We start from the raw sequence: 69,731 nt of genomic DNA on the forward strand, positions 1-69,731 counted from the left end.
CACCCTTCAAACGGAGATGTGGTTTCCTTACTTGAAGTGACTTGAATGTTTGATACGTTTGAAGGAATTCAGCCATAGTTATGAAATATCTGTGATGGAAGTCCATTTGATCCGTTATTTTTGACCGGCAGTGTAACAGACTAGTATACATTTAACAGAATTCAGAGATCAGTCCCTATTTGATGAAAAGGATTTTACTTACAGATGTATAAGAAATACTGAAAACATGTACAGCAGTACTGCATGACATGTAAGCTGGAAATCTCCTAAAACAATGGAATGCATTCTGTACATTTCAGGAGTACGGCAGGAAATACTGCATTCAACCCATGACCAACATGATTTCCAGTGTAAACATCCAAAACGTGCATTTCAACTGTAACCACACTGATCTCTGTCACAAGCAGCACTTATGAATAGTAGCCTTATAATTGAATGGTTTCAATACTTATGACAGAATATTGTCTGCCACAATTGATTGGTTGTTTGAGGAATGAAAACTACCATCTGCATTTTACTGAAGGGCTTATCTAAAAGGCACATACAGAGAGAGAGAGAGAGAGAGAGAGAGAGAGAGAGAGAGAGAGAGAGAGAGAGAGAGAGAGAGAGAGAGAGAGAGAGAGAGAGAGAGAGAGAGAGAGAGAGAGAGAGAGAGAGAGAGAGAGAGAGAGAGATATTCCAAATTGACCTTATTTAAATTCTCATGGGAATGTCTTTGGGGCAAAAAATTCTCAGACGGGGCAAAATGTTTTTGCTTTGCCATCCATTTCCAATGACGGCTCTCATGCTCTCTGTCTCCCTTTGAGACTAAGGGGAGAATAGGCATGAAGTAAAGAGATAAAGAGAGGACAGAGAGAGAGAGAACAGAGAGAGAACAGAGAGAGAGCATACAAAGACAAGAGATAAAGTGAAAGAGAGGACCAAGAAAGAAAGTAATGGAAGGAAAGTGTAAGACATTGCACACACAAGAGAGTAGTGGGACAGTGCATGAGAGAAAAGAGAGGGGGGACAGAGAGAGAGATAGAAGTGGAGGAAGAGAGTGTGTGAGAGTGTGTGTGTGTGAGAGAGAGAGAGAGAGAGAGAGGCAGAGGGAGTGAGACAGAGACAGAGAGCATTGACTAACACTGAGGCACAAAAGAGACAGTCAGTCCCGTCTCCAAGGCACGAGCACCAGCCAACTGAGGAGTCTCTTTGGAACAAAGATGGCCTGCAAACATTTGTTCGCCACCAATCAAAAATAAATAGCATGTTTGACTTGCAATGAAGGCAGTCCATTTTCAAATGTAGTCCAACGAGACACCCATCCCCAGGCTGTTTGGGATCCACAATCTGAACTTTTTTTAACGTTGCATCTTGTGAAAAGAAAGCACCGGTTCAGGCAAGACAGCCTGTTTGTGCATCTATTTTTATTCCCTGTCACACCCTTGCTCTCGACGAACACATACCAGGGCTCCTTTCTTTTTGGCATGTAAATTGATTGTTTCACCGATGGCTGACTTGCTTACTCTTTAAGAGGCAGTGTGATGGGGGTTGGGGAGGGCAGTTTGGACTTGGCTACTAACTAATAAAGGCCAGCTCACTAGACATGTCCTCGAGACCTGCTCCAGAGATGTCCCAGCCTACTGTTGGCAAGTAGGGCAAAAGCACAATCTTCTTTTATCTTCTTACTGCAAACAACCACAGCTTGCTGGTTTGCTGGTGGAGGTAAGGTGGCCTTAAAAATGTGAACCTGAAAAAATGTATCGACAGGACTGGAGATGTCTGTCATGGTCTCTTACAGTGCACTTTGGCAGAAATGAGAGGACCAGGAATTAACGGGGAGGAGGGTGGGCTAATTAGCGTGTTAGCGAGTTCATTAGCCGCTAGCCAAAAAGGGGCCCATGTCTTACTTAGCAGGGCTGTGGTGAATGTAGCAGCTGTATGACAGCTTCGGAGCCTTTATTTACCAAAGAGTCCCTGACACTAATGAGTCAAGCACTACCGTGCAAGGGGGAAGGGAGCTCAGCTCACCAGAGATTCCTCAAGATCTCAAGGCTCTGGAGAGAAGACACGGGAGAGGATAGCGCAGGTGCCGAATCAGGCCCTGGGCCTTCCCAGTCAGCTAGCATGTTTTTGCAGTATTATTCATATATTCAGCCCAATAATTGTGTGTGACACAATGAAATGATTCATTCAGAGCTAAAGATTAGCAACATACAATGTGAAGCAATGTTACAGCTTTACTTAGATGTCCGCCCAGAGAATGATGACGTTTTTGCAGTATTACTGTTTTTCGCCGTACATGTGTTCCATTGCCACCCAAATATTGGCAAGAAGAGCGTGTTTACGCGAGGCATTACCAATCAATGCCGAGAAGAGCAGATGTGGTACCTCACATCTCAAGTGTAAAATCAGACATTTTGTTATGAACAAAATGCCACGAGAGCAGCTTAAAATCACATGTAGGCCTATCTTGAAATTACATTGAGAGTTGGAGTTGGTCAGAGTCATCATAAAACATTATCATAAAAACATTGTAGCACAACTTGGTAGTTTTACCGTTTGGATCAACACTCAGGTCATATAGAGAATTTCTCTAGTCTGATGACCGATTCAACTTCCCTGGGATTTCCCACAGACTGAAATCTCACATTCCACTGCCACATATTTTCAGGACAAGCAGTTAGCTAAATCCATATCCAATTTTTGGCTAAACATTTTTTTGGAAGAAAACTAGTCAAGCATTTCAGGTGGTATATCAAGGCCTACTGAAGTTTAGCAGCCTCTGAAAACAGACCAAAGATCTTTATGTCTGGCTACTACACAAGTCAGATAAGTGATCAATAGCATCCTCATGTCCAGGACCATTACCTTCTGACCCTTAAGTTAGCATCTCTGTGGTCCATATTAGTTACAGTGGCATGTGACTTAAGGCCACCACTTATTTAGCAGTCTCAGGCATATGAAGGAGATCTGATTAGCAAAGGATGCCATATCTCTAGGATTGCTTCTGGGCCTCGCAGGTCGTCAATCCGGCCGGTTTACAGCACGCTCAGGCAAACAAGCATAGAAAAATAAAAAAAGAGAATGAAAAAAAAAAATGCAAAAACAGAAAGGGAAAAAAATGGCCATGACTGTGACAAACTGCAGAGGTATTTATGAGCCATGCCCGGGGGCCAAATAAATACTGTCACTGCCATGGAAACCCCATCATCACAAATATGATATAATTTTGCCCACCCACCACCAACACCAACTTTCCCGTATTTTCGCTCTACCACTCCCCTCCAGCCAAACTCTCTCTCCGCCTCTCTCTCTCTGTCTCTCTATCTCTCAACACTGGCCTGTGCCCTGGTCATGTGAAAGGCAGCAGACCCTGAGCAGTGATGGGCCCATTATGTAAGTGGGGGCCACTGCTCCCGCTGCCTGGTAGAAACAGTGCTGGAAGCGGAGCAGGAGCCTGGGGGGGTGGGGTAGGGGGAATGACCTGCCTGGCCTGACAGGGGGCATGATCTCTGGCCTGGGCACTGGGGTCAGGAGAGACAGGAGGCCTGGGCTGGGTTTAGCCAGGCCCTTTTGACTCGGGGATTAGCTATGCCTGTCTGGCGCAGCATGTGATGCCTGATGCATGGGACAGACGAGCCCTTCATGTTGGTCAGGGGTGGAGGTGATCGACCGTGGAGTGTGGCGACGTGCTATACCTCACATCAGCTGCTACTGCACCAGAGGTGAGAATATGATTACCTGAATGATAGGAATGAAGAGGGACAGCGTAAGCTACGTTAAGGAAATTACCAGTGTCTGTGGTGCTATCCCAAGACAGAGCAAGATGAACTAAAGGTTTCCTACGAGGTCTGATTTAACAAATTAACAAGAACTAAAACACTCTATCCTCTAGCGTCCAAATAGACGACATCATACATTCTAACTGACCACTTTGAGAGCTGTTGCTCAGTATTTCCACGGGACCTTGGACCTTGCCTTGGAAACACTGCCAAGCCTGCACCTTTTTCCCACCCTGCTCCTTTGAACAACTTTCAGCTCTTACAACTGAGCAGCCCAGCCCAGATGGGCAGCCGTGGCCCACTGGTAAGCACTCTCGACCAGTGGGCCGCGGCTGAAGGGCCCTTGAGCAAGGCACCTAACCCCTCACTGCTCCCCGAGCGCCGCCGTTGAAGCAGGCAGCTCACTGCGCCGGGATTAGTGTGTGCTTCACCTCACAGTTTGTGTTTCACTAATTCACCGATTGGGTTAAATGCAGAGACCAGTATAAAGTATATATACTTATACTTATATACTTATAGATTTTGAGCAAGAGGATTAGGCTACAGCTCCTGCCTCCTCTTCTAAACATTCCTGAAACAAAGTTCAATCAAACACTTCCGGTTTAGAGGCCCTGGGTCTGAAAGGTCCCCCGGACGTTCACCTGCAGCAGCGAGTGGTGCAGTGTGATCTCCAGCTCGGCCAGCCGGGTCGCCGGGTCTTCGCACTCCTCCTGGATCTCCAGGTCCTGCCGGGGCACCGTCTCCCAGCGGCCGCAGTGCGCCGCCAGCTGGTGCACCAGCTCGTACTGGCCGGGCAGTGCCAGGCTGAGGCGCGTCTGGCGCCCATGCGTGAAGCACAGCTTCCGCCGCTTACAGGTGAGGCCCTGCGCCCCACAGGGGGACCCCGCGTCGGACCCCAGGGGCAGCAGGCGCTCCCCCAGCAGGCAGTTGAGCAGCTGGTAGCGGGCCGGGCAGTCCTGGCCCAGCAGGAGGATGTAGGGTGTGCTGGACACCACGCCGTGCAGGTACTCCTCTTCGTGCCGTGGGAAGGAGATGCAGTTGAGCTGCAGGCCTGTGAAGGAAGAGGACGAAGAGGAAGAAGTGAGTCACAGACATGGAGCAGAAACATGACAGAAGAGTCACTAGCCTAGCTGTGTGTTGAGAAACAAGAACATTCAGGCTGTCAGTGAACGGCAGATGAAAATGCAGTTATGTTTGACAAATTTGAAAACAATATTAAAACTGCATGTGCTATACAAAGGAACAGGCCTCCAGGAAACAGGACAGGATATGGATGGAATCCATTGTATCCCTCCAGACAATTTCCAACATTCATTTCACAGATATGAACGTTTGAAGCAAACGTGTATTGCTAGATGTGAACTTTAAAGTTCAGTTCAGTTCAGTGACTACAGATCGTTGCTGTAAACATTTGATTTTGCAGAAGGCTGCAAAACAAAAAAATTATAAATTATCATCAACATGGAACTGGAAGTTGTCCATTGAATTATCAGCCTGCATGAAAACCGACAACACACACAGGAAAACAGTAATTAAGTACTCTGAGCCTAATTCTATGCAGACAGTTCCAGATGATGATGCTAATGTGTGAAAATCACGTGAACATGGACAAAACAAAACTGAAGCCTGAATTATTGTCCAGGCTTTTAATACGTCCAATAAACAGTGCCCAGATGGTGCAACTGGAGGAGGACAGGAAGAAGCCAATTTAAAACTGAGACCGAGAGGATAATATCAAACATTGCAATAATATCAAACATTGCAATTTCATATCTTAATGTGCAGTACTGCACAAAAGAATGTTACCTCTTCCACCACTAAAGGCGATGTGTAATGTGTACTAGAGGACATACAAGATAAAATCAATGCTTGTTCCTTATTTAGAGGAGTAGTCATTCATGCGATTACATCAGCTACCGTTATATACTGTATAGTCTAACAGCAGGGTATACTGTTTATGTACCGTAGGCACGCAACACTGAAAATAAACAAGTGGAACATATTCTCATTCCATCCTCTGATCCTGACTGTAGAGATGTGCTTTATCCATTCGTCTCCTGCAGCTTAGTGCAGTCAGGCTGTGAGAGAGTGTGTGAGTGAGGCAGAGAGGGGCTATGTTTGTTGAGTAGCTTTGTTAGTGGTGGTGTGTGTGTGTGTGGCGAGGGTTCACTCTGTCCTGGGGTGCTCCGTCTCATGACCCATCCCAGGGCCGCTCCCCATTAAAACAGCAACAGCCCTTCAGCTGTGCTCATGCGCAAGGCCTGGTACTAATCCACCGGGCTGCTGCTGAGTCATAGTCCTCCAGCGGGGCAGCTGGTGGGTGTGAGTGTGCTTGAAGGGGTGGTGGGGGTATACAACAAAGAACAGAGGGCAAAAAATGATCTGCTACACTTCTCACACAGCCTGCCACACACACACACACACACACACACACACACACACACACACACACACACACACACACACACACACACACACACACACACACACACACACACACACACACACACACACACACACACACACACACACACACACACACACACACACACACACACACACACACACACACACACACAGTCCCCTGCGTTAATCTGTGACTGGCCTGCTTGTTGTTTTGCTTCCTCACTGTAGGGTTTTTTATTTTTTTATTTAAAGCACTGCGGATCTTACTAATCCATCTGCACTACAGTATTGGAAAGTGAATTATGCTGTGCTCACTTCTCACTGTGCAGCGACAAAGCTCTTACAGATGATGGAGAGACACGTCAGAAAAACCACACATACAAATACACACACCCACACCCGGAGAAAGTAACTAACCTCATCCTCTCTGTAGGTATACGTACGTACCACAATAAACTTTTTAGTAAGGTTATCATGACCACAATATCATCTTCACTGGCTCACAGCTCACTGGGACACACCAGTATTCTTTATGCATTTTGCGAGCAGTTTCAAAAAAGAAGAAAGACCTGAACCCTACCCTTAACCAGAAATTGCCATTAACAGGGTGTCAACAGAGTGTTTCTAATCTGAACATCTATATTCCAGAGGAGATCATCCAAGAAAAGAGTGACCTTTCCTGCACTCTCAGTATATTTTTTTGGGCTTTTGTCTTTATTAAGATAGGACAGTGTAGAGTGATGGGAAGCCAGTGGTAGAGAGAGATCAGATGGGATTATGAAATGGCCGTGGGTCGGATTCAAACCCTCCTAGTCCATAATAGCAGCTGACCCTGAACATGGTACAAACGTGCAGCCACTTGCACCACAGCTCTGCCTCTACCCATGACTTGTTTTTACCTGCAGACGTGAATGAGTCCAAATCTGCAGGGTGCAGAAACGGGAGGGGGGAAATGGGGAGGGAGGCTGTCTCTGGGCTGCCGAAAAATAACACCCATATAAAGGCTGGTGCTTTTGGGAGACTCTGCACTAAAAGGCCTGCAGACCAAACAAAAAGCCCAACAGTGCATCTTCCTTCTTTTGGACTCCATATTGCCCCCTCAGCTTCCTAACCTCTAGTTGCATGATGAAATCGGTACAGTCAGAACCTCATCATAATATGATGACAGAGAAGGCAGAACACTTTAAGATGCACCACAATGCACAGCCTCTAATATCGAGCATGTTACACCATAAAAAGAGATTGGCTTGTGCTCTTTATCGCAATCAGGCTTCAGTTGGTCAAAGTTAGACAAGATTGCTAGCTTTACCATCCAAGTTGACAACAAAGCCAAAGGAGTCCAGTGCAGGGTTCAACGCAATGGCCCACTGGCACAGGGCAAGTAAAAGAGCATGTCAGGCAAGTTGAAATGAAATTAATTAACAGTTTTGTGTAAAAGTGACTTTTCTGGGCCAGTAAATATATAAGAGGAGCTCAAATCTCATACTGGCCTAAGGGGCCAGTGTGTGTGTGTGTGTGTGTAATATTTTCCACATCACAGAAAATATAGAGTGTTTTACCTGTGCTATATAGAGTTGGAGTTTGTAGAGGCCTAATTCTATGTCTTCATTTTCATCTAGGGTAGCCCATGGCATAATTTTAACATGTTCTCTAGACCAAACATTTCCTAAAGGCCTGAACTTATCAGGCCCTCCCAACATACAGGACCGCACTGTTGAAAGGCATACAAATGAAGAGTGGCAGTCTTGAGCAAGAGAGATAATCAATCCTACTCAAACGCCTACATGTCTAGGCTACATGCATTTTCACACACTGTGGCTCGAACAGACCACAGTGAAAGAGCAATAACAACACAGCACTACCAGCACTGATTATCCAAGGCCATGGGTTCTTCTAACCCCATGCTATAATTCTCCATCCTTAGACATCCCACAGATGTCAACCTAATATGGGTTACATCGGGAGATTTAGGGAACCTCAAAACAACTTTGACTGTGTGGGAATTTTGTGGCCTGCAATTTGAGGGTAGCTAGGGTAAGCTCTGTGGCATAAATCAGTGTCTGCTTGCCTATCTAGGGTTGTCAGAAAAGCTTGCTGACATGTATACTAAACACTACCCTAAAAAAGAGAGTATAGTTTCTCTGCTTCATGTTAAAATGCCCAGTTAAATGTTCATTCTTAAGAGAAGTTCTGCTTACAGAGAACTAAACTGAGACATACTTAGGGATTTTAGAAGTCTCAACTGAAAACATGCCTTTTACTGCTCCTAATCTGCTCCCCCCCCCCCCCCCCTTATAGGCTAAATCCTATTCAGTACTTCTCTGCAGTTAACATTCTCAGAGGAAAATCTTTCCTGTTTCACTGTGTGGAGAAAGAACTGGCAGCTTTCTGTGCCCATCACAGCTGTTTCTCCTGGTGACTTAAAGCAACACCAAAGATTTTTTTATACCTTAAAATAATGTTTCCAAAATCGTTTCAGTGGTTCATCAACTCGTAACAGGGTGAACGGCAATTCTGCATTCGCTTCGCGGCCCTCTATCGGCTATAACCGCACTATGTAAGTTTGCCAGATCGGGTAGCGGATCTGTAGTTCGATGGAATGAGACATAAGAAACTACAAATTTGACTTGCATCTGATGTCGCAATACATCGTACTTTTATAAGTCATGCAAAATATTCTACCTTGTCTGTGGACATCGTTATTTGCAAAGCCGGTGCTGGATAAACAAATAGCGTGCGTGCGACAGAGGGAAAGTTCTTTGGTGTTGCTTTAAGACCCCCTTGAAAACATGACTTCCTATGACACTTTTGTAAGATTTTTCTTTATGAAAGGGGGTTACTTGATTTAGCTAAAACCCAGTCTAACTCCACATGTGTGGCTGGTCTTGACTCGGAGGGCCACAGTCCCCCGCTAAGCTTTAACACGTGGGATTACATTTTAAAGAAGGGGGCAGGGACAACTGGACCACCACGCCTTAACATGTAAACAGAAATTTGGCAGTTCTCATGAATGTTTCGTCTTTACATTGGCCGCATTATTATAATCAGTAAAATAAAACCTGTTCCTACTACAAGAGCAGGTGCATATGCTGAATAACGACCACAAATGGTCAACTGCATAGAAAGTGCTGCACAGGTGTTTCGGTCATCTTACCTGCTTCCAGCGCTGCAGTCCCTGTGTTTGTGGCTGACGCACATGCATTGCTGTAGTTCTGTCTGATCTCCCGAAAGAATATGTTTGTCTCTTTCAAGTTCTTTCTGAGCAGTCCTGCATGTTTGTTGTAACTACTGAATATCTTTGACAGTTCTCGAGCCAAAGGAGTAACTTTCTGTAGGTGTCCGGTGCCGCCGCTGCCCTCCATGACTGGGATGCTGGCAAGCTCACTCCGAGGTCACAGAGTAATGTTTGATTGCCCCAGGTACAGCAAGCTAGATCACCTTCAAAAGGAAAGGCTTGCAAAACTGCACCGTATTCACCTTCGAAACGCCATGGAAAAATCTTGAGCCAGGGTGAGAGTGGGTGCGTCAGTTCTTTTATACTCAAAGTCAGGGAGTATTATTAGTTGGCGACTTTAAAACAGTTAGCGTAAACCTACATTAAGTTTAGGCGCTATTTAGCTATGTAATGTTAAACCTATAGCTATTGAGTGGATTAAAATATGAGTAAGCATTAACTTGAGCTATGTTAACGTTCTCATGTTAACGCTACTTCCACGGCAATTTTTGACAGCACCAGAAGTCATTTTTCCAGCTACATTTTAACAATGCTTTAGCCGTAGTTTAAAAGAACGGAACAGTAGCTCTGAAATATCCCAAATAACACACAGTAGTCTCTTAGCTAGCTAGAATAGCAAACGTTATCCAGTTTAACGGGAAATGAACTGTCAATCCGAGCAAATCAAACCAAACCAAACCAAATCGAACGCACCTGGCTAGCTACCAACGTATCTCATGTAAATATGATCCAAGCTACTAAAAAGACAAACGATGACTTTATTTCGCCCCAAAAGCGTGAAATAAGTCGCCGCTTCTCACCGTATCAATTCCGGGATAAACAAAATTCCAGCGAATACTTTTACTTTGCAAGCTGGAGCCAGCCATACAACGTTAGCTTTGAGGCTAGTAAACAAGCTTTCAGGCGGTTGGAACCTAACGTCGCTAGCCGCTTGCAAAACTAGCTGGCTGTCCCTCTAGCGGAAAAAAGTTACATATACGTCAATTTACTATCTTGGCAACTTGTATCCCAATATAGGATTCCCCTAGTTAGCAAATATGCTAAGCAAATGTTAATCGGTCTATGTGGTGTGGTGACAATGACAAACACACTTAATTATAATTGCTACCAAGACCGAATAGTTGCGTAGTGGCTAGCTAGCTAGCTATCGTTAATCCAAAAGTCCCAGGGGATGAAAACTTTGGATTTCAGCGCGAATGCTATCTGGCTAACACCCATCAATTAACCAGCTAAATGTCTAGCAAGGAGCTTTAACATATTGACATCTAACTCGCCAAGTCCCTGCAGCTTGAAGATGTTACCAGCCTTTAAACAAAGGCATCCGGTCGAGTCAAATGCGCTTCAGTACATAGAGATCCGTGTTGATGGATGTGGAAGACATGCTCTCCTACTGTTGTGAGAGCTAGCACTAACGCGCCCTCCAGGAAAAAGAGGTGGGACCGTGCGTTTGTCTGCAGATGCAGTATGGACCGTGTAGTTTAGAACAGAGCCATAGTGTTTTCTCCATCACTCTGGTTTAGAATAACACAGTAGGCCAAAATGTTCATTCAAGGCTGCCTAATACCCCATAAGAAGAAGAAGGTTCATTCATTTTCATCTGGATATTTTTTTGCCAGTTTGATACACTGTCTTGTATGACCCTTTTGTGTGCATTCTCAAGCTTCTAGTGCACATTTTGCTATTCATACAATTTGTTTCAAACCGGTAACATAGCAAACTACCCAAATAATATCCGTAACCAATGTCTAGAGCGACTAATTTAACAGGTCGGTCTCTTTTTAAACTGGACTGCATTTTCCTTTGTGTGCTTTAAATGTATGCCCATTGATAGGCTGCATGACTGGCAACATGGGGGACAAACAGAATAATATCCTGTAGGTGTCCCGATATACAGAATTAATTAATTTGGCGGGAAAAACTTTAACCGACAAAAGGTTTACCAAGATTCTGGCCCTTGGCTCCCGGACTATGATAAGCATAGGTTATTGTAATGGTTATAGCCGGTAGGCTATATATAACTGAGTGAGGAAATTTGGGCTTTTTGGAGAAAAAATGACAGAGTATTGAAATAGCCTACTCTAAATACAATCCCTCAAAGTATTTTACAAACTAGGCCTACATTAGATTTGTTCCAATGCTGAAAAATACAAATGACAAAATACACTAAAGTAATTAAATGCATAGGGCCTATTTAAAATACATATAATTAAAATACTGCCCATGTCAAGTCTTGGACCTACCATTTAGACCAAAACAACTGAAAACATATTGATGCAGTTATTTATTCTTCAGCGCCAACCCAGGGAATTTGCTGTCAAGATCGCCATCTTGCGGTCATCCATAGAAATTGAATGTGAATAATTACTCAGATTGTGGTGTATCAGAAGAAAACACGCGTGGTGGTACATGTCAGTGTTATAGCCTAATAATGCAACTGTTAGGCTATGCTAGTTGGAAAAATGAGGTAACACATTTAATAGGCTATTATATTATATTTCTATTAGAAGGCTGGGCCAAAATATTTTCAGAACAATTCAGCTCAACTCACCTCCCATCAGAATTGCCACAAGTTTGGCACAGGGTGCCCTTTGTATTAGGCTACATGCTCAGATATGTAAAAGATCTCCCCCTATTACCGTCGGTCCCGTATATCCGCCGTCTTGCGTGTATGTGTCACTATATCCATTTCTATACAAACCAAGACGCCGGACTCAAAGAAACGCAACCACCCACACCATAGGTGTATCTAAATTAGCTATGTACCAAAAATGACATTTTACCGTGACTCGAAGAGCTGTAATCAGTGTTGTAAGGCTGCGTGTACACAACCGCTTGGAGCTCCAGTGGAATTTTAATTTCATGACGAGAATTCTCGGTCTAACCGTTCACGTGCCGTTGAAACGGCGTAAATAGGCGACCCATCAGGCCAGCACTATAACTCCGAGGTAAACAAAATCGGATATTTCAGGCAGTAAATGTTCCCGTTAAGAACCAAACCAGATTTTGTTCAAATCTACACACCTACGGCTACTGAAAAATGTAAGGTTCATTTAGCAAATGTGAAGTGTTAAAAAAACATCGTTGTTTTAGAATTTCTGGTGATAATTAGGGGTGTTACGATAATGTCTTTCAAATGAACTTCTTTTGTTCATCAGAATATAACATTTGCCATTTTAAAAGCAGTCTTTCTTGCCTGACAGCAATGCCTTAATTTCATCAGTGACTTATGCATTCAAGTGATTATTTTGATCAAAAATAGGTAAAAACAAAACAAGGCATGGGCCTACATAAATATCCCCAGCTCTTGAGCTGCTACCTCATAAAAGTCTGGTGCATTGCACTGTTCCCATGATTTGGTCCTTCACTTGCAGATGCTTTGTAGAGCATTCAAACTTTTCAAAAATTCAAAATATTCAAACAAACTAGTTTTGAACCCAAAAAAGTGAAAAACTAAATATTCAAACATTTCATTCAAATGATTGTGAATTGATATTGTAGCCTACATGGAGAGTAAAACTGTAAAAGTAGCTAAAGCAAATTCAATTTACTATGAAAATAATAATTTGATTATTCTCTGTATCATCCAGACAGACCATCCACTGCTAAAAAAAAACAGATAGAAACCAGCTTATGCTAGCTGGTTTTAGCTGGTCTTTGCTGGTTTTCTTCCAGCTCTTGCTGGTCTTTGCTGGTGTAACTGCCATGGACATGTGGACATGCTGGCGTAACCATCTGAGGAAGTGGGTCATAGATATTAGCGTTGTCTTCTGAACATGAAAATAAATTTCCAGCATATCAGATGCTCATTCTTTAAAATATTTGCCACTGAAAAATTAAGCCACTTTGGGATACCTGAAAAAGTATTACAGACAAGGAAACATGACACAAGGACACAATACAATCCTGCCACTTTGACTTTACGTTTTTCCCTCATAAAGTTGAACTCTAAAAAATAAAACTGACTCAAACATATCATGAAATTATGAGGGAAAATCTACACTTCCAACGTGAAAATACCTCAGCCTCTCTGACCTCTTTGAACTCTGGTCATCACAGTGACCCAGACATCTCCAGGATCCTTGTGCAACTCTTTAGCTGTAAGTTATTTGCAGACAGTGTATAATGAGAAAATATGTAAAACATTTTTCCCCAATCTCACTGGGGCCCTCTGGGGTCCAGTTATTCGATTCCGACTCCAAACATAGGCTACCTCAAAACATTTTTTTTAGCAATATGTAAACTTGTTTAGACAGCTTAATCCCTCAACTTCTTGTGAAATTGGAAGGCTAAATGCTACCGTTTTTTATTGGAGGCCGTAGCTTTATCTGAGTTTTATTTTTTATTTATTATTTTTTTTAATTGTAGGCCTAGTAGTAGGGGGGCCTATGTGTCTAATTTGGGGGCTTGTGGGATTCACATGTTAATTTTTGGAGAGTATTATATATTTGTTCTAGGGGTTCTTAAGAGTAGAAAAAAACATGTCTCCATTTTTTTTAAGGTTTTGAAGGACCCAAATCAAAGGTCAAATTCAGAAAAGGTCAAATTTGGTGTTTTGTCCATAAACCTCACATTGCTGGTATTATAGCATAGGGTTTGGTGCCAAAAAGCAAAGATATTCTACAAGGTAGTGTGCAAAAGTGGACCACATAAACAATACAACATTATAAAACATTTGTAGGCTGATAATTGATCTCTTTAACAAGAAATTCTCAAAATTGTCCGCTTAAAAAAAATTATACTTCAATATCAATTCATGCCTATAAGTGTGCTTGAGTGTAGGCTTAGCCTGCTCTGCCAGTTCTTATCTACACCCATTCAGAGCTAACCTGACTCTCGCCAGATGAATTTCATTCCACCTAGCTCCACTCATCCATCTGGGATCAATCCATTAAAGTGTTGCTTCAGAAGGCTGGGCCTAATCAAAAAATGCTTGCATATGATTGGATAAGCCACTCACATCGAAGCCAACCCGTGATGCTGATAACAGTCTCACAGTCGCTTCTACGCTATGTCACATCTATGAAACTCCCGCCCTGCGTCCTGATTGGCTCTACCATAAAATCTGGTGCAGAAATCACTCTCAACGGAAGAGGTCCCAAATGGATGTGAGTGAAGCTAGGCGGAGCTAAGCGGAACGAAATTCATCTGGCAAGAGTCAGGTTAATTCAGAGCACAAAGTGCAGAGATCTCTGTTAAATCAAGTTTAATAGACTTTTACATAGCTAGTATCAGCTGAAGTCTGTAAGGCCTTCAGAAGCCTATGTAAGTGTGAAGAAAAGAAAGGGTAAAAGGATCAGATAGACAAACAGACAGGTGTGTGTGTTTGTAAGAGAGAGAAAGAGAGACACTAGCAGTGACAGTTGGCTGTTTAGCTGGCAGTTATAGAATTTAGAATATCAAATAACCTGAAGCACATAGTGCTCTGTTCTTCATGGTTGGTGATATTAGTGACCTTCTAGCCTTCTACATTTGAGCAAGCACATTTTCATAGTTCATGGTGGCACAGTCTAGTTAGATTATATTCTGAGGTGTGTCTTTCTGTTAGTCAGGTGATGGCACACATATTCTAAAAGAAACAGATTTTGGGCTATGTATCCAGTGGCAGATATGTGTGGACTGGTGAATGACCCATCACTAGAGACATATGCCAAATTTCTTGTTTTTGTCCATGAGAGAGTATGGAGATTGGTGATCACAGATCAGCCAACGATTATAATGTTACAGTGCAGTTATTTTACAACAGGTTAATTCTTCAGGTTTTATGGAGAGGTATAGTTGTGTATCATCTGCTAAACACAGGGGCCCCAGAGCTGAGCCATGAGGCACTCCATATTTTACCATAATCTGGGTAGATGGTTTATTATGGACCTGTACAAATTGTTGACAGTTAGGAAAGTATGATCTAAAACAAGCGAGTGCTGAGTCTGATGCCTATCAAATTTTCAAGCCTAAGTAGTATGTCATGGTCTATGGTGTCAAAGGCAGCGCTGAGGTCCAGAAGGACCAGTATTGATACAAGGCTAGGTTTTTTGAGGGAGGGCTTAATAACAGATGTCTTAAACGACTGCGGTACATGCCCTGATAGCATTGAATTATTTATAATCAAGAGCAAAACATTATCCAGGAAGGGGAGAGCAGTCTTAAGAAGGTAGACTAGTTGTAGATTTTGATGAGGAAATTGTGGAGGTGAGATCTAATATGTTGTGTATATGTAAATGAATTAAATGTTGTTTGAGGTCTCATCTGTGATTCTGTTATGTTTTTGCTATCTTTCAGCAATGGAATGTGTATTTGGTGAATTTTGATTATGATTTTGACATACAATCATAATACTGACATACAATTATACTGTTGAAAATAACTGTTTTGTGAACTTTATTCAACATAGCCAGTGATTTAGGCGAAATTTATGGTGTTAATTACAGTGAAATATACAATTAAAAAAAAATAGGGTTGAAACAGGTAAAAAAAAAATGGAGACATAATTTTTCTCCATGTTCAATGACCTCTAAAGACAGTCCAACCACTCTCCAAAAATTAACATTTCAAACCCACAGAAACCATGTAGGCCCCCTGACTATAGGGCCTACATTCCAAGTAAGCCTAGGCTGAAATTCCCTACGGTCTCAGTCTCAGCCCTGGCAAACCGCCCCCCTGTTAGACCCCGCCCACAGCGGACCAACAGCATTCAGTATTCAAATAGAAAGCCTGCGCGCCGCGTTGTTGTCTTCCAGTGCGTTGGAGATCCACCTGTGGAATAGTCTAAGCTACAAAACCAGGAAATGTTTGAAGCCGTAGAGTTTTTGGTATAAACGATAGCTGTTTCGTTTCAAATAAGTGACATCTAAAATATGGATTCAAGTAAGATACATCATGGAGGACGTCTACCTACTTTAAATGATTACTTGGCAGGCTTACCTGTTGAAAACGCGATCTCAGGTGGAAACTCGGTTTGTCAAGCTCCAGTGAAACGACAGGCGGTAAAGAGGCACCACCACAAACACAACCTAAAACACAGATACGAATTCTTGGAGACTCTCGGAAAAGGGACATATGGGAAAGTCAAGAAGGCAATCGAACGATCAGGAAGACTGGTGAGTAGATTAATTCAACTTTCAAACATCTTGGTACCTATCATTCTACACTGTAAAAACAGTTGTGCCTTGGCTCATGTATAGCCTACGGTAGGCCCAGTGTTCGTTCGGATAGCTTAGGCCTACATTTGGCACTGAGGCTGGGCTACTATGTGCAACCTGTCCTTCCCCCCAATGAAACACAATGCTATCAAACATGATGGTAGTTTGTGGAAAAAGAGAAGCAAGATATAGTCTGATGCAGCTGAACTTATTGTTGTATAAGTGGCCTTTACCAATGGATTTACTTAAAAGTATCCTACGCCTGTCTGCAAAATGACATGACTCACTGAAACCTGGGAAACATGGCTTCTGACTGACAAACCGGTTAGAGTGGTATTATGAACTATTTGTCCTTTGTCAACAACCAAAATAATCAAAGCATCCTGGTTGCACTGCTATGCCACCCATTAACCCTGAACAGACCAGTTTTAAGAGGTCATTTCCAGCTGTTACAGATAGATAATACTTTGTTATTATTAAAAACAACATAATATTTTTTCTTAAGTATTGTTTTTACATATATTACATAAAATTGGAGCAGAGATTCAGTGGTTGTGTTTTTGTTCATTTCACTAGGCCTATCACTTGTGAAATGACTGGTTAAAGGATAAAGGCTCCTGATGGTAGTCGCCTACAGTTAATTCTTGTCAAATGGGATCAGCCATAAAGGTGTGTAACGTTCAGGCTCCCTAGTGGAGATCAGTGGAGATATTTTGAAGAGGTATTTCGCCCAGATACATATAATATTTTTCAGAATTATTATTATTAGAATATTCCCCGGAATGTTTGGTAGATTGACAGGTTGTTTTGTGGGGAGCTTTTTCAGTGGTCACTGTTCTAAGTAACACAGCATAGCACACATTTGAAGTTGACCTACCAACCATACCATAGTCCAGAGCTATGATATGGTTTTGCAAAAAATAAATTATTTGTTGAATTATCTTTTGCTGAAATAGTTGAAGTGAGAGTAAATGCTCATATGACATGTATTCCTTAAATACAACTTAATGTCTGAGAAATAGGCTACTCTCTTCCAAAATGGGAATGCTTCATGTAATTTGTGCATATGCCCTCTTTTGGGATTTTTTAAAATTTGATATGACAACACAAACTGTTTTGTTGGATGTTTTTTGTTTATTCTTCTCACTACAATGCATTGGGCTTTCTGCATATTGCAAAACCTGTTGGATTCATTAAATTAAGCCACAATTGGCAGCCATTGCAGAGCTTACACACTCTAAATTGTCTGATGTCTTCACTTTATACAGTACAAGTCTCCTGGAAAAATGCCCAAAGATTATTCACATTGGTGGGACACTGTTCTGTACATTATGGTCCAGTTCCCATTCCACGACAGGCAGCGCTCTTGTGAAACTGTCTGTTTCTTCATCAGAGATTATTTTACAGGGGCTGCAGCGTCTGCAGTGTCTGATACCACATTTGGGTCCAGGTGCCTATGGGTTCAAATCGGACTTACAATTTCCCAATTCCACCCCATCTCTCCCTCCCACTCAGTTTTACTCACTCTTCACTCTTATGTGATTAAAGGCACAAAAGCTCAACAATATACTTAAAAAAAGATTTTCACAGCTCCAAGGTAGCCTAGGTTTTGGGTCATTGTACTGGAAAGACTGTTGCCTGAGCTGACAGCAAAGGTTAGGTGTCTTGTGTGACGGTTAGGCGCTCCTCTTGAGAAGCAGCGCGTCTTGCTTTGCCACTCCTTTTTCTTTTTGTTAGGTACAGCCTGTCCCTTATGTTCCAGGTGACAGTGCAACGTGCACTGCACACCTTTGAGGGATTTGTCTTGTTTTACTTGTTCTCACATCACCAAAATTCAATGTCAATTTCCCCCTGGAACACATAAAATCTAAATGAAAGTGTCAAACAAGTCTGACAAGAGTTATTACATTAGTTTTTTTTGCCCTCATCGCAGTAATCCCATGCATGCAGATATGTGCATGGTGGCATTCAGTGGCATCTTCATGACCGGGAGAATGATGTCAGCAGGTGACATCGAAACCAAATGGGACTTTTGTTTTGACTGTGGTAAGATTAACAAATTGCAGACAAATTTGCAGACAGACAGATCGCAAAGGCCTGTCATCTCACATAAGGGCCCTCACCATTTGCATAAGGTCAACACAAAGATTGAGGCAGATGAACTGCAATATGTTTCTGCCAGAGAGAGAACAACCACTCCCTTGTGCCTCGGCACAGAAAGACTGGGGACCAAGGGCAAACCACAGATGATATTCCCCAATCTCTCAACATGTTCATGAAGATTTGTCTGTGTGTAATCAAAACCTGAATGGCATCCAATGTTCAGATGTAACACTACAATCAAGGGCACTAGGCCCTGGAAATGACTCCATTAGGAGGCTGTAGGATTATAAAAGGCTCTAGGAGGCTGTAAAATTTAGTTTTATTATTTTTAAGCTAGGTAAGAGAGATAGAAAGAAGCATTCCCACATGTATGAAGCTGCTTTCCAGTCCCTCCTATGCCTACAAGAAGAGGTATTTGTGTAATAACCAGCAATCCAGTGTCTGTCAAAATATGAATTCCAAAGCCTGAAAGGCGGGAAATCTGTTCAGCATTACCCTCCTTGGGCTTCTGCAAAAACACCACCAGATCAAAGTCCCCCTACAGGAATTTACCTATGCTTCCAAAGTCCAAAACATCCCAGAATAATGTGACTCAACAAAAATTTCGCTCACGGGCATCAAAAGTTCCTTGACTGGCAAACAACGCCAAGCCTGAACCACTTGTCAGTATCCCTTCATAACCTTGGATGTAGACCGTTTGACACAGACCTATAGGGGTCATATTCCTTCTATGTCTTTTCCTGGGAACCAGTCATTTTGTCTTGTAGATAGATAGCATCTGTGCTGTGATGGCATGCCAACTATCATGTGTTTGAAACAATTAATTATATTGTGTGCAGGAGCTGGTCCAAAATGGATTCACTTCAAAGTGTAACCATGACTGTCAAATCAGTCAAAGAGGTGTGGATGTATTTTGAAAACAATGCTTTGAAAAGTGTTTGTGTGGAGCTGTGACCTTTCGCTGGCAAATGCAGTCCTTCACCTCTTTCACTGTAAACGGGTATTGCTCAAGGAAAGAGAAACTGCTAAACTAAACAATGACCAACTCAAAGCACACATGACCCCAGGGCTCTCCCACCACTAGTCACCCAGTTTCCTTGATTTTTCTTTCTGAAGAATAGGATTTAATTAGCTCGGTGACGTTTTTAGTAAATTTGTCAGGTGTCAGGTGACATAGAAAGTTAAGCAGGAGAGTTGGGCAAGCCGTCCTGTTAAAATAAACACAGAAAGCCCTTATGCTTAGCGCACGTGCCAGTGTTTCTAAATTTATCAGAGTGTTTGTTCACATGCATGCCAGAGTGTGTTGAGGAAAGTTTTGGGTAAACACCCATAGCCGTGTGTTTTGTTTCTGGTGGACATGTTTGAAATTGAAATTGGGAATTCCCCTTCCAGAAGCTTCCGTACAGGTGGAAGATAAGGGAACGTTGATGGGTTTTGGCCTGCATATATGCAGGTGAAAGCACTATGAATAGCTGCTGACATCATGCTAGGCATAATGGCCCAAGTGAGGGATGGCAAAGTAATTTTAGATCAACGCCCATTTTTGTCTTGCGTAGGTCACAGTGATGTATGGCATTTCTATTGTACTGACAGTGTTCTTCCATTATGAGGAAACCCTATCCATTATGAGGAAACCCTATAACTTTCCCTGCGTAATGGTGAGGGTGTCATGTGTGTTCTTACAGGAAGCACATCTTCCAGCGTGTTCCGTCTTCCTACTCCACAATAGCTGTTAACAGGGAATCAAATTCTTGAACACCCCCCAGGTGCAGGTCCTTTATCTCTGCATCTACCCTAGTGCAACTTCCCAGACAGTTGACGTGACGCACACACCATTCTGTCAGACAGACGTAAGTCAAAGAAAGGAGAGGGCTACCACCGCGTGTGTCTGTATAGAATGCGTCATGGCCTGTTATTTCGGGGCCAGAGGTCTTCAGTGGTCCCAGTTTGTACTGTGTGTGTGTGTGAGCCATTTGTTAATCCTGCGAAATGCCAGACTGCACTCTCATCCCATGGGTGTCCTGTGTCCACACACACACACACAAACACACTCACTCACAGAGCTGTGAGGAATGTCAGACATGTGTGTGTCATTTGCTGCACAAACACTCTTGGCCACACACACACACACACACAGGCACACACAACACAAAGGCTGACAGAGATTCAAATCCATGCCTGAGCACCTACACATGCAGAGGTGATGTACAGAAAAACAAGTGATTACAGACAAGTAAGTACAGTACATCTACACAACGTGTCATCCTTTCACTCGCACAGAACCTGCCAGACACGTGGACTTGCACACCTTCACACTGTCGAGTGGCCTCCATACATCTGTGCGGTAACAAGCATCCTGTCACACTCCAGTTCATGTTCATCCACACAAACAGACCCCCCTCCCTCCTCCTCACACCCAAACAAATAGCCATGCATTCAAATTCAAATTTTAATTAAATTAATTATATGGGCCTCTTCTGACGTAACGGTCAACAATGCAGCATTGACCATGGAATGTGCCTGTGTCCTGACATGTCCTAGGAATCGTTACAACCCCCATCTACACACACACACACACACCCAGCTAGGTTATCCAGTTGCCCCTAGGTCCCTAAGAGAGAAGTAAGGTCCATTTCAGTACAATTGTTTGTGGAAGGAAAAAAAGTTCCGATAGGTTGGAGAGTTGAGAATCATCTCATATCAAGTTTTTTTTTTTGTCCTTCAATGGTAAACCTTTTTTGGTGGAGTAGCGTTAAACTTGTGTGTATTGAGCTGTGTTTTGTGCTCATAATCTCTCGTGCGTCACAATGATCAGTTCTTCCTGAAGTGAAAATGAAAACGCACCAACCCATGACAAAGCATGTCCTACACAATAGATGTATAAACTGGACATAGACAATGTCTAAGGTTGGTCTCTGTTCATCTGGCTTTGTTTAGTTATTACCACTTGTAAACAGTGAGTTGACCCATTGTACTCTTGCCCTTTTTCAAAATGTCAAATTTTCAAAATCTTCTTTCTCTCTCTCTTTTTCTCTCTCTTTTTCTCTTTCTTTCTTTCTTTCTTTCTTTCTTTCTTTCTTTCTTTCTTTCTTTCTTTCTCTTGCTCTCTCTCTCCCTCTCTTGTATGGAACATTCAGTGTTATTACCAGGATATTGTCAAGTCCTAATTGTTGTATAAAGTCTTGGTTATTTAAATATCTACTGTTATTTCCTTTTGAAAGGTGGCCATCAAGTCCATCCGGAAGGACAAGATCAAGGATGAGCAGGACCTGGTCCACATTCGCAGAGAGATTGAGATCATGTCCTCTCTCAATCACCCCCACATCATCACCATATATGAAGGTAGGTCCAGTTTGTCCACAATAAGTCACAATTGTGGTTAATATTGTATTCACAATCATTGTCCATTTATCCATTGTCCAAAATGCGTCTTGGCCTGAGTCGCCAAACCCTGTGCTCAGTTGGTCGGGTGTTATCGTTGAGCCTCTGAAGTGAGTCACTTCTCCGAAAGGGGCGTCTGCTGGCCCTTCTTGTCACGCAAGGCTCATTGTCTGGCTGTGACCCAGTCAGGGTTATGTAAGCAGCAGCACCCCCCAACCCCCCCCTCCTTCCTTTTACAGTCAGCACAGTGGGTACCCCCTGATCCCTTCTGTCATTTTAATCTCTCTCTCTCTCTCTCTCTGTGTGTGTGTGTGGAACAGTGTTTGAGAATAAGGACAAGATTGTGATTGTGATGGAGTACGCCAGCCGAGGCGACCTGTACGACTACCTCAGCCAGAGACAGAAGATCGGCGAGGGCGAGGCCAGGCACCTCTTCAGGCAGATCGTTTCTGCGGTGCACTACTGCCACAGGGTGAGTCTTCCCACGATGAAGAGTCTCACACACATAGGAGGTACTCATGAGAATGAGTTTATTTTCCGTGTGGCTTGGTAAAAGCAGTATATGACTCCAAAACGTGCTTTCATGAAGATATATCTGCATATACATATATATAAGAGGTTCATAACAAATAGAGCTTCTACATCTAGCATACATGGGACACGTACATATACAAACACACCTGATTAATAGGCATGGCCCCCTATTTTATACGCACACACAAAATTTCAGACTCACTTTGTGGATGTACCCCTCAAATTATTGAGCAGGAGGACTCGGAGCAGGAAGTCACTGCGGTCACTCGTGCATCATCTTTTTCTCTCTTCCTCTTATCCCGATCCATAACTCTCTCCTTTTCTTTTTCCTTTTGATGTTGCTCTCATGTCTCTCTCTCTCTCTCTCTCTCTCTCTCTCTCTCTCTCTCTCTCTCTCCCCCCTCCTTTCGTCTCTTGCTCCCTCTCTCCCCTGCTCACACGCATCTAGTGCCCGGGCCACCGCTTACATAACCCCAATTTGGTGGGTGCTACAAACAAGGTGCAATGAGGCGTTGGGCTTGTATCGCGCCAGCGTCAAGGTCAGAGGCCAGCAGTCTGACCTTTCACTCCATCTCTTTCTTTTTTACTCTCTGTCCATCAAACACACCCGCTAATGAGTGAGCAGGAACGAGCAGACACTGAATGTCCTGACCGTGTCCTCGCTGCCATCCTCTTTGTGCCAGAGTGCTGACTATGGACAGGCCGGCTATTGTCCTGTACAAGCCATAGGCTGTAACTGTAAACGGTCTCTCGGCCTGTGGGGATCTTACCACTTAACGTATAAGCCGTCCACAGCTGTTCTGCCACCCACACCACCTCTTAGAGTTATTTTAGCTGGCTGGTCAGAGTGAGCCTCATTTAGTTGACCGTAACCTGGGTCAAGGCCATCTTAAAAAGACCCACTGCCCTTCAACTGCATAGTATGTCAACTCTACACTCAAAGCAAATTAAGAACTCCTGCATCTTCTGTAGAATCTATGCCAACACACATACTTAGACACACGTATGAACACAAAAACACACTCACACACATGCTAAACTTAAAAAATAAACATTTTATACACATTTTTCCTTAATGAGTGGCAGTAAAAGAGCTGCCCAAGGAGAAGTGACCTGCATTTTTTTTTATTTTTAAACTGTGCTAAATTAGATCTGTTGCTGTTCTGTGCCTCTCCAACGGGAGGCATGCCCTCCTACAGGGTGGAGGACAATGGAACATAGCTGGCATTCCAGAACAATCCTCTGGTTCTGAGCTGGCCTGCTCTGTTGTTTTGAATTCCCATCTTTAAAGAGAGAGGGAGAAAAGCTCTAAGGCCTGTCTAGCATGATAAGAGAATTCCGAGTGAAATGTAAGAAGAAAGCCTTTATTTTCACAGGCTGGTGAATCCGGCTAAAACAAACTAATTTAGGACAAACAAAGCTGAAGCCTTTCCAAAAGGAAAACATTTCAGATGAGATGAGACATGGTCCTGAAGTAACGAGTGGCTTAAGTGCTAATCCGTTGGTCATACCTGCATTCCTGGTGGCATTTAAGCATGTGGTGGGATTTGGAGACCCTGTCGACTGAAGTTTCGTATTGATTTTACCTTGCAGAATGGGATAGTGCATCGTGACCTGAAGCTTGAGAACATTCTCCTGGATGGTGACTGCAACATAAAGGTAAGACGAGAGAGAGGCTGAACTGCCTATTCTGTTGCACCTTCTGAGCTCTTGTGACACCTTCTGGGCTCTTCCTACAGCTCAATATAGTCATGGGTTTCATCAGGTTCCTTTCCACAGGTGTATAAAATCAAGCACCTTAATTATCAATGCAGACTGCATGGTGCTTGATTAATACACCTGTGGAAAGGGACCTGATGAAACCCATGAATAGTTTTGGTCCCTCCAGACCCTTTTCATGAGTAGTTTTGCCTTTTATTGCTTATTTGTATGTTTCTTAGCTCTTGCTTTCAATGCCAATCATTTATTAACTGTATTAATCATTTACTTTATTGATCCCAATAAAATCCCATGCACTGTAAAAATAGCTTTCACATACATGTTTTTATCTTTGCTCCTCTGACAGAAACCTATACCCATTGTAAAACAAATACCTACAAACAGTTTATTGACTTAAGGAATTTTTAATGCTCTCACTTTATCATACTGGTCACAGTTTGAAAGTGCATATGACGTTGTTTCCCATAGATAGCAGATTTCGGGTTGTCTAACCTGTACCATGGAGACGAATACCTGCAGACGTTCTGTGGAAGCCCTTTGTATGCCTCCCCAGAAATTGTGAATGGCCGGCCTTATAAGGGCCCTGAGGTGGACAGTTGGTCACTGGGCGTCCTGCTCTACACGCTGGTACACGGGGCCATGCCATTCGATGGGCACGATCACCGCAGCCTGGTGCAGCAGATCAGCACTGGGGAGTACCGCAAGCCCACCAAGCCATCCGGTGAGTCGCAGTACCATTCTTCAGCCCTTGTGGTGTCCGTTTTGCAGCTTTGGAAAGAGCTGTCCCATTTAGAGTTAGGATGACTGCAACCTGCTGGAACTTAAAGAAGTCACTGATGGATAGATTTCTATAAGGTTTGTTTAGACATTCATTATGTGATAATGAAGAAGAGGAATGTATTCAGTAAGCCTGAGTGTCAAGAGGGTAACAGACTTGCCCTTAGGGGAATTGGGATACTATTTCTTTAGAGTCCTGAAGAAAACAGAGGTGTCTGGATCCCCATTGTCAAAAGTGCTGTTGTATTGTAATTCTGAATTGAGTGGAATTGTATTACAGTCCTATTGACCACTGACGTGAATGCTTTGTGTGTCCAGATGCCTGTGGTCTGATCCGCTGGATGCTGATGGTAAACCCAGAGCGCAGGGCCACACTGGAGGAAATCGCTCGCCACTGGTGGCTCAACTGGGGCTACCAGCGGCCCCTGCTGGTCGAGAGCGAGACAGCAGCCAGCAGCACCGCTGGCTCCACCAGCACAGCCCCTGGTGCTGGGGCTACCGTGGTAGCGACACCGCAGACTCAACCCGCGGGGACCACTCGAATTGCCGATTGGCTGCGACGCACCTCACGGCCTTTGCTGGAGAGCAGCTCCAAGGTGCGCTGCTTGCTGCGGTCCCATGGTGGTGGTGGAGGAGGAGGAGGAGGAGGCGGGGGTGGTGAGATGGTGCGCCAGCGATCCATACGGAGATCTCGCAAGGAGAACAACGTCTCCCAGAGCATGCAAGACGGACAGGCGGCCCGCCCCCACAAGGGCATCCTGAAAAAGCGAGGCAGCCTGAAGCAGAAGCCCCCCAACGACGCCCAGCCCCCTGCCCTGGAGGAGCGCCATCCATCCGCCACCACCACCCCTTTCAGCTTCTCCACCTCCAATGCTCCCCCTGCACCCGCCAACGAACCGGCTCCACGCAAGGGTATCCTGAAGAAGCCCTTGGAGAGGGAGTCGGGCTATTACTCTTCTTCCTCCTCCTCGCCGGAGAGCAGCGATTCGGCCCAGACCCCTCAGCCCCTGCTCTGCCCCTCCGACCCGCCGCGCCGCAAGGGCATCCTGAAGCGCAACGGCAAGTTCTCGTCAGGCGGGCTGCAGGAGTTCGGCTCACTGGACCAGCTAGCCGCCTCCTTGCCACAAGGGGTCACCAGAGTGCGCCCCAGCAGGGGTGTTAGCGAGGACAGCATCCTCTCCTCCGAATCCTTCGACCGGCTGGACTTGCCCGATCGCGAGACGCCCACCGCGCCCATGGAGAAACCGACGGTGGCCGCCCGCAGCATGAGGGGCTGCGTGTCTGCAGACAACCTGCTGGAGCTCCGGGAGGACTGTGGCATGAAGGGACCAGGCCACAGGCGCCTACACAGCCCTATGGACATGGCCTGCTATCAGGCCCCCGGTGTGGCCGACAGCGCATTCTCCATCTCGGACTGTCAGAATGTGACTGCAGCCTACAGGCAGGCAGTAGGCACCGCCACTGCAGCTAGCTGAGGCTAACCAGGGGAGCCACGGGCGTGGTTGATTTTTACATTTCAGTTAATGTCAAGCAGGGCATTGGTGAACTGGTGAGGTAAAACCCTGTGGTTTTAGGGAACTTGTCAAAGAGTGACTACTGGCTAGTGCAGGTCAGGGTTCATGAGAATGTGTGAGACTGATGAGTGAGAAGGTGAAAATGTGTAAAGACCAGTACATATCAACATGGTGAGACTGGCCAGTCACTGTAAAGAATGTTTGGTTTGTGTTTTCTTACTAACCAAATGAAGACCTGCATAAGTAGTGATAAATGTCAGGGAATGGGAGACTCTTAGGATAAACTAGTCTTTTATATACATTTTAATTTGTAAGGGACTGGGGGAAAAAAGTCACAAACTGCATACTTAGTGTGTTTAAAGAGAAATCAGGTAAGTTTTAAAATGTCCTCTCTGAAAAAAACTCATTGTGTACTAGTTTTATTTCACATTTCCAGAGAACATTATTTTTCATTTTGTTTAGCTTTTTTCATTTGTTGTATACAAATTAAAATTGTACATCATTGCCAAAGATTGAGTTTGTTGAAAACTAAGACCGATACTGGTGAACAGTACTAAAGGGCCAGTGTTTCTACTGAAATGAAACCTTTGGTTTACAAACTGCCAATTCAGCAGGAGCCGTTCCAGAGAAAGTGGCAGGTTTCTGTAAATGTCATTAATTGATGACTGAGTCAGAAGATCACCATTGTAAATCATTTGTTATGATAAGGGGCAACTGGTTTCTATGGAACAAGAAGGTGAGCTTTGGTCTTGCTTGTTTGCGTTACCAGTGCGTTAATATTTCACTTTTACAGCCGGCTCCTAAAAGGTCTAGACTGATCAGGTCTTCAACTGGAATTTATGGTGAAGGGCAGTGTTTCTTTTTCCATGATGGCAGATGGACAGTGAGGGATTTTATGACCAGCTCCTGAGAGTAAGAATAATAATCAGAAAGTGATAGTTCAGCTGCTGTTTTTATTTGAAATCATTGTGGAGAGGGGGCACCTTGACTTTACAGCTGAAGTTCAATTCCATGTTGGTTGCATCCTGAATGAGTTTTAGAGTTATTACCCACTGCATTTGAACACATGTCAACTACTCTGGCCTTTTGTATAAGTTACTTCCACCAGTGTTACTTTTTTGTTGGATTAAATGTCTCTTTACTATGTTTTGACATTCCCACACAGAATGTTATGAGTTGTCATGGTATAAGAGGTTGTGTTTGAAAATACTTTTCATTTTTTCCCAAAGGACTTAATTTATATTTTGTACCAACATGTGTGCCATCAGTGACTTGAATGTGTGTCAATAAAAAAAAAAAACATGATTCAACAAAAGTTTGATCAGTTTCTTTTGTATCCTAGTTTACAGTGCTAATGGAACTCACCAGACTTATCTTTTTCTTATCCAGATTTTGGTGATATGCCATATCAAATTCAGGCCGCACACTACTGACCCCATTTATTAAGTGCTATTAAAAAAAGCTGACATTTACTATGATTACCTTACCTATGTAAGCTATTATGTGAGGATAATGTGTAAGTCTTCTCATGAGGTTAAGTTACTGTTTGTATTCTAGATTCCTCCTAGTTCATATAAAAATGAAAACAGGCATGTCTCAGAAAAAGAAGTACGGTGATTTTATGGTCAAATTTTACTTTCATCTTGCGCATGAAAAAACTGCCAACCTGGTTTCTGCTTCAGTTGGCATTCCTTTTAATGAATCTCAAACAAATCAGCCATCAGCTCTATGACAAGAGCCCAAGACAGAACTCTAAAAGTTGCAGAACACACCTTTATCCCAAAGGAATCGATTCAAACAGGAAATTCATTTGGATACATTTTATTACATATATATAATGACAGACCAAACATAGAAGAGCAGCATTTTAGAAAGAATTCATGTACTTTTGAAAGATCAAATGTTTACCAAGAGCACAGGCTGAAACACAATACAAATATTTGCCTCAGTGAAGACCATCTGCTACAGAGAACATGTTCACACGGATACTTCCCAGACATGTTTTCTAATGTGCATACAGTAATGTGCAGCCATTGAAGAACAACTATCTAATGTGAAGCTACAAAGAAGTGAACTGGTACACATAAAAAGTAAAACCTGTTGGTAAAACTATAGTAAACTAAAATCACAAACTGATTTAAAGTTATCTAAAGGAACAGGAAATTAACTCCTCAATGTCTCAATTCTTATTCACAGGCACCTGCTTTTGTACTGTTTTTCATAAATATCTCATAGTTATTAGTCCCTCCACTGTGTGCAACTCCACTTACTATGGCTGACAAACACATGTCAAGTGCATCAGAGACCCAAAGATGTAATGACAAAACTCTCTGTGGTGGACATTTCCGATCTAACCCAGTGGAGACAGCTTGACATCCTGTATGTCTGTAGGCGTGTTGCTGACCTCTGAGTTAGGAGAGTTGGCTCGAGACTTCACCTCAGCCGTGGTGGGCAAGCTAAGGTCCAAAACAACTTCTAGCTGATTAAAACAGCTGCAGAGTGCATTCTGAATGAGAGGTGTAAAAAAGGAAAAATACAATGCAACTAAAACTGGCAAATGAACAAATACAAAATGTTAGATTTAATGCTTGATAGCTGTGATCAATAGTTAGATACAACACCCTTCAGAATTATTGGTACCTCTGCTAAAGTTGACTAAAAACCGGTAAAAAAAATAATCTGTTGGTGATTTATTGTCATCTCACAATGAAAAAAATAGGGAAAATCCAACCTTAAAGGGAAGCAAATTTATTTTGAGAAAAATGAAAATCTCAGAGAAATAAATATTTTTAACAAAAACACGTCACTCATAATTATTGGCACCCCTGCTTGTAATACCTTCTTAAGCCTCCCTTTGCCAATAACACAGCTTGTAATATTCTTCTATGACACCCCATAAAGTTGGAGAATACAAAGCAAGGGATTTAAGACCGTTCGTCTTTACAAAATCTCCCCAGATTCCTAGGTCCACACTTATGCATTATCCTCTTTGGCTCACCCACTGTTTTTCTATGGACTTTAGATCAGGGGACTGAGATGGCAATGTCCGAAGCTTGATTTTGTGTTCAGCAAACCATATTTGTTTTGATCTGGATGTTTGCTTTGGTTCATTGACCTGATGAATGGTCCAATCATGACCAACTTTTATTGTCTTGGCAGAGATTGACAGATTTCCTTTGAAAATGTTCAGGTTTTTCCTGCACCTTAATTAGGTTCCCAAGGCCTTTGGGAATAAAAACAGCCCCACAATAGCACAGCCCCTCCACCATAATTCTCATTAGGCATTGGGGTTCTTTTTAGTATAGTCATTCTTCTATGTATGCCAAACACACCTAAAGTGTTTCTAGCCAAAGAGCGCAATTTTCATTTTATCTGACAATAGACCACACTTCCAGACAAAGTCACTGTACCATTCAGTAACTCCTGCCGTTTACATTAGTAATTAAATGACTAGACAGGCTTTTACCTGGCATGCCCTCTAAATAATCTATTAGCAGTGAGGTCATTTTTTTATATTTTTTGGGGGACTTGGTGACCCCAAGATAATACCTTTTTATGTAGATCTCCAACGGTGGTTCCTATGGAATGTTTTGCCTATCTTACCATCCTCCATACTGTATGTGGGGGCAAGATAACCTTGGGTCTTTGTCCAAGCATGTTTGTCACATTTCCAGATGATTAGAACCTTCTAATCATTATTTTAACTGTAAATATAGGCATTTTCAACAAAGTCCTTAGTTTTCATAGACATTCTCTGACTTACAAATGTCAACACACTTTCTTTTTATTTAAGTTTAGTGTATTATCTTGTCTTTCCGATGTTGAAAATGTTAGCCTCTGTGTGACTATTTTCATACCATAGTAAAAAAAGAGAGTCATAAACTACTGAAAGTTGAAAGTTCACAGACACTCTCATTAACTTAAATAAATTGAAATTAGATAGGAAAATGCTTATGTTAGGTTTGGTATATAAGATTTTTCAGGGGTCCCAATAATTGTGAGCAACATGTTTTTGTTAAAAATATTTATTTCTTGATAAAATGTTTCCTTTTTCTCAAAATAAATTTGCTTCCCTTCAAGGTTGGATTTTTCCTATTTGTTTTCATTGCGAGATTACAATAAATCACCAACAGATTATTTTTTATACCGTTTTTTTAGTCAACTTCAGCAGAGGTGCCAATAATTCTGGAGGGTACTGTACATAGAGAGAAAGATATACTTTATACTGTAAACAAACATTTACTTGCCAAGGTTCTCTTTCTCACTAAAGCCCATTCCCTTACCAGATCTGTGTCTAAGGTGTTGGCCAGCAGCTGCAGAAGAGTGTCACAAGACAGGCCACCACTCAAGAGCTTCAGCCTCCGAACAGCAGATGCAACGCAGGCACAAGCGATTACAGAGGGCAAGAAGACTGAAAACTTTAACTCTGAAAACAAGAGGAAAGACACATATTCAGTACACTTACTCACAGTTTATGAAAGCCATAAAGTGCATCACTGTGTCTGAGACACGAAGGTTAACCATAATTCTGTGCTGAGGATAAGAGTAGAGGGCAACCATAGATGACATCAGTGTTACTAAGGGGTCATTAGCCTCTACTGAAAGGTTGCTGAGCACTACAGAGAAGGAAAATCTTGCCAGTGTCTATTCACCTTCACTAGATAAAAGGAACAGCTAAAAAGCTAAGGCTTTCCCACAGCCCAATGACCCACTCCCTGCCTTTAGGCTGTATGCAAGGAACGCCTTCAGACAAAAGAGCCAGCCACAGACAGCAGACAGCCAAATGGACCTGTCTGACAGATTGTGTGACAGCACATCTAATACTTATGTGGCTGAAGCACTGTTGCCAGCGCAGCCTCCAGCTAACTGTAGGGACTTGTGGGAAAAGAGAGCTGCAGACAGGAGCCTTTCATGGCACACAATGCAGGATTACCATGACCCAGCATGAAAAAGAATGCGCTGACATCTCACAATATGGCTGCCACACGCCCGTTATTCTTTTCTGACAGGGTAGGAAACATCATTGCATTTTTTTTCACCCACTTTTTTCTAATGCAATATCCTCACTGCCCCTGGGGCTGTACTCTCATTACTGTTTTAACAGGGTGTTTCAATGGTATGCTTAAAGGCAGACAGTTGTTTCCCCCTGCCTTGTACAAGTGAGTACTGTTGGAGACAGGATGATACCCTACCTGTTGCAGCAAGAGCAATGTAAGAGTGAGTATGCTTGCGTAGAGCATGGAGGTCATGCGGAATGATGGGCAAACCTGCCAGAATAGGCTCCAGGAAATCAGAGGGCAAAACTATGGCAAGATTCCAGTTCAGCCTGGATACCAAAATCATCTCCCAGTGCTGTTAAAAACAAGTAATACCTGTAAACATCTCAACACTACATAACTTAAACTACATCACTTGTGGGAGCCATGGTTGGGTTTAACAATACTTTGGAAAAAATTATAGTAGATTTAACATTAAGTATGTTTTATCTTTGGCAAACTTTACCAGGAGGTGAGGGATTGAAACGGCATTGTCAGTATAGATGCAAAGCTTGGATGCACTTAGTGGAACAGTCTCTCTGAGTTTAGAGGCCACAAACATACAGACGGTCCCGAGAAGCTGTAGGTGGCCCCTTTCAATGGGATAGCGCATCAGATAGCGGTCCAGGTAGTTAATTGCCAGTGGGAATACTTCCTCTTCACACTTCTGCTCCTCACAAACCTGTGGGGGGGATATATACCGAAAAACACAGAAGGAAATAGGGGAACTTTCTTTAAACATAACACCCTATTATGTGAACTGAATTTTGTTCTAAACACTGAGTTTAGTTCTAAACGTCCATAAAGCAGCAACATTTTAAAATATCTGCCCATTCTTATCAAATGAGTGGCAACGTTACAGCTAGGCTAACGTGTAACCGCTAGCGAACGTCCTCAAAACTATAATTAGCAGATTATTTTGTTCCATAGGCCTACCTGCAACATCCACACCGCCAAAATTCGTCGCATATAAGGTTGGATGTCCGTTTGAACAGAGCCGAAGAAAGTATCTGATGTCTGGCTGAGCTTTTCTAATACAAGAAGATTTCTCCAAATTCGGTGATCCCTTGTCAAAACAGGGTCGCAGGAGGCGCGTATGTAGCAGGGGTTGTTGGGATCTGATGCGTTGGCAGAGGTCGAATCAAATCCTCCATTTTCGTAGCACATTAACTCCATTAGACTTCAATGTTTAACGTTAATCTTAAACGAATAAATAAAATGGTGAAATGTTTAACCTTGTACCAACATTAGCAAGCTAACGAACCTACATTGCCCGCTAATCACTTGCTAACAGAGCCGCGCCATAACCTTTGAGCAAGTCAAATATTCGCCGTCGACGTAGTAAGAAAACCCTAAATCGTCTTGTAGGGTTAGTAGTTGGTTTTGTCGTCGTCTGTTATTTAACCACTTACTTTACTTTGGCGAATAACACTAAAATATACACCACACCACTCAAGGCAGGCTAGAATTTTACTTGTCCTCGTGCCCTTCAACTTTTCTCAGCAGTCGCGTGGGCAGCGTTCCATGGTGTTTCTTTACGTTCCATTACAATTTAAAGCAGAATTACCTATGCAATATTACACATTAATACAAGTATGGCATCTTCTAATAGTAATAATATTCTAGTAGGTCAAGCAACATTGAGTAAAGGGTCAGGTTGTCATTTATTCTTCACTCTATTATTGGTAACAGGGCAGAGGGCAGAAGCAGTTTCACACACAGACGGCAACTGGTCTTCAACTGACTGATATGACTACATATTGTCCTCTTTTGACCTCAATGAAAGGCACTTAAAAATGCAAACCTTATTCATATTGACCAGTGGCGAGTGTGAAGTTCCTCCCTGCATATGATAATGTATAATCATACATATCCATGTACAATAACTCATATTCTCCAACACATTTCTCCAACTTGCAGTCACAGCAGACTGTTGAACTCAATTACAGGAAGAGGTTGATGAAAGAAAAACACAAGAACAAACATGTTCAGTCCATGGCCATGACAGGCATGGCAGTCTCTTGGTCACGTGACTCAGAGTTTTGGAGCTCTCGCCGGATCTCAGGTGTTATCTGCGGGTGTGTCTTCACTTTCAGCAGCTCCAGCAGTGCTGCCTTCTGCTCGGAGGCCAGGTCAGCCTTGTAGCGCTGAGCGAGCGTGAGCAAGCTCTGATGCCACAATACAGGAAGTTCCCTCTTGTCATTGCGGAATGAGAGGAAGTGGGCTACCAGGGCGTCCAGAACACGGAAGGGCAGTGCGTACTTCTTATCCAGCATCAGGCGCAGGAAGATGCTGTTTGCGCCATTGTATTCCATCTCAGCCAGCTTTAGCATGGCAGCACTTCAAGAAAGATAGAATGAGTCAATGAATGGATACAGTGGAAATATTCATTGGTTGCCAAGCACTTCTTAGATAACGTCTTGGTTTTAAATCTAGTCTAGTTTTACTAATATGCATGGCTAGTGCAAGTTGTAGACAAGCAAAAAAACAAACAAATAAATGATAACATTCTGCATCTATTCAATGGATTAATTAAAGTACTGTGCTTTCTTATTGCTTGGTTATCAATTCAAGATTGCAAAATGTATTGTAAAAATGTAAACATCTAAAACATTATTGTAAAGTGACATTGAACAGGCCATACCTGGTGTACAAGACTGGGATGGAACATTTGGTGACGATACTGCCAATGATGATGGCCTCTCTCAAAGTGCAGGTTCCAGATTCACACAATGGGATCAATATACCTGGGGAAAGACAGAACCGTGGTTTGACATTGACACACCATTGTAATATTTATAAGTTGGGTAGAGAGCAATGCTGCCACCGTGTGGTTTGTATTGTACTCTACCCACAGCTGAGTGAATTGGTTGTTGCAATCCAGATCAGTTGCAGTGGTTTGTTTATATCTTGTATAGGGTCTCACCTTTAAACCATGCTCCAGGTTTAAAGAGGGCCTTCTTGAGGGCACTGTAGAGGTGGAAGTTTAGTCGTTTATATTCAGCAATGTCATCTCGTACTCGAGGCAATAGCACCAAGTTGTAAAAACGCTGGGCCATTCGTTCTTTCAGATTAGAGGAAAATATCCTGCAGAAGACAAAAACAATATTACCTCTTAAAACATATGCAATGACTCCAGGACTAGAAAAAAGCAATTTATGCCTTACTACCTAATGTAATTTTTGAAGTGAATGTACTAAAAAAGCAGTACAGAGTCTGTGTCGAAATCTAGTGCTTTGTTTGACCATATACCATGACAGGGTATATACAGAAATCCTGAAGTAACCTGAATACCCTTAAATACCTTTTTTAATACCTTCACAAAAGAATGTAAAACTTCACCACAGTGATTTTCATCGGTGAAACCTTTCTTAACCAAATTTGAAGCAGTTAGTTTAACATATTGATCAGGGGGTATGAAATTAATTGATTTTGAATTTCAGTTCATACCCATCTGATTCTATTCAATCAGATTCTATCCTATTTGTAGAGACCTCTGAAGTTCCCCTACAAAAAAAACTGTCATGTTTGCCCATATGAGTAGATCCGGGTACCAGTACTTGCAATTTTGCAAAAACCCAAAGAAGTCTGAAATGTAGACGTATTACCCTACACACTTTTGTCATCCAACTTCGAGTGGGTTTTGTGATTTTTGGTATGTTAAGACGGGGAAGTAGTTAGCTTCGGTTATCTCCAGGATCTCCTTATATAGGCAAAGATGACAGCTTTGGGTCCTTTTTGGAGGCAAACTTCAGAGTCTATTATCCCACTTACTTACAGCTCACAAATTACCTTCTGGTGTGCTGAAAACTTTTATTTTGAACTGTCATCGGCCTAGACACCAACGTTTCCAGGTATTATTTTGACGCACCATCTCAATGTGGCAAAACCGTAGAGCAAGCAGAATGATGCAAAAGTGCCTATTTCTCTTTGTACAGTGTTCAGAACATGTACTTTTACAAATAAACGTCACATGTATGCAGTTTAACTTAAACATCTGACCTCATACTAACTTCACTGTCAAGTGACGCAACTGATCTGATTTGGAATAATACTTTAAACTTAACAAATAATCAAAATGTTAGCCCGATTCGCTTGTATCGTATGCACCGATTTGCTTGGGCTACCGGGCTTATCCAGTGTGTTGTGAGTGATTAGGCCTATATAACATAACCTTTATGTATATATTCTGAAAAATCAGAGGGTCTGTGAGGATTTGGTACTTTGAACTTTGTTGCTGACTCAAAAACAAAACAACGTCAAGATGACTGGGTGTTGTGCCTTAACAATGTGCAAGTGAAAGATTACTTAGTATTACTTCAGCCGTGATTCGCCCATGATATTAGACTAGCCTACTGCCCAAGTAAAGATTTTGCAGCAATGCATACAGAAGGAGTGGCGATTTGGATATTTATTGTTTAAACATTTGTTGCGAAATTTAATACCCTGTAAAATCACGATTACTACATTTTAATACCTTTTAATGGCCTTAATTTTTGCTAAGTTCATTTACTACTTTTTAAAACCCTGTGGACACCCTTCATGAGAAATTAATTTGAAGATTATGCCAGTACTAGTTGCTCACGAAAAAATGCTTCAAATATAGCAAATTGCCAAATATGTCTTTAATATTCTAAGATGACATCTGTAGAATAAAGCAATAGCGGTATTCCCTTCCCTACTGGCAAAGCTCTGATTCAAGGCAGAACAGCACTCATGGTTCATGACACAACACATCTCAACACCAAAATCCTCATACCAATCACAATCCATACATCATACTGTATATAACTGAGGTATATACATTGATTTAGCAAAATTTCTTCAGCTATGAGGTACAGGTAGACAAGGGCAGGCTATACTTGGGAATGTATTTCTTTTCTTTATTCTTCTTTACAGTTAAAGCATGATCTGATTTTGATTCTTTGATAATACATACGTGCAGTCAATACACATTTTCTATTTCTGTGCGTGCATAATAAATACACTGTCATGCGGCTTATACACTGGAAATACCTGTTATCAAATAGAACTGTTTTTGGTAAGTCTCGCACAAACATACCTGGTGGCCTGATACATTGCAGCAGCAGTCCAAGACTCCGGTTCTGTCAGGTAGAGAATTTGTTCCCAGTTGGCTAGTGCTGGGATGATCTTGAAAGCTTTGGGAAGCTTCCCACTGCGGTACTTGCATAAAACCTAACAAGGATAACGCAGTCAAACTATAGGTCAATCTAATCAATGCATAAGCCAACTGGACTTCAAAGCAATTTAACACTTATGTACAAATGCATGTCAAATGTGTCAAGTAACGCAAAACAGCTTCTATGCTGTTTTTTAGTTACTCTTATGAAATTAATCACAATCCATGGGACTGCCTCACATGAAACCCATTTGCTTTGGTGTACACTTGAACATTATGACATTCATATACATGGGTGTATAGAATCAGGGAAAGTGAGATGAAAATTAAAAAAGAGTAATCAAAGCAGTTGTTAAATGGAATAAGTCAGTCTGTGACAGTGAACCTGAAATGGTATGAAATGGGTGACAAGAGGTGTTGGGACAAAAATGTAGGAATGACTGGAAATTTTGTGAAATATTTATCTGATGAGGGATCAAACGACTGGGGGGGGGGGGCTTCGGACTTGTAACTGGAGGGTTGCCGGTTCGAACCCCGACCAGTAGGCACGGATGAAGTGCCCTTGAGCAAGGCACCTAACCCCTTACTGCTCCCCGAGCGCCGCTGTTGTTGCAGGCAGCTCACTGCGCCGGGATTAGTGTGTGCTTCACCTCACTGTGTGTTCACTGTGTGCTGAGTGTGTTTCACTAATTCACGGATTGGGATAAATGCAGAGACCAAATTTCCCTTTCCTCATTTATTTACTTATTTCAGCACCAACTTGGGCTGGGCTATATGGCCAAAAAATTTAATCTTGATTACTCTCAAGTAATCTTTACTCAAGTGCTTTGTATACTAGGTGCACGTTTAAGTCTGATTTTGCCAAGCAAAATAAATAAATGAAAAATCCAACATCGGTCCTGAATATGAGGGTCAGGTACAAGGAACAGGCCTTCTGGTGTAACAGACACAACAACCAGCAGCTTGTTGCTTCTGATGCCCTACAACACGGCAACAAAAAGTCTAACATGTCAGAATTTTGGGAAATCTCCTATGACATATATCAAAGGTGACGTCGCACAGGGCAGAATTGATGGCAGAAACTCACCTTATTTACACCTCTGTAAACCTCAACCACTCTTGGGTCAAGCTGTGGCATGGGTCGTCCTGACAACTCCGACATCACTGTTCCCACCTCGGTCTGTTTCTCTGTGATCTTCTCCATGATGATGTCAGCTAGTGTCCGTCTACAGAAACAAACAAACAAAAAGAAATCTATGTGAGACACAATCACGACAAACTCCAGACAATTTGTTTACATTGCTTTTTTTTACCATGTTCATGTTTATTAATACAGTGGTTTTCAAAGTGGGGGCCGGGGCCCCCTGGGGGGCCGCGAGGGGTTGCCAGGGGGGCCTCAGCAAGTTGGAAGGAAAAATAAAAGGAACAAATAAATACATTTGAAAATTTAAAATATACCTATTACTATGAGGGTTGTTATACAATGTCATTATAATATTGTGTCGCATATCTGGACATTATATTTTCCATGATAATGACTGAATAATAGTAGAGCGATAGCTCTCATATAGCAGAAAGCCCCAAATACAATTTTTACACACTGTATGCTCTATCGCGAAGTGCTTGTGGCTAAAATAATTATTAGGATTAGCTTAATGTATTTTTACATTTGCCGTAGTATTGTCGATGGGTTTAATAACACATTAAGGGGGTCCTTGGCCAGAACCTAGTGGTATTTGGGGGGCCTTGTCGTGGAAAAGTTTGGGAACCCCTGTATTAATAGACATTTTCGTCCAAAGCATAGGCAAAGGGAAAGAATTTAGGGCTGCACAATTATCGCAATCATAATATAAATAGTAGTATAAAACAACGCAATTACCTAATCGCAAAAGCTACAAGTAATCGTGCACAGTTAATTTTGTCACATTTCTGACTTTTATATTAATTTCATCCTCCTTGACTATGTCACTTCTAGAAATTCTGATTGGTGAGGTTCACAGTCGGTGGGGGGTGCTGTGCTTCTTGTGCACTGGGTGTGTTTACCAATCAGGGTTGGCACAAATTCGAGAGACATTTGGAATATTGAACTGAATCAATGAATTGACATTCAAAATCATATTGCAACTGCAATATCTGTCAGAAAAATCACAATTGGGTCATTCCATGTCAATTCAACCAGGGCCCACGCACTTAGGTCTCAAAAAATTCTGAAAAAATTACCAGGTGTACCTATGTTACCCAGGAGACACACTGTAAAATTACTTTTATGTAAGATCAATGCTTTCCAAGACACAGACAGTTTTACAGGGGGAGGGGGGTGTCGATTTTGTTCGGCCTCTTTTTTTGGTCAAAATTCACAAGCCCCCAGTGCAAGAACTAAACCATGTAGGAGGCTCAAATTTTGCATGCTGGCACATCAATAGGAATAGTATGTAGCAAAATCGCCACGTTAGGGCGATGAACATTAACATGGGCAAAATGCCCCATTGAGATCAATATGTTTTATATAGAGTTACCACAGTGCCACCTGTGGTTGTATAGAGCAACCTGTGGTAACTATACAAAACATATTGATCTCAATGGTGCATTTTGCCCATGTTCAGGGTGGAAAATAAAAAAGAAAGATTTGCATAAGACAAGTCAAATTGGTGTTTTTAAAAAGAAGGGATCATGGAGAATAAAGAAAGACATTTAAAAAATCTTTGTATATTCCCACAAGGTGTTTGGGTGCTCTGAAAATGAGAACAAAAATGATTTTTGTTCATTGCTTTTTGTGAGTGTTTCTACTTATCTCAATAAGGAAAATAAATCAAGAGCCTATGTTGAGTACAAATATGTCTTCTGAAGGCCTAAACAGAGCCCAACCAAAAACTCCAATAACATTTTGATCAACTTTGAGGGACAGCTATGACCATGCAGGATCATCCAGACCAAATGCAATTTTGCTACATACTATTCCTATTTATGTACCAGCATGCACAATTTGAGCCTCATGGCTTAGTTCTTGCTCTATGGGCTTGTGAACTTTGACAAAAATAAGAGGCCGAAAAAAAACGACACCCCCCCTCCCCCCGTAAAACTGGCTGTATCTTGGAAAGTATTGAGCTTACATAAAATACATTTTACAGTGTGTCTCCTGGGTAACATAGGTACACCTGGTAATTTTTTCAGAATTTTTAAGGCCTAAGTGTGTGGGCCCTGGTTGAATTGACGTGGAATGACCCAATTAGATATTTTCCCCAAATCATGCAGCCCTAAAAGAAAGCGTAAATTAAAATGAACTTGAACACAAATTAAATCTTTACAAGGACATGTAAGCAGTTTTTGGCCAACCTGACAGGGGGATTTTTGCTCATGAACATCTGAATGGCTTTTTCATCCTCTGGGTCCACCTCCACCACACCATCGCCTGCCATCTCGTCCTCACCGGCTCCTGCAGCTCCAAGAGCTGGCCATTCTTCATCCGAGTCTCCATCCTGGGTGCTAGGGCCTGGATAATGCACACACAGGGAGTTTACTATAAAATTGGGGTACAAGGCAGAGTGCAATGCACAGGGTTCCTACAAATTTTCCATTTCAAAATTCCATACTTTTTCCATACTCAAATGTTCAAACTTCTCGGTAGATTTTTCTGACCGCATTCTATATATTGTCAATGGAGTGTTTTCTACTAGCATTGTGAAGAGCTGTATAATAATGTTTATTATTAACTTGTTAGCCCTCAGAAAACACTTGCCCATTGTTGAATACTTTTCGATGGGGAAGTGCTGTGTTGGAAGGTGCACTCGCATTTGATACAGCATACTACATTATGTTGGAGACTAGTGCACTGCTGGCAGAGGCCTCAGAAATCACCGTAAACAGTATTATTTGTTTGCAATAACAGTTTATCAGATAATGCAGTATCCATGTCTTGGTAACTTTTACAAAATCAAAAAAGTCTACCAGTGTTTTAGCCGAAAATAGCAGAGCTAGGTATAGGGCACGTGCATAGAAACACAAATATTTCTCCATACCCTTGTTTCTTTTTTCCATACTTATCCAGACCTGGAAATTACTAAAATCAAATTCCATACTTTTCCAGGTTTTCCATACTGCGTAGGAACCCTGAATGCAACACGCTCGTGTGTGACCATGTACCCATTGTTACCATGGCAAGTTAGACTGCATTCTTTATAACACAAGTGCAAAAACTATTGTTTATAGCCGCTGTTGGTGAGATTTATTTGATGCATGCGCGGGTGATGCATGCGATGGTGGAGACGTGGACACAGACACACAGACACACACACACACACACACACTCAGTAATTTGGTCATTTGTCTTGTAAACAGCGCACAACGTGAAAACACTGAAGTCCATCTAAAAGTATAACAATTGAAAGCTAAAGTTACATGTTCTGACTATTGACCTTGTCACCTTATAACCGATGCAGCCAGGTACAAACCAAATGCTGGATGTACTTATTTAGCCCGCTAGCATGCTAACTAGCTAGGTAGCCTGGTTTCATTTGGACCATCACTCACCCAAAACTGTGGATGGCTTCTTCTTCTCGGGTGTCAACCCAAATTCGGTTTGAAGTTCCTCCTGCTGAATGCGTGCTTGTTCCAGGATTTTCCGCGACAAACGTTCGTCAACGTACTCGTCGTCGTTCTCTTTAATCTTTACCTGATCCTTGTTCTTTACTCGGCCTTGCGGTCGAACCATGTCTGATTGCAGCATTTGTTCAGCCAGTCCGATCATTTCTCCAGCTCCTCCACCACCACCACCTTTTGACTTCTTTGCTTTAGGCATTTCCGTAGCTTTGTTCCATAAAATGCCAAACTTCACTAAAAACCAGAGTCCTGGAGGACAAAAATGTAGCCCACTTTCCGCAACAACAAATCACGCACCCTTCCACCACGGCACACGTGTGTGTCAACGGCACTTTCTGATGATGTAATAGGTTGGTAACAGCAACGTCACCAAAATGAAACTGATCTGAAAAAACAACAACATTATCAACATTATATATATATAATCAACATTATATATATAAACATGTGTTTTCTTTTGTATAGATTGTTAAGTGCTATATAAGCTTCAAACGTTTTAAATTGAATTATTTAAAATTGTATCCCACATCATTTCCTTTTTAAACCGGAAGCGTGTTTCGAGCTGCTTGAAAGAAGCGGCAGGCTCCTCTTCTAAAAGCATCTTTTGTGTGTTCCAGGAGTAACGTTACTGTCAGAGATGGGGGTAACGTGGTACGTGTTTGATCTTACACTTTCACTTCTAAGAGTTCCTCTACCTCCAGCTAGTGTCACTTTTGTTGGGTTTGTTGAAGTAGATACATGCATTGTAAAAACATAACAGCGAACAGATACCTTATGCTAATGTTCCCTATGTTCCCCGTTGTCGACAGGGCAGAAAGACTTACAAGTAAAATTGTAAAACAGTTCTTTTTTTACTGATGTTAGCTTACATAAAATGTTCCCTCTATATATTAAGTAAAATGAGCCGTTGTAGGCATGGTCCTGCCGTCACTGGCGTTAACACAGGACTGTAAAGTAGCTAGCATGACTAACGTTGTACCCACTTCATTCGAAAGGAACGTGTCAAACTTCTCTTGCTGATGTTGGACTTAGTTTAGCCCTTACAAAAACTAACTGCTATTACATTAATTTGTACTGCAGTTTTTCTTAAGTACAATACAGTTTCATGTCCAAAATACTGCATTTCTATTGTGAAGTGCAGTACAATGTAGTTTCAATGCTTGTTTTTTCATGTCAAATACTACATTGTTGCATATGAACTGCAAGGAACTCTTGGAAAAGTAAGGTTTTGACACTTTTTGTAAGGGTGAGCATGCTGTATAGCTGCCTTTGTTGTAAAAACCTTATTATTTTAAATGTTTTCTTGGTGGTATGTGTTTTTAGTCAATGTTTATTTAGATTGTTATGATATTCAGGTGCAATGCCGTTGGTACAAAACAACAAAATCAAGATGCACATGTGGGTGGACATATTTTGCGGTATGACATCCCCTCTTCAGGTGATATGGGTCTTTCTTCCACCAGTGTGTGCCAAGTTCCAGTGGCAGAGGGGAAGAGCGTGCAGCAGACAGTGGATATGCTGCACAAGAAGCTGGAGCAGCTGGGTGCAGTAAAGCAGGGCAGCTTCTGGGTGGACTGTGAGACGTATCATGCCACTGGTAACACAAGCGGTAATTACAAATTCCTGGAACTGAGAAAAGTATATCTAGTACCAGGATTCATTTCTTCCTTATTTTCCTTGTGGTTCTTATTTTGCTTAGATATTGTGTGACTATATGGATCACACCCTACAACAAGAGCAGTCAGGTATTAGTGAGGATTTAGTGTACAAAGTGCCAGTGTGGTACCATTGTTTTAGCCTGGCATGCAAGACTCATTCACAAAGTGAATAGAGTCTAGTCACTAGCAATGTGGAATCGTCTACAACTAGGGATGCACGATATATCGGCGGCCGATATATTATTGCCCGATAAGTGAAAAAATGAAAATATTATTATCGGTCCGATAACAGAATTCTGGCCGATAATTTGCGCCGATATTTTTTAAAGTCCTAATTTAGGCCTACGTAAGGTCCGTCTGGCTACACTGAGCTACTTGAGCTTGGTTGGCTATACTTTTTCCTCAATATAATGTCAGCGGTGTGAATGTATTTTACCACTCTAACAAAATCTGTGGATATGCGTTCATCCTCTCGTGAATGATCCGCCATTTAACCTTACCAGAGCGGAGCTCAGCCCTATCTAGTGTCGTCTTGTGCTGATGATGTGTTTGCACTTTACCGCGCTGGTCGGGGAAACAAATAAACAAACTCGTTAGTGGGACGAGTACATAAGTAGGCCTAGTTCTAAGTTGTGTTTTAGTATTATATTTGCATTACTTTAGCTTGGGTTTTGTATTATTACCTAGAAATATGCTAACCATTCCTGCTTCAGTTCCAGACAGGTCATCATAATAAGTTATTAAAACCTTCGGGGCTAACCCCTTTCATTTCTGCTGCAGCAGGTTGTGCGCAACAGAGTAGACGGACATAAGATACAGTCTGAGGAGTTGCAGCTTTATTCAGTTACCCGCAGTTGAAACTAAACCTAAGTTTCTCTCACAAACTCTGATTTGGTCGCTATACTGTAGCTTATTCCCAGCTGAGCCGTTTATGAGTGTTTAGTCCTAAATGAAAACGATTCATACTCTCTAGCCACTCACTCGCAATTCACTGACGTCAGGTTCACTTAAAGGAGCCTAGGGCTAGGCTACTGTTATGTTGACTGCTGTACTATTGAGGACTATTATGAGTTCTGTCCATCATTTGGTGGTAGGTAAAATTACTGCAATACAATTATGCTTATTAAATGCTTTCCCCAAATCACTTTTCAAGAGTAATATTATCGGTTATCGTATCGGTATCGGCCACAACAAACCAATAAATATCGGTTATCGTTATCGGCCCTAAAATTCCATATCGGTGCATCTCTATCTACAACGCTAGCATGGTGATGGGCATAACTTTGAATCCATTGGTCCAACCTAACCAATCATTGATCAGGGATTCCTGACGTTACTTCTCACTTTGCCTAAACTTTACAAACTGTTAGTTTGTAAACGCTAGTGAACTATTGTGTTCCAGACTAGTGTCTTCTGAAAGGAGATCTAGTAGACGTGGCCAGGCTACCATTTACCTCAGAGACAAGAATGAGAAAGCACAGGCAATACTAAGTGTATTTATTTAGTGGTGACCCCCAGACATTCTCATGACCTGCAGGTTGAGAACCACTGCCATACTGTATTGTTATATTGTATATTATATACAGTATGTTCTAGCTTATTGTATAGTACCATATCGTATTATCCATTACCCATAGTAACTGATATGATAAATCATTTATGTTTGCATTTTGACTGCAATTTTGTAGCCATTAGTGGGTTGTTTTTTAGCCTGCTTAATTTGAATGGTTTGGCATTTGATAACGCTTTACTTTACTTAAGTTTTCCCCCCACTCACAAGCTCCCACATGTCACACAATTACTTTAGTTCATGCACAAGACACTTTGTTTATTGAGTGGCTTTGCGCTTTGTCCATCATTTTAGTTAGAGCCCTGTATCATCTACATCCCTAGGTGAGGGTTAATCCGGTCATGTTTTTTATAGTGTTGAAAGGAACTATGGAGTTGGCCCTAAGGAGCTCCAGTGTGTTGAAAATAAAATGTGTTATTTAACACTGCCTATGTGCCACGTTGCAGATAGAAATGTTCCTTTCCTATTTGTGATTTACACCCTCACCCTTCAGTAGGAGGGGAGGTGTGTGGGTGTGTGTGTGTGGGTGTGGGGCCATGTTTAGTGTTGCGTTGCTATGTCTTGGTGGTCCTGTACATGACCATCGGAGTTTGTTTGGTTCACAATGAATGCAGAGCAGATGTTGGAATTTGGTTTCACTGGTCTTGTTTCAAAGTTTATCTTGGTTTCTCCCAAGCTGGAGCCAAGGTTCAATCTAATTCTAATACACCTCCAATCCATTTTTTTAATCCATGGTCCTCTGGTTGTATTCCCTTTTTGTGCAGTAAATTGGAAACAAGCATAGTGGCTCAGACATACCCATAGACAATTCTTTTGAGTTCAAATATGAACATTCAATACAACTGTGACAGTTGTCTTTTTATTCAGTCTGGACTCTTCTGTATATAGGCTAATGTCTCATGTATCCATTGCCTCAACTGTTCCTAGGTCAGCCTTCCAAGCTGCTATACGTCATGCACAACTCCGAGACGCCTCTCAGCTGCATGGCCCTATTTGAAGGTGGGCCCTGTCTCACGGCTGACGTCAACTTCGACGTTCTCATGCTGAAACTCAAGAGCCATTTCCAGAATGCCAAGGGCCACAAAGTGGAGAGCCGTGGCACCCGCTACCGGTACTGCGACTTCCTGGTGAAGGTGGGGGCGGTCACTATGAGCTCCAGTGCCAGAGGAATCTCTGTGGAGGTGTGTAATTGTGGGATTGTATGCATGTGCAAACCCATTCATCTTCCTCTGGACCCAGTTGCGCAGAAGTAATCTGGTCAAATTATGAAGATGGGTTGTTCCAAAAAAACAAAAAGGATTCTGAAATTGAATCAGATCACGTAATCCAGTCTTGGTTTTGATTTTGGTGAAACCTTCACTTTTCTGTTGTTTTAGTTGGACAGAATTATACTGATCCAAGCAGAATGGTGGATTCAAGGTGGATGTAAGGAACAAAATGTAATAAAACTTAATAAATAAATAATTCCTCCAAACAGCTGTTAATATGAATATGAATAGGTATATCTGTAACATGTGTATTTAAAAGACTCCGGTGCATCTCATTTAGAGCACTGAAGGAAAGTAAACCTGTGGGATAAGAACATCAGAAATGTGCTTATCAAATTAGGATATTGCTTGGCCAAATCCGATTTTCTTTCTTTCTTTTTTTTCAGTTAATATATCGAATATCTGATATTGTTCATAATGGTCTGAACAGCACAAGTCACATAGAATCTTGTTTTTCCCAATTCTGATTTGGACCACTTCCATATGTAGTCCTAAATCAGATTATTATTATCTTATTTATTTATCTATTTTTGCAATGTGACCGCATTCTCAATGGTCATATCGGAATTAATGTGACTGGCAAGCAAAAGTTGATTGGTCATTACAAAACAAATAGTCAAACAGCACAACAGAAAATTTGAGAGCTAGACTCAAACCAGTGAATCGGTCAACAAAATATGTTCAGAAATTAACAAATGCAAGAAAATTAGTAGGTTATCATCTGCTCACAAATTTGCTGGCTTATCCACTTATAAATGACTCTCACAATTCAGCCTCTGTTTACTTCTATAAGTTAGGGTGTTGTGTTTTATATTTATTGTTTGCATGCTCAGGACAGCTCAAGACTCACTAGTCCTCACTAGAGTCTGACGTTAACCACATAAAAAGTGTTAAGAGGCAAATTATCAAGTCAAATTGAGCAATAAGGCTTCTGATGTAAACTTAGCCTAGATAAAATAAAATAAATCACAGCTGTCAGAATGATGTGAAACAGGTCATATTTTACTTTAATCTTGATTGTGTGGTGATTGCTAATTGTACTGTGAATTGCCCTATGACTGTAGGTGGAGTACTGTGCCTGTGTGGTCCCAGGAGACTGTTGGAATCTTATAAAGGAATTCATGCAAAGCTTCTTGGGGGCCAATGTTCCGGAACTGCCGTCTGTCTTTGCCACCAAATCTGAAGGACTGTATGCCCCTTCAGACTGCATAGACACCATGACACAGTACCTTGAGCTTTTCAGCAAGGTTCGAAAGCAGCAAGTGATTCCAGGAGCAAGTGTACGCTAAGGGCATCACTTATATGGGATGTGCTAAGTAGTACCAACAAAAAGGACTTACAAAACTGCAGAAGCTGGGACTCTTACATCCTGCTGTTGCTGGTTGGGTTTTATATGTTAAGGCTTCAAGAATAACTTTCACACCTGACATTTTCAAACATCTCTACATGAACTGGTAGGCCTGTATGGTGAAGCCTAGGAGGTGCAAATGTATAAACAAGAATATACAGATTACAAAGTATGTATCATTTATGTGTCTGTATTGTCTTTCCATTTTGATGTGGTTGTGGTAAACAGTATGTTTTTTTAGTACAATATTTTTGTTTCTGCTTTCTTGGGAACCATATGGTTCCAAGACAGAAAGGACAATTGAACAAGAATTATAATTCCATCAACAAGTGATGTAAGTTGATACCGTTTTAGGTCGCTGCAAACATTTGTATAGGTAGGCTATGTGGGCGTCTCTCTTCTACTTTAATTTTATTTTCAACACCATTGCTACGTTGCTTGTGGTTTGGAGGAGCAGGGCATTTTGAGAGGATTATGACTAAGCATGCACGTTACTGGGCGAAAGATCTATTGTCGGAGCCGATATGTTTGATTATTATTATGACTACGTATCTTTGTTGATAATTTTGCAAAGTGCAGATGGGTCTGTGAAATTGGTCAGCGAACCGCAGTCCGAAGACATTCGGGGCCCTTTTACAATCTGACCGGCAAAGGTCGGAGTCATGCAGCAATGGGAGTAATTGGTTGGCGGAAGATTGATCACTTTCTGTCCAATCAGAGCGAGGGAACGCTAAAGTAAAATAGTTTGGTTGACTCGAGATCTGTGACAGCTCGCGCGTGCAGATGATGGCGGTAAATAAAAGCCGTATACAAAATAAAACCATGAAAACCTTTATCGTAGGACACTAACACCACTGTAAGAGAAAGAACAGAAAGAAATCAGGTGAGTGTCTCCTATAGTAGTTATGATCTTTTATATTATGATTAAAAGTTGAGAGCTTTTGTTTGTCAGTGTTTTGCACAGAAAATGACTTTAATCTTGCTTGGTTGACCTCGGTGTTTTGTTAAAATATTAACACAAAAGTTGATTTCAAAATCTTATTCTGGTTTTAAATCATCTGCGAAATCACGACTAAGGGATTGGGCTATGCGTTGTTGTCAATACCACCCAGAAGTTGTTGAGAGGGATTTCGCTAAAGAGAGGGTCTAGCAGTGGTCTTTGTTCTGGTAAGTAGTGCTACACCAGTATAGCTTGCCTGCTAAAACCAGCTAGCTAGTATACCGTTAGCTATTGATTGTCTGCATTGTCTAAATTTCTGGAAAAGACTGGCAAACTGGTGCAATGGTTGAGATGACGGACAATAATGTATTCCATGTTGAAACATTAATAAGCAGTCGAGAAATAAAAGATACGGCTAACCAAATAGCGTCATGGAAAATCTGTTGATGGCTGGTGAGAGCAAAGTGGGCTTGTCAAAGCCACGTAGTTTGGGCTAGCATTCAGCGCATTGCCAGTAAGCGTAGGCTAGCCATCTAGCAAGCCAACTAACCTTGCTAGTGTGTGATAGCTACAAGTCGCTTGCTTTGCAAGCTAGCTAGCTGAGAGTCTATAGGGTGATGGGCTAACTTAGTTTTGATAATGTTAGGATACACACACCTGAAGTATTATGTTTTTCTATTCTGATACGTTTGTTTCATGACATTATGGTTAGCAAATAGACGATGCACTGATTAAGATGCTCTACAATTAGCCTGTTAAACATCATGGATGTAAAGACCATTTAGCTACATTTTACAACCACCGTTTGAAACGGTGTCCCAACATCACCAAACCTGAGCTATTTTTTGAGACGGCTAGCTGGCTAGCATGCGACCGAACAATACCAGAAGCCTTTCCCAACCTCGTGAACGTAGGTGTAGCTGGCTGCTGAACTTTATAACATTACTTCTTGCTTAAAATATCAAGCTGGTTGTCTTTAATGATCGCTTCGGCAGAGACCAGCAGTTCATTTCCGACGTTACAGGTCTGTTTACAACTTGACTAATAGGTAAAATATTTGCTTAAAATATAACGTCAAATAATAAGTCTGACTTGTGCTGTAGAAAATGTTGATCGGTATACAGATAACGTTCACGTTACCATGTTCGCATTAACGTAGATCGTTACTATTTGACAGCCGTGAGTGTGTAAATATAACGTTTGCTAGCTGTTTGTTTTATAGGAGATGCATTGCCTAACGTTGCTTTGTATCGGACCATGTCTGAACAATGGTGACAAACCAAATATTTACCCCTTTAACACACTGGCGTAGCCGAACTTGGTAGCTAATTGTGGATGTCTTGATACCTATTGGATGCAACAACCACAATAGTGAAATCCCTAAGATTAACTATTTGCTAGCCTCGTTCTGTATTGACATGTACAGAAGTATTTGGGGACATTTTTGATCTCCATTTAATCGATTTGGTATTTATAACAAGGTGCCTATAAATAAACGCAAATGAGTGTTGTACCTTCATGTATGTCCTAGGCCTGTGTATTGTAAGATCTGCTACGCAGTTCCATCCCTCGAAATCATTCCCATCTAGGTTTTCCACTTACATTGGAAATTCTTTTACAGTGTTCCGATGTGCGCCTGTGGTTTGAAGTTGGTTGTCTGAAGGCCGCAGTAAAAGTTCTCTCTGATTCTAATGGTGACTGTGCTTTTACCATCACCAGAGGACTAACTTCAGGCTCGTCACTGTAAGTACTCCAAAATGTGGTTTAATTATATGAACTTAAAAACTCCTTTGCAACAAGACACATTTAGAAACTTAAGAATCATCGAAACACTGAACAGCAGCAGGACACCCCCTCTGTGTGCCTGAGTAGACACAGCAGGGGGGGGGGGGGTGCAGTGTACTGCACAAAGGACCCAACAGAGCCACGGGAGCCCATTCACTCCAGTAGCAAGCACACTAGGAGCTTGGCCTCTGTGTTTCAGTCTCAATCATTTACATTTATTTATAGCGCCATGATGGGAAAGTCAGCTTAATTTTCGTATCTGATAAATTATCTGATTGTATTACTATTCATGTCTTTGTGAGTGTGTGTGTGTGTGTTGTTCTTTCATCCATTGATGCACATTTGTTTAGTTTGTTTGTTCTTGCTAGTTTTATAATGTTTTTGTAAAGTCTTATAAAGTTGGAGTTCTCTAAGCACATGTGTCTTCCTATCCCCAGAATGTGTTCTCTGTGGACGCGGCGGCCAACGTACCCCTGACTGCGTGAGCACATGCTGTTTCAGCGGTTGCGATGGACCGCTGCAAGCATGTGGGCCGCCTGCGCTTGGGACAGGACCACTCGACGCTGAACCCGCAGAAATGGCTCTGCACGGACTGTGGCACCGGCGAGTCGGTGTGGGCGTGCCTCAAGTGCGCGCACGTGGCCTGCGGGCGCGACCTGCACGACCATGCGCTCGCCCACTTCCAGGCCTCGCGCCACCCACTGGCCATGGAGGTCCGTGAGCTGGACGTCTTCTGCTTCGCCTGCGGCGACTACGTGCTCAACGACAACGCCGAGGGCGACCTGAAGCTGCTCCGCGGCGCGCTGTCCACCATCCGCAGCCCCAACAGGCGCTCGCTGCGCTCCTCGGCGGCGGCAGGCGGTGGCGAAGGGGGCGCGTGGATGGAGGCGGAGGGGATGCTGCGGCCGCCCTCCCAGGTGGCGCTGTGGCACCGGCGGAAGGCGCTGCTGGGCCGCATGCTGCAGCAGTGGCGGCGCCGGCGGCAGGACGAGGAGCGCAAGCGCAGCCGCAAGCTGGAGCAGGAGAGGCAGGAGCGCCGCGAAGTCAAGAGGAGGCTCCTGGGAGAGCTGGCCGGCAGCGGCGGTGGCGTTGGCGGCGGCGGCGGAGGGCCGCCCAGGAAGAGCGCGCGCTTGCTCACGCAGGCACCGCGGCCCACGCTCACACTCGTGCCCTTCAAGTTCCGGGACCCGCCCGAGCGCCTGCCGCAGGTCTCGTCGCCGCCAGCCCCGTCGGCTGCCGTGCGGAGACCCTCGGCGCTGTCGGTCCGGAACGCCAATGCCCAGTCGCCCAAGCCGCGGCGGTACCACGCATCCTTGACCCCGCGGCGCCGGAGGCTGGCGCCAGGCGTCACTGGGCTGCGTAACCTGGGCAACACTTGCTACATGAACTCCATCCTGCAGGTGCTAAGCCACCTGCAGAAGTTCCGCGAGTGTTTCCTGACGCTGGACCTGTGCGAGACCGAGGAGCTGCTGGCCAAAACCAAGACCTCGCAGGGTGTCAAGGGCGTTGTGGTGGGGAGTGGCGGAGGAGGAGGAGGAGCCATCGATGGAGGAGGAGCAGGAGTAGCAGGAGGTGGGACTGGAGCGGTGCAGGGCGAGGCCAGGGGTCCGGCTGCGGGCAGCAACAAGGAGTCCCGCTCGTCCTCGCGCCAGCGCATGTCGCTGTGCCACGAACTGCACACGCTCTTCAGGGTCATGTGGTCGGGCCGCTGGTCACTGGTGTCGCCCTTCGCCATGCTGCACTCAGTGTGGAACCTGATCCCGGCGTTCCGCGGCTACGACCAGCAAGACGCGCAGGAGTTCCTCTGCGAGCTGCTGGATAAGGTGCAACAGGAGCTGGAGTCCAACGGCAGCAAGCGCCGCATCCTCATGCCCATCACCCAGCGCAAGCTCTCCAAGCAGGTGCTCAAGGTGCTCAACACCATCTTCCACGGCCAGCTACTCAGCCAGGTGAGCTCACCTTCCTCCGCATCTCTCTTACCCGTCTCTGCTCCGTCTCTGCTATCCTTCATGTAGTCTTCCACAGTGCACCGAGTTCTGCTTTGGGTACTGCTGACACATTAAGTGCTGTCCGTTCTACTTCTCCAAGTTTTTGATTGCTCAAATTCTAAAATTATCTAAGTTTGATATTAATTATATTCAAATATGGTAAGTTTTCTTTCTTTGGGAGTAATTACTGTACAAGTTAGGTATTTTCTTTGCACATCTTTTAAGTTAATCAGGTATAGGTAATAGTCCTGATGTAATCCTTGCTGATTCGAATGCTCTGATGGCTGTAGAACTCATTAAGTCCGTTAGTCTGGAGTCATCGGGCTAATGCATCAAGATTCCTCTCTTACGGGAAGAGGTCCAAAGCCCAAAGGTTTTTTTAACATATGTGCAGTGGTAATAAGCATACACATTTAGGGCCAAACAAACAGAGATATATGCTCACAAGCAATCAGGGGATTAAATTGGCGAATAGAAAAGGGAGAACTGATTCTTGCTGATGATCCAGTGAGATTATCCTGCCTATTAATGTTGGAGGCGTGTTTAATAACTGCTGAATCTGTGTTTTTGGGAGCTTGAAAGCATCTGCTACTCTTTGCTAAACCACAGGGACCTGTGGATCCTAAAGGTTCCCCTCTGCTCGTGGTGCGTGTGCGCGTGTGTGTGTGTGTGTGTTCTGACTGGATACATTCAGCTGTCTGTTACCCTCAAGCTTTAAATACTGCTGCTTTTAAAAGTCTGACTTCTGAAGCAAATTGAAGGACAATAAAGTACTGCGCCACATACTGTAAATAAAGCTTTATTATTTGGGCTGTTCTAAGTACTTATTGTGGCTTATGGTCTGGTTATTGTTGTTTGTGTTGCATTATAATGGTGATGAAGTTCTAATTCAATTCAGATTTACTTGGTGACCCAGTACTGCATACTGCAGGGATGGAGACACTCCTGCAAAGCTGTTTTCCATAGCATCACCATGGCAGTACTGGTGACGCTGATTAGTGACTAGATGTAGCGCCATTGTTTGTTGGCACACTGTTTTTTCATACGCTGCTAGTTAAACATTTTTGAGGGAACTATACATATTTGAGGTAACTGTTAAAACTTTTTCTCTTGGCTTTGTATAAATGTAGGATGTTGTGGTTCCGTATCCAGGACATGTTGTTCGTCATACAGGCTTAATCGATGCGCGGGGAGCCGCAGACTCATCTGTCATCACTGACATGACAGCAATCTAATAATGAAGTAATTGGACTCCATTGCCTGTGACTCAGAATCTTGCCTTTTATAACAAATCAATTAATCACCCTTAGCAACTCTCCAGTGGTCGACCTTGAGAAACTCCTAACGGACGTGTCTACGGTGAGAGGGAAGGATAATCCGTCGCAGTGGCACTGCCTGCTTTCGGCAAGCTGGGTTCAGACTTGCCTAGCCTTCTATTCTCTGCTCTCTTTGTTTGTGAGTAGGTGCCCTGGCTTTGACTACTGCTAAGGCTATACGTATCATTAAATATTAGAGAGCATGGAGAGAAAGTGGAGGGGGGACGACCCCACCCTTTTTTTTCTGGATTGCTGTAGTTCCACATCATTGGGTTGGTAACTTGTAATCAAGGGATTCCCAGTTCAACCCAGCGTCTCTGGGCTCTGAGTGGAAGGCTTCTTGGTGCTCTCGGCAGCTGGCTATACAATTACAGGAAAAAATGTGAAGCCGTAAGCTTATTCTGTTCAGTTGATAAGCCCATCTTAAATGCAGATCATTCAGCTTCATCACAGCACTTGTGACTTGCGGCGTAGTGCTTTTGGGGGAGCCACTTATCATCTCTTTGTTTCTATTCGTATGCTGCTGCTTGGTGGGGAATATTAATGTACCTCTCTGAATATTATTTATAAATGTATGCAGCCGCTCCTACATTAGCTCTCCTCCCTCACCCTTTCTTCCACCTTGTACCTTCTCTGTCAGGTACCTTTCACATGTACTCTTTCTTTCTTTCTTTCTTTCTTTCTTTCTTTCCCTTTTCCTTCTTTTTTGCCTTTCTTTCTTGTCTATCTTTCTCTCGCTCATCTTTTTCTTATTTCTGTGTCCACAATTTGCTCTTAATTTGTCTCTCTTCCTCTCCCTCTCCCTCTCTCTCTCTCTCTCTCTCTCTCTCTCTCTCTCTCTCTCTCTCTCTCTCTCTCTCTCTCTCTCTCTCGGCCTCCAGGTGACGTGTCTTTCTTGCAAGCACAAGTCCAACACGGTGGAGCCTTTCTGGGACCTGTCCTTGGAGTTCCCAGAGCGGTACCACAGCGGGCAGAAAGCCTCCGGCTCGCTGGGCCTGAAGAGCTGCTCCCTCACGGAGATGCTGGCCAAGTTCACCGAAACCGAGGCGCTGGAGGGACGTATCTACGCCTGCAACCACTGCAACAGTCAGTACCCTCAGTGCACACATTTGTTTCAACTAAAGGCCTGCACACAGGGCCGGTCTGCGACATGACGGCGTCACGACGCTCTAATCGGCCCCTTTTTATTTTTCAGGGCGATTTTGATACGTCATAATAGAACACAGCTGTCTGGGACGATGAGTGATCGCGTCGCCAGTAGCGTGTGTAGTAAAGCGATTAAAAAAAAAAAAGAATTCCACCGTCGCATTTGACTGTCACATCGCCGGCCGTGTGTGGTGGGCTTAACGTGGCTGTAATTATATTGTACTTTTGTGTCGTTTTCTTCAATACACTGTGAACACAAAGTGGTAGATAATTGGGGTTTTGCAAGCATAGACACAGCTCGATCATTTGTGCTTATTGTTATTGTGACAGTCTGTTTGGACTGTTACGAATTTGGGTTGCTTGTATGTTAGGTATGAGGAAAATGAGATTTGGTGTTTTCTTTGTGTGACAGAGAAGAGACGAAAGACGTCTCACAAGCCACTGATTCTCACAGAGGCCTGCAAGCAGCTTTTGATCTACCGCCTGCCTCAGGTGCTACGGTTACACCTCAAACGCTTCCGGTAGGTTCCGTCCTCGTCCACTTGTCAGCCTTCATCACCCATCAAAACCTTTTTTGTTTTTCTTTTCTTACACCAGTTCCCAGGACTATGAATATTTGGATTCCTCAGTAAAGTACTTTTTATAAAATGGTTACAAAGCAGTTTGAGCAACCACTTCACTTAGAACTAAGTAACTAATTGATAGATTATGGTGGAACGTGTTTTTCAAATTGCTTAATGGAAAATGACACATTGAGAGAGCTTTTAATAATTGTTGAACTTATCAAGGCTTGAATTTCTTAGAGGAAAAATTAAACCTCTGTTGTCAGCGTCCAAACAGTTTCTAAAGGCAAGATAGAGATCAGGATATTATTGTAACCTGCAGTCTTGTTGCAGAAGATTTTAATGGGCAAACCACACAAGAGCATTGCTGTTAAAGAGGCCATGGCTTGACAAAGAAATGTGTTACAAGCATTTTTGTTTTTTTTTAACACACAACTTACAAAACACTTTTACAAAGAAACACTTCACAAGACAACAGTTTAAAACCAAGAATAATCTAGCTAAGTTAAAAATGTGTTGGAAATGTTGTCTGAAACTTTTTCACAACATAAAAAAAACACCTTTTTTGTAGAAATGCAGCCGCCCCCACACATCCGCACAAACACCAGAATGAAAGATGACAAGTCTTCTTTGGTTTTAGAAACCAAACCTTAGCTCTAGTTCCCACCACATGGATGTTGCAATGGATGCCAACAAGTGCAAAAAATGCTGTTGTAACTATCCAATGTGGTAGCACACAGATATATTCTTACAACAGAAGGAAATGTACCAAATCACTGCACAGTGTGGAAGCTTTGCATGCCAGTGAAGGCACGTGTGCAGTTTTTGTCACAGATGTCCTTTTCAGGATTAATCAGCTGAGATGGATTTCCTCTCAGTTCTGTAGTGGCTACCACTTCATTGTAAGGAACTTTAGGTTACACAAGTTTAGCAATGAAGGATTTTGCTACAGTGACCTCTTGTTGGTTCGCATTACATACTGTGTTGCTGACTGAATTGTGGAAGTAAATTTAACCTTTAATCCAAAATATTTTTATATTTACCCTATTGGCCAACAAATGTCCACAGTCCTCAAAGTCTCCCAATACATGATGAGTATTTAAAGTTGAGTTTTACACTGCATTCCAAATTATGCAAATTACATTTTTCTCAGATTTTCCTAAATACAGTAGTTGATGCAAATGACAGTCAGTATAATTTTCAAGTCATCAACCATCAAGAGTATAATTCGAATTTTATTGAACAAACCTCCTAATGATAACAGTATTTTTTTGAAAAATAAAAAACTCAATCACTGTTCCAAATTATGCACAACAGAATTTCAAGACATTTTATAGGTTGTAAAGAACTAAAAATGGTAATTTGTTGAATTTGCAGCATTAGGAGGTATTTTAAATCAAAAGCTATTTCAATCAAAAACATCTTAACAGGCCAAGTTACATGTTAACATAGGACCCCTTCATTGATATCACCTTCACAATTCTTGCATCCATTGAACTTGTGAGTTCTTGGAGAGTTTCTGTCTTCTTCTGAGATGTCTTTGCAGGATGTCAAAATAGCCTCCCAGATCTGCTGCTTGGATGTGAACTGCCTCCCACCCTCAGATATTTTGCTTGATTATGCTCCAAAGGTTCTCAATAGGGTTGAGGTCAGGGGAAGATTTCTCTCCTTTTATGCCCATAGCAGTTTCTCTCCTTTTATGCCCATAGCAGCCAATGACCCAGAGGTATTCTTTGCAGCAGGAGATCAGTGTTTCCCATACGTTGACTAAAACATGTCTTTGCCGCCTCCTTGCTGACGTCTCAGCCTTGTTGGGACATGGTGGCCATTCATCCTCCATTACTCCATCCATCTGGACCATCTAGGGTTGCACGGCACTCATCCGTAAACAAAACTGTTTGAAAATTAGTTTTTTAGGGGTGGCTGAATAGTAGGTTTATGCACACATGGGCGGATTATGAACTTTCGTATACCGTAATACACAGATGTATTAAGGGCCCCCCACTAATTGTTGTATATGTGGGAGGGGGGGTTTGGGAGTCCTCCCCCAGAACATTTTTAATTTGTTTGATGTGATTTCCTGTATTCTGGTGCATTTTGGGGATGGCCAATACTAAATTCAATCAGATTCATATAGCCTACATCCTGATTTGTTGATATTGAGGCAATGATTCCATGCAAAGGCTTGGGCTTCAGGGCCCCCTGACCCCTTGGGCCCCTGGGCCTGGGCCCGGTAGGCCCGTGCAGTAATCCATCCCTGTATGCACACTTGCAAACTTCTTGAGGATCCAACACCTTGAGGTTCGCGGGACTCCAGAGGCACCAGCAGCTTCAAATACCTGTTTGCTGCTTTGCAATGGCATTTCAGAATTTTGTCTGGCAGAAACCTTCCTTACTATGCATTTGTCTGCACAAACCCGCCTGTGTTCTGAATTAGCAACACATTTCTTCACAGTACGATGATCACGCATACGTTTTCGGGATATATCCAATGTTTTCATACCTTGTCCAAGGTAGTGCACAATTTTACGCTTTCCAGCAGCGGGGAGATTCTTTTTTATTTCCCATATTGCTTAAAACCTGTGGCATGCTTAATAATGTGGAACATCCTTCTTAAGTAGTTTTCCTTTGATTTGGCTCACCTGGCAAACGAATTATCACAGGTGCCTGAGACACAATACCATCCATGAGTTTAATTGAAAAAAAAAAAAAAATGTTTATGACCCTTAAATCTAAAACTATCCCCTGAATCACCTAAGGGTCCACAAGTGACCATTTAAAGTCAGACTCATACTCTCTCCACTATTGGAAAGTTTATTGGCACCTATGTGAGATATATGTGTGTGTATATATATATATATATATCCGTGAATTAGTGAAACACACACAGCACACAGTGTACACACAGTGAAGTGAAGCACACACTAATCCCGGCGCAGTGAGCTGCCTGCATCAACAGCGGCGCTCGGGGAGCAGTGAGGGGTTAGGTGCTGGTCAGGGTTCGAACCGGCAACCCTCCAGTTACAGGTCCGAAGTGCTAACCAGTAGGCCACGGCTGCCCTGGTTAGCCCATATATAGGTGTTTGTGTGTATATAGCTGATATATAAGGGGTGTGTGTATATACGGTATAACAGCGTCTTGACGTATGGACTTAATGGACGAGGCAGAGGCAAGAACGTAGTGGAGTAGAGCAAAGCAGGGTGGAGAAAATAGCATTTTTAATACAGGTAAATTCATAGAGTAAAATAGAATTTTTAATACAGGTAAATTCATAGAGTAAAATAGAATTTTTAATACAGGTAAATTCACAGAATAAAATTTCTCCGTCAGCACAATAGCACAATGTGCCAATTTAACTTAACTGAGCCGCTCTCCAGATAACTCGACAATCCTATGTGGTTAAATATCCATCTGCGTTCCCCCAGAATTCATTTGAACCCTTGATATTGAATTGTGTTCTTTGCACAGCCAAAGCTAAACTGCCTTACCTTTTCCTGTGTCGTCATAGGTGGTCTGGAAGAAACCACCGGGAGAAAATCGGTGTGCACGTGGCGTTTGATCAGGTCCTGAACATCAAGCCCTACTGCTGCAGAGACTCCGCCTCTGGCCTCCACCGAGAGGGCTTCACCTATGACCTCTCTGCTGTAGTGATGCATCATGGGAAGGGCTTTGGCTCAGGACACTATACAGCATATTGCTACAACACTGAGGGCGGTGAGTACAGGCAATCTCAGACAGGAAAGAGCTATTACATTTGCTTTGCTGGGGAAGTCAGAATGGATTTCACCTCAAAATACCTATAGCTCTACATTTTTCATGAGGCCATTTTCAGACACATAATTATGGTCAGAAGGAAAAATCCAAACTACTACTGACTAATAATAATAATAATAACTTACAAAGTGTTGTCCCATAAAGAAATTCATGAAGAGAATACTGTTCTGAAATGGATGCTTGCATAGAGCTTAAGTGTTGTTAACTGTGAAAGCCCTCTCTTAAGGAATGCTCTGCTGTGTGTTTGCATTTGGGCAGGTTTCTGGGTTCACTGTAACGACTCGGTGATGAACGTGTGCTCTGTGGAGGAGGTGTGCAACACTCAGGCCTACATCCTGTTCTATACCCAGCGCTCAGCGTGAGGGGGCGGGGCTCCGTCAGCCGCACCGCCTGCCTCTTTTAACCACCACCAGCCAATCCTGCCCCTGCCAGAGCAGAGAGACAGCCAGCAAGAGACGGATGGGGACCTGCTGCCTGCATATGTACAGACACACACCATGACACACACACACACACACACACACACACACACACACCTCACACACACGCATTCAGAGAACCATTCTTAACCAGGGCATTTTAAACTTAGGACCAAGCTCTGCGTTCTGAGCAGGGTTGAGCGTGGGGCGTGCAGGGTCTGGCCCTTCCCATTCAGAGCCTTGCCCCCCCAACCCCCCCCCCCCCCCCCCCCCAGATGGACGTTGCCGCTGCAGCAGCTGCTGCAGAGCAGAGTGATGTTCTGATGCTCACGGAGACGTTGCACAAGACGTGAGGTTGTTGGTGAGCCTCTGTTAGGCTCTCAGATCGCATCTCTTCACGTTGTCAGAAAAAAAAGAGAGGGCATTGACCGACTTGATTGATTGATTGATTGATTGATCGTTCGATTGACCGATCGATTGAATTATTGATTGAATGATTGTTCAGATTTGAGGGGAAAGTTATGGAGAGGAGTGGCTTGTCTCCTTCCAGAACGAGAGCAGAGCAATATAAAATCGACGTCACGACAGGAAATCAACAAGCAAAAATCAGGAAAAATCTTTGACTTTGTAATACAAGTTTGTTTTTTTTACTACTCTGCTGTTTCTATTTGGGTTGTGGCTGTTGTTATTAAACCTCTGTCGCCAGGTAATCAGGAAATATCACTGCTGTCCTATCAATCATGAATGGAAGGAGTACATTTTTAAGAAGAAAGAAGGAAAACAATGGGTTGTGATGAACTAGTAATGAAACAATCTAATGACAATGAATGTCTTGTTCTTTTGTTTATTTTTTTGTTTTTGTTTTCTTTTTGTATGGGGTTGGGGTGTGGGTTGTAGTTTTTTCACTCCATCGTGAGGGTGGAGAAGTAGACCAGTGGTCAGCTAGAGCTGTGGTCAGCAGCTCTGGCCTTTTAGTCCTGTGTTGTGAAAGCACCTGTGATTACTGTACTGATCAAACAACAGATGCCAGATGATGATGATGATGATGATGATGGTGATGATGAAGATTAAACGCCTAAAATACACAGCAGTTAGTCGGAGGGTTTTACTTTATTTGTGAGCACTTCCCGGTTCAAATGCGCGCTTCCTGGTTTAAATGAGTTCAACATCTTCTATTGAGTGTAATACAATATCTTACTGTTTCTGTACATACAAGAACGCTGTTTTACTGGCTTGGAAATATGCCAGAGGTCATTATATGATTGCAAGTTGTTAATCTTTGGTTAATCTTTAAAGATATACATATTTTTGTTTTTGTTTCTTTTAATTTGTAAATATGTATCAGATAAAACTTTACTTAAAGCTAGCTTAGCAAATCATTACCCACTGTTAAATAGGCAAGATTGTTTGAGCTTCTGTCCCATTTTGTAAATGGTCTTTTTGCACCTTAGCAAATGGCTTATCCCTCTTTATCCATCGCATGGCAAATCTATGCAAATGGCTTGCCCTTGAGTCAGTGCCTCCATCAGATAGCTAGGATTAGGAATAGTCTACACAAAATGTTGGACAAGCCGTGTCCTACATTTTGTCCAGTGTACTGCATTTTCTTTTCTTTTCTTTTCGATATGTTGAAAGCCCCTTTTTTTCATTTCAGTGCAAATGAATGTGGCTTTCTAGTCAGTAGACCTTTGCAGTGAATAGGAAATACCACAATGAGAGATTTGTGTGTACAGTTTATATGCACAAAAGTATGTGATGCTACGGGTCATGCAGAATTTTGGTATATTTATGGAACGAGGGGATCAAACTGACCTTCACTCCTGTAGAGACCCATAAATAACCTGATCAGAAAAGAAAACACAAAAGCCCTGGAACCCACAGGTTGGTATTTTATCCTTACTTGAAAACAGATCTTTTGTCTTTCCTGCCTTTAGTCACTTAATTTGGAGAGACATCCTTAGTCTCCTCTCTTTTTAATGTTTATTTTAATGTAGTGTTTGTAGTCACAGGTGGTTACAAGGGCGGCCTCCGGTGTATTTAAGGAGTACTACCGGCCAGAGAAGTGCAAAGGCGTTGTGTGGAAAATACAAACTTGACTAAATATGTGCTTTAAAATATCAGGCACACCATATAAGATGTACTGATGGAATTGAACAACGAAGGACCTGTACAGCATGTTACATCTGAAAGCATGTCATGTCACTGCTTGGCTCAGCCATTGCTATACATGTCAAGTATGGCGTCACAGGCACTCTACAATATTATTACAGGCTAATTAGCTCCTGTTGTGTTTGGGAGCAGACACCTGGGTATGTATGACAGCCTGTACATGTCTGGCAGTGGGGTCAACAGATGCAACCAGACTTCACTTCACTCAGCACTTGGGGTAATCCTTGGCACCATCTTGACACCATACATTTTTGTAATTTGTAACGTTATGTATGGTGCTGTGAACCCTTGATTTGACTGGACGATGAAGGTTACAGAACAGCACCATTTAATGAGCCCTACATCCCAATTTATACCCACAAATTTGGGTAGTTAGTAGTTTCAGGAGAAAACACTAACACAGCTCCTACTTTATACTAATAGAGCACAGTAGTAGTAGAATGGTGCAGTAGTACCAGTGGTTTTCAAAGTGGGGGCCGCGAGGGGGTGCCAAGGGGGCCTCAGCAAGTTGGAAGGAAAAATAAAAGGAACAAATAAATACATTTGAAAATTTTAAATATACCTATTACTATGAGGGTTGTTATACAATGTCATTATAATATTGTGTCGCATATCTGGACATTATATTTTCCATGATAATGACTGAATAATAGTAGAGCGATAGCTGTCATATAGCAGAAAGCCCCAAATACAATTTTTACACACTGTATGCTCTTTCACAAAGTGCTTGTGGCTAAAATAATTATTAGGATTAGCTTAATGTATTTTTACATCTGCTGTTTGCCAGAACCTAGTGGTATTTGGGGGGCCTTGTCGTGGAAAAGTTTGGAAACCCCTGCCATAACATATCGTTGTGGAAAAAGTTCAAATAGTGTTAAAAAAAGGGCTGATCTTTTCAGTGGATGTTTGCACATTTGTAGAGAGGAATGGGAGTTCCATTGGGTTTAATGTTTGGTTTATCCTTTTAAAGAAGATAAGACTGTTTCAGGACACTTGCCAAATGCTATCAGGGAAAACGAACACACCACACAAATCGACACTTTTTTCCCCTTTGCTGAAACTTCATGGCCCACACAGAACAATTCATCTGTTCCCGTTCAGCTTTTAGGGCTTTTAATGCTTTGAAATTATCAACGTCTGGCAGAAGTTTTGTGGCGCATTTGTTTCGCTCTGTCGCCATCTCAACCCATTGGAGCAGAAACGCCTTTCACCCATCAGTCACACACGAGGATTAGGGAAGATGTGAGAGGAGTTCAGTTAACTGTGAGCAATGGTTTAATCCAGGCGATTAAGGAGGGAACATCTAGTGGAACCGAAGCAGAATCTCACAGGCCCTTTAGAGCCTGCAGAAAATTCTCAGCATTATAAGGTGTCAAAGTGGCCATAATCCTATCTACACACACACCTCTGGAGTCTACTGGTATAAACAACAACAACAGAAACTAGTTACACTGTTTCAGACAGACCCATATTTTTTGTGCACTATGTAACTGTTCTGTAATGCTGTGGAGTAACTATTAGGACATGGCTCTTGCAATTGCAATAGGTTGTTTTTTTATACAGGGTTCCTACACATTTTCCATTTCAAAATTCCATACTTTTTCCATACTCAAACGTTCAATCTTCTCGGTAGATTTTTCTGACCATATTCTAGACATTGTCAATGGAGTGTTCTACTAGCATTGTGAAGAGCTGTATAATAATGTTTATTATGAACGTGTTAGCCCTCAGAAAACACTTGCCCATTGTTGGATACTTTTCGATAAGGAAGTGCTGTGTTGGAAGGTGCACTCACATTTGATACAGCATACATATGTTGGAGACTAATGCACTGCTGGCAGAGGCCTCAGAAATCACCGTAAACAGTATTATTTGTTTGTAATAACAGTTTATCAGATAATGCAGTATCCATGTCTTGGTAACTTTTACAAAATCAAAAAAGTGTACCAGTGTTTTAGCCGAAAATAGCAGAGCTAGGTATAGGGCACGTGCATAGAACTGTGGTTTTCGATTTGGTTTTGGTATTTTTTCTGAGGACCCCCATTCAATTGTATCTTGATTATGTGGACTGACAACTTAAGCTACACAACAGTAGGAATGGTTTATTTTGACCTGAGTGAAGTGATTAGTACTGTAGATGCAATAGTCTGGAAACACAAATATTTCTCCATACCCTTGTTTCTTTTTTCCATACTTATCCAGACCTGGAAATTACTAAAATTAAATTCCATACTTTTCCAGGTTTTTCATACTGCGTAGGAACCCTGTTTATAGACAGCACAAGCAGGCCCCTCCTGAAACATACAATAATACCATACAATTTAGGTCAATTTTATTCTTGTTGTGACAGTGTGTGAACATGTGTGTGTGTGTGTGTATGTGTTAGAGAGGAGTGGTTGAGGGGGCACACTGTGTATATACTGTGAGGAATGATATGTAAATGTTCAACTGCACTCTTAATCTAGGTCACACTAGGGAAAGATTCCTGACATGTATTAAGCATAGTCCTAGACTAACAGAGAACTTCAATGAGGATATCCACTTAAAACGTTTTTGTGTCAAATTTAGGTGTAATTTTGCAGTGTATAACATTTAAAGGCACAGGTCTGACCAGCAGGTGTCACTAAGTCACATGTGTGGCAAACTATCCAGCACTTGCCAAGTGACGACAGCACACAGTTGTGAAAGAAAGGCATGTCAGTCCTATGTCAAATCTTTTATTAAGAATCCAAGAGAGCTGTGATGTATCTATGGTAGCAAACTGGATAGAAAGGAGTAATGATGAAACATGCCAGTGAATCTGATATCATATAGATTCTATGATGCACTACCACTGTGGTTATAAAGACGGTTTGATGGTCTGGCTGCGTTATGGAATTATGGTTAATTGCTGTAGAGATAAATCTCAGCTGTTCTTTCTCAGGTCTGTCAATATTTCATCATATGTCATAAATAAAAAAAGCACACCCTTTTTTTTCATCCTTTTCAAGCGAAACCAAAATACTTGAACAATATGCTAAAAGGCCAAAAAGACACAAAAAGCATGATATGAAAACATTCAAAGACAATAGAATTTCATTCATATAAATTCACCAGGAGAACTAAATGTAATTTCAATGAGCCCCAAGCATGTCTGACAACTTTGGAATGTTTTTACCCCTCCTGTCATAGCAAGCTATGGTCGTGTCTCCTTGCAAAATACATGAATGCCAGAGTGCAGGCATGCATAAGCACATTCTCAGATATTCAGCACATAAGCTGATAGCTTAATATCACACAAGGCCATTGCCACATCCTCAATGCATCTTCTGATTATCTTTCACCCTGTAAGGGTTACCTCAAACAAAATAAGAAAAGAAAAATAAATCCCACTTGGTTTAAAGCAGAGACTGAAGACACACAACAATGGATGAAGAAAAGAAAAAAAATCTAATTTAAAAGGCTATAAAATTCACGTTGGGGCCCATGATGTTCAATCACTGCCAGTCGTAAAGTCTATACAAAGATGATGGAAGGAGCGGTAGGATAACCAAACCAGAGCTGTGTCCATCACCCCCCATCTCCTCTGTCTATCTTCAGAAGGGCTGCCATTCTTTCTTCCAGCCTTATCAGTCACGCCTCAGTCATCGTTGGCCATTAGTTCTCATTAGTCAGCCTTCACATGCAAGTCGGGCCGTTCACAGCGAGCTCACAGCCACCCAGCTCGCGAAGCTCGTGGGTTTCAGCATCAAATCCCCCCCATTGTCACGGCTTTTTTTTTTTTTGTGAACAGGATGACGTGCCGCTCGATTAAAAACGGCGACCTCGTGCCGGGAAAAGTGCAAATCGTTCATTAGAAAAAAAAGCACACAACTTCTATCTCCTGATGGTAGTCATGCAGCAGATTTAGTCGTGTCTCAAGTAGGTCTGTGCTTCATCATCAGATCCGTTTCTCCCTCCAAGCCAGTTAATGGGGAGGAGAGGGAGTGCTGGGTGATGGAATCAGAGGACCAAAAAGAGAGAGGGAAGGAAGGAAGGAAGGAAGGAGTGAGTGAAATAAAGAGGTGAGGTGGATAAAAAGAGGAGGAAGAAGAGGGGTGTAGGGGGGGGGGACAAGCTCAGCTGGGGAGCAACCAGAGCTCGAGGAAGTCCCAGTGCTTCCAGAGGGTGAAGAGGAAGAGGGCGAGGAACACAGTGGAGGCGACGCGGGTGCGGGTCTTCATGAGCGGCGTGATGAAGTTGGCCATGGTGGAGACGAAGACCAGCAGCACGGCCATCAGGGCCAGGATGACGTTGATGAGCTTGCCCAGGAGGGCGCGCGCGTTGGCGTTCTCCACCCCCTCCAGCTGCACCACCTGCTGCTGCTGCTGCTGCAGCTCCAGTTTGGTGATGCGGGTCAGACAGGACTCCACAGCCTCCTGCACAGGTCAACATACACACACACACACACACACACACACACACACACACACACACACACATACACACATACATACACATTTAATTATTTATTTAAATCCACAAATCATATTACAATAGACAGGATTCAAATATTTCAAGAGATAAGATAGGGCTTTGTCACTCAACGATATTCAGGGGTACAAAAAACATCTCCTGCGCCATACTGCAAGGCTGCCTATAACTGCAGATATGGAGCAAAACTTTGCTAGCTGTTTTATTTTTCTGCTGGAGAGCCCTGCCAGCCTTAACCCACTGGAAACAAGTTTGTGGACATGCCCCAAGCTGCCAAAGATCAACACCACTAGCTTGCACTGATAGCCTAGGTCACATAGTTTTGTCCGTATGGGTTGGTACTTCATGATTTTGTCATTAAAAGTCATGTCCATGTAGAGATCGTACACACATCCTATTTCAAGTATAAGTACTTCCCTTCTGTCTCGGTCTAAAAACACAACATCAGGGGTGTTAGGGATGTTACAAAACACATCAGTGGAGCTGTTAAACCATTCAGGCATAATACGTGAATGTTTGTACATGGTCACATTATCTGGAAGTACATCCTTAACAGTGTTAGCAATAAGGTTAACAATCCAGTCGTGGCGTGCAGTATAAAGTCCTTTGTACATAGTACAGCCATTGACAATATGGGCAACTGATTCGAGGTTTCACACACACACACACACACACACATATGCAATGTAAACATTAACATGTGCACGTGGACACAGAAATGCATGTGCAACTCATTAACATGCGCACGTGGACACTAAACATACAAAGACAAATACAATATACGCACACCTGTGCACACTTGATGTTGAACAAGCACACACATTCAGTTTTACATACATGCACTATGTGTACTTGACCCTTGTATGTGTACATGAAATACAAAACCCCATGACTGGAAGACTTATTCCTCTATTTACAAGCTCTTCAAAAAAACAAAGGTCTTTATAACACAGGAACACAAGCATTGCTTGTAAACCTCACTACAGATTCCTTGCGTGTCTCACACATAAACTACGGAGATATTGCTGACCTGGATGTCTCTGGCTCTCTCGTAGGACTGGTAGGCCACCTTCTCCTCCATGCTGACCAGTTCTTGTTTCAGGTTGGTCATTTCGTTCTGATGGAGTTCAGTCAGATCGTTCAGCTGCTCCTCGAGCCGCTCATACCTATAAACACACGTCCATTAATAATCTCCCTCCCCAACTGTAGAAGCATTTAACATGTTCTAACATATTTCGTATATGTATCAGATTCTTCCATGTGTATTTCATTTATTTCTGTACCATTTGTCTTAATGCTAAATCCAATAAGAAAACAAACATGGCCATCTATCATCTCTGAATGAAACGCCATCTGCCCAAGATAAGGATGATTTTAGATTGAAAAAATGAGGAAAGTAATAATCCTTTCCAGTATTTAGTGCCAACCACCAGGATTCGCCATTGAGCAAAGGTTCATGAATTTGAGTAGTCAAATGAAATGATACTAATCAAACTAATACATCCTCTAGCTCAGGGTATGGCTGGAACAAACATTCATTAAGCTGCCATGCTGTTGTTCATTACCAACCCAAGTCCCATCTGGATGTATTCCTTTCTGTTTCAGTGCATGTCTAACTATACAAATACTGTATGCCACTCTGTTACACTACACAGTTTTCTGTGGCTCTATGTCCCTGTATTTTTCCATCAGTATGTCTGCGTTTCACTGTTTGCCTCACTGTGTCATGAAATCTTTTTCATTTCTTTTTCATCTTTCAACATGTCTGTTGATCTGTTTCTATCAGTTACATATACTATAGGTCAACCTGTGTCCTGGCCTGTAGCTCTCTGTTTGTCCTTGTTGTAACTATCTACTTGCATCACTGCATACCTCCCCTGTACATCTCCCTCTCAACTTTCCATGTGTGTCTCTGGGTCCATCTCAATACGTCTCCCAGTCTCTTCACTGCATTCACTCACTCTATGTCTGTCTCCCTGTCGGTTCTGCCACTGTGTTTGCCTACCTTTGACTTTACCACTCTTTCTTTGTGTGTCCAGACCAGACAGACTGTCTCTTTTCCTTTCGTCTGTCTGCTTTAACATTTCTCGTAGCTAGTCTATTTCTACCAGTGTGTGTGTGTGTGTGTGTGTGTGTGTGTGTGTGTGTGTGTGTGTGTGTGTGTGTGTGTGTGTGTGTGTGTGTGTGTCCATCCATGTGTATGCCTGTACCTGTATCTCTCCTCCTGCAGGCACTGGGTCATGTAAGAGTAGTCGCTCTGCAGCTGTCCCTTCATGTCCTCTATGGCATCCTCCATGTGGGCCTGGCTGGACTTGATCTCCTGGAGCCCCTCCAGCAGGGCATCCCACGAGCTGTGCACATGGTGGTGGTGGTGGTGGTGTCCGTCCAGACGGGGGCTGCCCAAAATGGCCGCCCCACCTCCACCACCACCACCACCACCACCACCCCCACCGCCACCACCACCGCCACCACCACCACCTCCACCACCTCCACCACCACCACCCCCACCACCACCACCACCACCACCACAACCCCCACCTCCACCCCCCCCAGAGTTGCTGCCGGCACCTGAGCCGGAGGTGGCGCTGGAGCACTCGTCGTCGCTGCCGTACTTGGGGCTGGAGACGAGCGTGGCGCTGCCACTGAGCGCCCGTGGCGTCTCCTGCCCGTGGCCATCTTCCAGCGGGTCTTTGAGCTGGGCGATGTTGTCGGCACTGCCGAACTTGTTGCGGATAAGGCTGGCGAACTCGCGCGGCTTGGAGACCACGGCCGTGTGCGTGAACGCCGACACGCCGCCCTTCATACCCTCCACCATGCCGCCGCCGAAGCCGCTGATGCCCGCACGCATGTTGGCGCCCACGTCCTTCAGGCCCTGCTGCATATCCCGCAGGACATCCTTGGGCTGACGCCCTGGACCGTTCTAGACAGGACGGAGAGAGCGAGAGAGTAAAAGGGAAGTGGGGAAGAGAAAATAAAGACAGAGAGAGAGAGAGGAAGACAAGGAGGAGAAAGAAAGAGGACAGAACAGAGGCATAGAACAGAAAAAAAGGAAATAAGAGAAAAGGGGGGAATAAGAGGAGAGCAGAAAAGCAGAGAGCTGGGGACAAGTTAAAACATAGTATGGGTGACTGAAAGATCAGGTGCTGTGCTGATGTTCCACCTCATCCAACAGCAGCAATCCAGTTTGTGTTTACACCTGGGCAGTCTGTTTGGTGTGTATTCCGCCCATGGTGCAATAAACACCTGGGCAGTCTGTTTGGTGTGTATCTACCCCATAGAACAATGACTGCCTCTTTCAAATTACCAACAGACCATCCATCCACATCCAGTAAATTGTGCAATATCCAATATCGACCAGGTTCACCACCTCTGTCGTTCTACCCATCTCTCTCTAATGTGTTTATGTGTCTCTCTACATTTCAACCACACAAACACACACACACACACCTGTTCAATCTCCTTAAGTTTCTTGTGGTAGTGCTCCAACTTCTTGTGCAAGTGTGCAATGGTCTGCGCCGACTTCTGGTTCTTCTTCTCAAACACCTGCTTGATGCGTGCCCCTTGCTGCTTGTCGGCGTTGTGCGCCAGCTTCAGGTACTCGGCCACGTTCTCGTCGCGCGCCTCCTGCTCAACCCGGATCTGCTCGGTGATCTTGAGGATCTTCTGCTGCAGGTGCTCCAGGGCGGCGCGCGTCCGCTGCATCTCAGCGGCCTCCAAGCCCGCCACCGCTGCCGCCGCGTCCACGCTGATGTTGCCATCCGAACCCCCGTGGCTGGTGGAGGGCGGCAGGCCCAGCGTGGACACCTCACTCTTATCCAGCTGTGCACGGAGGGAGAAGGGCAAAGAGGAAAAGGTGGAAAGGTAGAGAGGTGTGAGAGAAGAGAGATAATGAATAACAGAGGAGGGGAAAAGAAAGTGGGCAATGTGAAAGGAAAGGAAGAACAGGGAGGAGAGAACAAAAGGGACGTTTGCTTTCAGCCAGAAAAGATCCTG

The 69,731-nt window shown here is 42.9% G+C and overlaps 7 protein-coding genes across 9 annotated transcripts in view; 3 read left to right on the top strand and 4 right to left on the bottom strand.

Annotated features, from left to right (window-relative positions):
• dstyk (dual serine/threonine and tyrosine protein kinase) overlaps positions 1-10,827 on the bottom strand; it is a 29,190-nt gene extending 18,363 nt beyond the window's left edge. Inside the window, exons 1-2 of one of the 2 annotated variants that reach the window (XM_076269348.1) lie at positions 9,325-10,827; positions 4,406-4,815 (exon numbers count right to left, since the gene is read on the bottom strand). In XM_076269348.1, the coding sequence (XP_076125463.1) occupies positions 4,406-4,815; positions 9,325-9,532 (618 nt within the window). In that variant the 5' untranslated portion in view covers positions 9,533-10,827. The remainder of the gene's footprint in view (positions 1-4,405; positions 4,816-9,324) is intronic. The other variant, XM_076269349.1, reaches the window with a different exon arrangement.
• Positions 10,828-16,144: 5,317 nt separating this feature from the next.
• Positions 16,145-27,862, top strand: nuak2 (NUAK family, SNF1-like kinase, 2). Its single transcript, XM_076268070.1, has 6 exons — positions 16,145-16,499; positions 21,866-21,986; positions 22,346-22,497; positions 24,153-24,218; positions 24,747-24,999; positions 25,374-27,862. The coding sequence occupies exons 1-6, from the start codon at positions 16,257-16,259 to the stop codon at positions 26,528-26,530; spliced, it is 1,992 nt and encodes a 663-aa protein (XP_076124185.1). The 5' UTR covers positions 16,145-16,256; the 3' UTR covers positions 26,531-27,862.
• A 552-nt stretch (positions 27,863-28,414) lies between these two features.
• On the bottom strand, positions 28,415-33,128 carry ccnd3 (cyclin D3). Its single transcript, XM_076268171.1, has 5 exons — positions 32,542-33,128; positions 32,072-32,287; positions 31,762-31,921; positions 30,853-30,995; positions 28,415-29,075 (listed from the first exon to the last, which is right to left on the bottom strand). Exons 1-5 carry the CDS (start codon positions 32,779-32,781, stop codon positions 28,920-28,922), a joined length of 915 nt encoding a protein of 304 aa, XP_076124286.1. The 5' UTR covers positions 32,782-33,128; the 3' UTR covers positions 28,415-28,919.
• Positions 33,129-33,245: 117 nt separating this feature from the next.
• On the bottom strand, positions 33,246-41,665 carry bysl (bystin-like). The gene is made up of 7 exons (XM_076268170.1): positions 41,273-41,665; positions 40,079-40,235; positions 37,833-37,971; positions 36,668-36,801; positions 34,532-34,692; positions 34,250-34,352; positions 33,246-33,945 (listed from the first exon to the last, which is right to left on the bottom strand). The coding sequence occupies exons 1-7, from the start codon at positions 41,538-41,540 to the stop codon at positions 33,594-33,596; spliced, it is 1,314 nt and encodes a 437-aa protein (XP_076124285.1). The 5' UTR covers positions 41,541-41,665; the 3' UTR covers positions 33,246-33,593.
• A 233-nt stretch (positions 41,666-41,898) lies between these two features.
• On the top strand, positions 41,899-47,433 carry med20 (mediator complex subunit 20). Its single transcript, XM_076267342.1, has 4 exons — positions 41,899-41,992; positions 42,805-42,950; positions 45,497-45,750; positions 46,902-47,433. The coding sequence occupies exons 1-4, from the start codon at positions 41,979-41,981 to the stop codon at positions 47,124-47,126; spliced, it is 639 nt and encodes a 212-aa protein (XP_076123457.1). The 5' UTR covers positions 41,899-41,978; the 3' UTR covers positions 47,127-47,433.
• Positions 47,434-47,557: 124 nt separating this feature from the next.
• Positions 47,558-59,376, top strand: usp49 (ubiquitin specific peptidase 49). 2 transcript variants are annotated; one of them, XM_076267340.1, is made up of 7 exons: positions 47,558-48,068; positions 49,747-49,868; positions 50,348-51,859; positions 54,096-54,300; positions 54,773-54,881; positions 58,433-58,638; positions 58,957-59,376. In XM_076267340.1, the coding sequence occupies exons 3-7, from the start codon at positions 50,420-50,422 to the stop codon at positions 59,058-59,060; spliced, it is 2,064 nt and encodes a 687-aa protein (XP_076123455.1). In that variant the 5' UTR covers positions 47,558-48,068; positions 49,747-49,868; positions 50,348-50,419; the 3' UTR covers positions 59,061-59,376. The 2 variants fall into 2 exon arrangements, with proteins under 2 accessions (XP_076123455.1, XP_076123456.1); XM_076267341.1 differs by lacking the exon at positions 47,558-48,068 and adding an exon at positions 48,075-49,149.
• A 5,743-nt stretch (positions 59,377-65,119) lies between these two features.
• On the bottom strand, positions 65,120-68,653 carry tmcc2 (transmembrane and coiled-coil domain family 2). The gene is made up of 4 exons (XM_076267766.1): positions 68,277-68,653; positions 67,949-68,156; positions 66,769-66,904; positions 65,120-65,683 (listed from the first exon to the last, which is right to left on the bottom strand). The coding sequence occupies exons 1-4, from the start codon at positions 68,617-68,619 to the stop codon at positions 65,384-65,386; spliced, it is 987 nt and encodes a 328-aa protein (XP_076123881.1). The 5' UTR covers positions 68,620-68,653; the 3' UTR covers positions 65,120-65,383.
• Positions 68,654-69,731: the final 1,078 nt, after the last annotated feature.

This window comes from Alosa pseudoharengus, unplaced genomic scaffold (genome assembly GCF_046254945.1).
Source record: "Alosa pseudoharengus isolate Yale_2024_CS ecotype anadromous, Long Island Sound unplaced genomic scaffold, YU_APseudo_1.1 YU_APseudo_1.1_scf_5, whole genome shotgun sequence".
In the NCBI taxonomy this organism is placed as follows: domain Eukaryota; kingdom Metazoa; phylum Chordata; class Actinopteri; order Clupeiformes; family Clupeidae; genus Alosa; species Alosa pseudoharengus.

Bases quoted from the DNA above. Each gene is read 5' to 3' on its own strand.
- ccnd3 (XM_076268171.1), bottom strand. From the start codon at position 32,781: ATGGAGTTAATGTGCTACGAAAATGGAGGATTTGATTCGACCTCTGCC. The intron at 32,288-32,541 runs GTAGGCCTATGG...TCCCCCCCACAG, and splicing joins TGGCGGTGTGGATGTTGCAG to GTTTGTGAGGAGCAGAAGTG. The intron at 31,922-32,071 runs GTAAAGTTTGCC...TGTTTTTAACAG, and splicing joins TTTCAATCCCTCACCTCCTG to CACTGGGAGATGATTTTGGT.
- med20 (XM_076267342.1), top strand. The intron at 42,951-45,496 runs GTAATTACAAAT...AACTGTTCCTAG, and splicing joins TGCCACTGGTAACACAAGCG to GTCAGCCTTCCAAGCTGCTA. The intron at 45,751-46,901 runs GTGTGTAATTGT...CTATGACTGTAG, and splicing joins CCAGAGGAATCTCTGTGGAG to GTGGAGTACTGTGCCTGTGT.
- bysl (XM_076268170.1), bottom strand. From the start codon at position 41,540: ATGCCTAAAGCAAAGAAGTCAAAAGGTGGTGGTGGTGGAGGAGCTGGA. The intron at 40,236-41,272 runs GTGAGTGATGGT...TGCATTATCCAG, and splicing joins GAAGCCATCCACAGTTTTGG to GCCCTAGCACCCAGGATGGA. The intron at 36,802-37,832 runs GTGAGTTTCTGC...TATCCTTGTTAG, and splicing joins TTTACAGAGGTGTAAATAAG to GTTTTATGCAAGTACCGCAG.
- tmcc2 (XM_076267766.1), bottom strand. From the start codon at position 68,619: ATGCAGCAGGGCCTGAAGGACGTGGGCGCCAACATGCGTGCGGGCATC. The intron at 68,157-68,276 runs GTGGGGGTTGTG...GTGGTGGTGGAG, and splicing joins CAACTCTGGGGGGGGTGGAG to GTGGGGCGGCCATTTTGGGC. The intron at 66,905-67,948 runs GTACAGGCATAC...GTGTGTTTATAG, and splicing joins CTGCAGGAGGAGAGATACAG to GTATGAGCGGCTCGAGGAGC.
- nuak2 (XM_076268070.1), top strand. From the start codon at position 16,257: ATGGATTCAAGTAAGATACATCATGGAGGACGTCTACCTACTTTAAAT. The intron at 22,498-24,152 runs GTGAGTCTTCCC...TTTACCTTGCAG, and splicing joins CGGTGCACTACTGCCACAGG to AATGGGATAGTGCATCGTGA. The intron at 25,000-25,373 runs GTGAGTCGCAGT...TTGTGTGTCCAG, and splicing joins CAAGCCCACCAAGCCATCCG to ATGCCTGTGGTCTGATCCGC.
- usp49 (XM_076267340.1), top strand. From the start codon at position 50,420: ATGGACCGCTGCAAGCATGTGGGCCGCCTGCGCTTGGGACAGGACCAC. The intron at 51,860-54,095 runs GTGAGCTCACCT...CTCGGCCTCCAG, and splicing joins ACGGCCAGCTACTCAGCCAG to GTGACGTGTCTTTCTTGCAA. The intron at 54,301-54,772 runs GTCAGTACCCTC...TTTGTGTGACAG, and splicing joins CGCCTGCAACCACTGCAACA to AGAAGAGACGAAAGACGTCT.